Source organism: Nicotiana tabacum, chromosome 6 (genome assembly GCF_000715075.1).
Source record: "Nicotiana tabacum cultivar K326 chromosome 6, ASM71507v2, whole genome shotgun sequence".
Classification (NCBI taxonomy): domain Eukaryota; kingdom Viridiplantae; phylum Streptophyta; class Magnoliopsida; order Solanales; family Solanaceae; genus Nicotiana; species Nicotiana tabacum.
The window spans coordinates 64,988,646-65,060,734 of NC_134085.1; the positions used below are offsets into that span (position 1 = coordinate 64,988,646).

At 39.8% G+C, this 72,089-nt stretch overlaps 2 protein-coding genes and 1 long non-coding RNA gene across 5 annotated transcripts; 2 read left to right on the forward strand and 1 right to left on the reverse strand.

Moving 5' to 3' along the window:
• Window positions 1-33,466: 33,466 nt before the first annotated feature.
• Window positions 33,467-33,913, forward strand: LOC107769112 (ethylene-responsive transcription factor ERF020-like). The gene has a single exon (XM_016588295.2). The coding sequence runs from the start codon at window positions 33,467-33,469 to the stop codon at window positions 33,911-33,913; it is 447 nt and encodes a 148-aa protein (XP_016443781.1).
• A 322-nt stretch (window positions 33,914-34,235) lies between these two features.
• LOC142181469 (uncharacterized) lies at window positions 34,236-37,159 on the forward strand. 2 transcript variants are annotated; one of them, XR_012710118.1, is made up of 4 exons: window positions 34,236-34,369; window positions 35,850-36,677; window positions 36,763-36,849; window positions 36,929-37,159. It is a non-coding gene; the product is annotated as an uncharacterized LOC142181469 (long non-coding RNA). The 2 variants fall into 2 exon arrangements; XR_012710117.1 differs by having other exon boundaries at window positions 34,242-36,677.
• Window positions 37,160-42,504: 5,345 nt separating this feature from the next.
• Window positions 42,505-51,391, reverse strand: LOC107774779 (11-beta-hydroxysteroid dehydrogenase B-like). 2 transcript variants are annotated; one of them, XM_016594422.2, is made up of 6 exons: window positions 51,083-51,391; window positions 50,071-50,263; window positions 49,402-49,487; window positions 49,125-49,256; window positions 43,918-44,082; window positions 42,505-42,950 (listed from the first exon to the last, which is right to left on the reverse strand). In XM_016594422.2, the coding sequence occupies exons 1-6, from the start codon at window positions 51,263-51,265 to the stop codon at window positions 42,639-42,641; spliced, it is 1,071 nt and encodes a 356-aa protein (XP_016449908.1). In that variant the 5' UTR covers window positions 51,266-51,391; the 3' UTR covers window positions 42,505-42,638. The 2 variants fall into 2 exon arrangements, with proteins under 2 accessions (XP_016449908.1, XP_016449909.1); XM_016594423.2 differs by lacking the exon at window positions 49,125-49,256.
• Window positions 51,392-72,089: the final 20,698 nt, after the last annotated feature.

Below are 72,089 nucleotides of genomic sequence, written 5' to 3' on the forward strand. Positions count from 1 at the left end.
TCCTCGGACATATTCGTCTGTTTGCTCCCCCAGCATGTATCTACGAACCCCTTGAGATGTTTGTAGGCATTTTGATTTGCAGCGCCTGTGAAGTACCCATGCTGCTCAAGTAAGGTCAACATCACATTGGTTATCTGAAAGTTGCCCGCCCGGAAGGGGGGGGGGACAATAGCACTTGTGTAGCCCTGGTTCGGTAACACTCTTGGAGCCACTCTTGGAGGAACCGGGGGAGGGTCTGGAATATTGTCATTTGGATTAGCATTGGCATTCCGGCCTCTCCGTTGACCTTGAGGTGCAAGAGGCACCTCATCTTGCTCAAGATCATCTACCTCCTCCCCTACTATCACGTTTCCAAGAGGATCATTAGCGTTGTTTAAAGCCATGTTGGTACCTGAGTAATGACACGAACAAGTAAGTAACAAAGAAGGAAAGAAAAACAATACACAAAACTAACTAAGTAGATAGCCAATAATCGTTAGCTCCCCGGCAACGGTGCCAAAAAGTGATCGCTGCCAACTCCACACTACTAAAAAGTAGGAAGAAAGGGTCACAATAGCTTTTACCCGATATGAGGGTCGGGATCGATTTCCACAAGGAGCTAGGAATGGAGTCGAGTATCTATCTAGACTAGAGTTGTGCAATTGTTCCAAATGTCACTTCCATACATTTTTGGGTTTTTGATTATAAACTACTATTATCAAACTATTAATTGAAACTAGATTATGCTACGAGATAATTGCTAAGTTGCATCTAATGGGAAAAAGGGCACTAGGGTCGTGACATTACCTAGGTGGCTAATTGACGGGTAGATGTTACTAAGGTTCGATTGACATAATTGGGGCTTATGCTATAACCGTTGCATAATTTTACCCACTCTCACACCTCTCGGTAGAGAGAGTGATTTTGCCCAAGTGACTCTCTCGAGACCAAATGGATAGGAAAATTAGCTCAAGTAACTAGGGTTCAAGTTGGCTAATTACTCTCTCGAAGTTTAACCCTTTAATTGGGACTATAAATTCGCTTGAGTCCATCCCAAATCCTTGTTGCGTCAATTTTGGAGACTTAGGCTCTCTTTCTCAAGAAGAGCCAAGTCAACTTAGCACAAACCAGTGTTTACAACCATCAATTCATAGATTAAACTATAAAATTGACCCAAATAACAAACACCCATAGTCAATCTAACAATAGATGGCAACACCCATCAATTACGCACACTAGCGTTAAGCTACAACCCTAGCTAGTAGGTTTAGCTACTCATGCTTGAAGGAGAAAATAGAGAAATAGATGAAGAACAAGGCATATTAAGTAAATGCTAAATTAAAATACAAGAATCTATCGTTAATTAGAAGTTAAGATGCCAAAAATGGTTACAGATGGAGATCCCACGAGCGCAGTTCAGTTCTAGATATATCAGATTACCTAAAAATGGTAAAATGTTCTATTTATACTAGGCTAGAAAAACTGGACAAAAATACCCCTGCGGGGTCAGTGCGGGCTGCATAATGGACCGCGGCCGCACTAGGCTTTTGGACTTCAATTCTGGGCTCTCTGAACTTGGGCTCCATGGAACGCATAGAATGGACCGCGGCCGCGGAGGCAGCTGGCGCGGTCCGCACAATCATGACCCCGGACCGCATGGCTTGAACTTTGGCATTTTTCATCTCTCTGAATCTCTCTTCCGCGGACCGCACAAAAAGGTAGTGCGGCCGCGGAACCTTCACCGCGGACCGTGCAATGTGTACTGCGGCCGAGTTGCCTGAAGCCTAGTTTTGCTATCTCTCTGAATCACCTAGTGCGGTCGCATTCGACTTTGTGCGGTCCGCACTAGGCTTTTTTGCCCTCAGTTTACTTTGTCTTTGATACTTGAACAGATTTCACTCCTTTTGAGCTGATCTTTGACATTTCGTCACTTTGTCGATCAAACCTGCAATCAAGCACAACTTATGAGCCTTTTGGGACTATTTTGTAACAATTTATAGTCAAAGCATAGGCAAGAAGGAGCATGAAACTCGTTAAAATCCCTACTTATCAACTCCCCCAAACTTAAGCCTTTGCTTGTCCTCAAGCAAACAAAATAAGACCCACCGCTAAGGGAAAATTCAAGTATTTCCAACTATCCTAAAGTAACCTCAACAAGCATCAATTGGGACTAACAATTGCCCTCAATACGAATGAATCATTAACAACATTTAAACTTTGAAAAACTATGGATCAAGTGTGACACAAGAGCATCAAGAGTTGACTCATTACATCAAAGAACTCTCTCAATTACTTTGGTAATTGTAGAACCCAAACTCACACATCCTCAACTCTCCCTAAGCAAACCTCACCTTTTAGAGTATTAGCACACAAACCGAGGTTAATGGGAATTCACTCATCTCTCTCAAGGAAAGGCCACAAGTCCGGCTCTAAGTACCATATGCTTGCCCCTCATGTAAGTATCCACTAATGTAAGCGTCATTCAACTCAAGATCATATAGGGCTTTTGAGTAGTCAATGTGAAGGCTTTTGGTTCAAGGTAGGAAACGTTTTTTGTCTAAATGGGTTCCATCTTCCCTTAAGCACTTCTTTTGATTCATTTGGCACAATTCTCTTTACTCTTTGAGTATCTCACTTCTTGTTAAGAGGTTAGAGAGACATAATGTCACTCTTTCTTATGCACTTCAAAGCATTTCTCCTTTTTCCACACCTTTTTCTCTTTTGCTTTTCTTGAATCCCTTTTTATTCTTTTTCACATTGGGCTTTCTTTTTGTCTTCTTTTCTTTTCTTTTTCATTTTCTTTTTTTTTCTTTCGCTTTTGTACCTTTTACCACTTTGTTCCCTTTCTCGTCTCTCCACCCAAACTTAGACTTTTGCCATTGCTCAAGGAAAGATCGGGTTCCAAGAGAGGGTATATTTTAGAATAGGTATAGGCTTATAGTATTGGTTCTTGAAAGAAAAAGGTTTAAGGCTCAAAAAGGTTAACTAGGGATTATATCATTGGTGGGCTATGGAATTGTTCAACTATCATTTGGATCAAGGAGAGCCTATAATCACTTCTCAAGCCAAATTTTCACTCAAGATTTCACCTCAACAGACATTCAGGGCAAGTTCTAGACCATTGGCTCGGGACTTAGACTCACAATTTGATTTCTCACCACACAAGCTCAAGGATTGCTAAAGACATAGAGTCGGGGGCCCACAACAACCTTAGGTACGATTGAGCACACAATAGTCCCGAAAGACCACATGATGATTGTTTGGTCAACACAAGAGTCTCAAGGTCACGACTTTCACCATCCTAAACACAACAACTTGTCTTTGACCATGGGATCAAAGGCAAATGTGTTAGGCCCAAGTGAAACTTTGCTTGAGGTACCCTTAACTACAAGCTACAAAAAAACAAAAACGGACTCAAACATTTAAGAAGGTTGTCACGCCATCCATCATCGGGAAGAGCCACCCGGTTCACACAATACTCCACCTTTGGAAAGAATCGTGGCATTAAGAAAATCAAAGGCTTATTAAAAGTGCCAAAACGAAACAAAAAAGCTACGAGCCTATCTAAGAAGATAAAAACGAATTTGTTTTTACAAAAATAGAAAATAGAATGAATATGTACAATAAAGGATTTGAATATACAACGGGGGATGAATATATACAATAATATAACTTTATATACAGATCAAAGGGAAGATAAAAAATGCGATAAAAGTAGCTAAATATAAAGTTATATATAGACCAATAGAAAATCAAAAAGGCATAAACTAAATCAGTATATATATACAATCATCCAAAAATAAAATGTAGGGCGCACCCCCTCAAATAAAAGCTGCCATTGTCCCCAGTGCCAACTAAACAAATAAGCACCAAAACGTATAAGGGAAGGATATGAGGACTCCCTAAGCCGTGTCCGTCTGCATAGGATCATCAGAGGTCCCCGGGTCCTCTGTATGCACGGGAACCTCAGAATGGTTCCCGGTCTCCTGTTGCTCAGATGCTGGGATTGGGGCCTGGACCTGGACGGGCTGAATATCAGGAACATCATATGGGTGACTGGAGGAAGCCTCCGCTGGGTCCGCCAACTGGATGATCGCCTCATCTGCACTAGGGAGCTTCCTCTTCTTCTTTGGAAGCCTCTGTGTCTGCTCCTGTTGTGGCTCTATTGCTGGTATTGCTGCTGGACCTGGATCCTCAAATAGCAAGTCTAAAGGCAGCTCGTCTACCTTCAGTTTGTCCACATCCGCCCTCAGCGCCTTCACAGACTCCTTGGAAGCCCGTGTTTTGTGCAGCTTCTTGTGCTCCCGGGCAAGCTCCTTCAGGGCCTTGCCATGTGAATCCACTGCCTTAGCCAAGGCACCCTGAGTACTGATGATCGTTTCCTGGTTATCCAGGATCTTCTTCAATGTATCCTCAATGGACTGTGGAATCTGTGCTAGTTGCGGTGCCGAATGAGCCGCAATGGTAGAAGTCAAGGTGGACAAATTGGATGACGTAGCTGACATCCAGTTGTTTAAGCTATGAAGTGTCTGGCTCAGCTGGTGGGCAGTGATAGGATGGGCCCGGGAAGATGGAATCCCCGGGCCAGTTGAAGTAGAGGGACTAGCAGTAGTGGAAGGTCCGGGAGGCATGTTAGCAACTGTGGAGGCAGGCTCAGTAGAGATAGGCTCAGTGGAGGGCTCTACCGCAACCGGCTTTTCAGATTGGCCAGTTGAGGCAGAAGCAGGCGGCTTGTAATTCTTGTCCTTGGGGTTGTCTGACCCCTTCAAAATGTACCACAAAAACGGAGCCATAGGTTTGACCTTGATGTCAAAAGGTCTCTTCTCCACCTCCAGGTCCCGGAAATACATAGTGAGGGTGTTGGGAAAATGGTAGTTTCGGTCATGCTCAACCCCCACTGCAGAAATGACGCGGGACATCACATTGCCCACGTTGATAGGGTATACCGCCATAATAGATGCAACAAGAACAGCCCGGGCAAGTGGAATAGTCTGATCATGGGTAGTGGGGTCAAGCCGACTGCACACAAAAGTCAACCACCCCCTAGCCTCAAAGTTAAAGGTCCTCCGAAGTATTTTGGCCCCTGCTTGCAACCACTATGGAACCGTACCCAGGATTGCCAGGTATGAAGCTAACCACAGATGAACCTCCTCGCCCATTGCCAACTTTTCATTATAAAGGGACTCATCTTCTTCATTGAACCCCAGGTATTCATTTAGTGCCTTCCCAGTAAATACCACAGTTTTGTTTCGCACTTTGGTCACTTTAGTGTCCTTCAAGAAGTGGGCCACATTTCTATGAAACTCCTTGACCATGTGCTCATTCGCCTGCACACAATTATCTTCACTCGAGCTCGAAACTGTCTATGTACATTGGGGTGTAGGGGTAGAAGGTCTCTGTCAATGAAGCTCCTCTCAAGAATCAACTTTCGTGCTGGCCAACATTCCTTACTTGTGGAACACCACCTGGCTGATAAATCTATCTTCCCAAACAGCGGGATTTCTAGTCTGGTCAACACCCCCAACCTGAGGCACACCACCCCCAGGTAACTCCCCATCTCCCTCATCACCTCTAGCACCCTTTCCAGATATTGAAGTTGTGGGAGAGGTAGAGTATTCATCCCCACTACCTGCTGCTGAGCCCTCAGATGACCCAGAAGAAATGTTGATTGAAGCTTGAGTATCGGGTGAAGAGGGAGGAGTGTCTCTATGTATGGCCCTCTCCAGATACGGGATGTATAGCGGGACTGAATCCGAGGAGATCTCCCGGGAGGGCTCGTACTCACTCCCCAAGTTGTCAATTGCACCATCAGCCGCTTTTATGGCCTTCCTCATGTCTTTGATGTTTTTTCTAACCTGGGGAGTGATATTTACCAACTTTTGCTTCCTTCCCCGTGACGAATCACCTCGGCCGGGTTGTTTCGAGCCTTTGCCTCATTGTTTAATCATTGTCTGCAAACACAAACATCTAGCTTTGTTAGTATCAGCACAACAGTGAATTAGTTGTGGAAAATGAATTGTAGAATAGAAGCCAAAAGTTGCAGAAAATGTTGCAAAAATAGTGCAGTGCGGGCCACACAAAAAGGAGTGCGGCCGCACTGGAGTCACCGCGGACCGCATAAAAGCCACCACAGTCTGTATTGGGGCAAGGTCCATAAAACCACTTCTTTGAATCTAGCCAACGCGGCCGCACAAAGTGGTATTGCGGCCGCGGTGGGCCAGCGCGGACCGCACAAAATGTAGTGCGGCCACGCTGGGCAACAAGTTAGCTTCCTGAAAAATCCTCACCGCGGTCCGCACAAAATGGTACCGCGGACCGCACAAAAACGACTGTAGTCCGCGGTGGGTGCTTGGTCAAGGCACTGAGTTAGGGTCCTTGGTCTTGCATTTTAGTTCAATTCAAACCTAGTTAGGGTCCCTACTCAGTTTACCCAGTTCATTATACTTCTCAGGCACACAAAAAAACTATATTTAAGCTAATCTACGCTAACAAATAGAGAAATACGGGAAGAAGAAGAAGTTACAGGCTAATGGCAGTGATATAAAAATGAAATTACAAAATTAAGCACAAAGAAATGGTTAAAATGTTATCAGATGTAGATACGAAATGCAAAAAGTCACTCTAAACAAGAATCACAGTCAATAGGGAAGATGAACAGTAACTTTTAGGTCTCTGAGAGTCAATTTTTCGAAAAGGGTAACGGGTGACCCCTGAGGTCTATTTATAAAAAAAACATGTGGGACCCAGTCTTACCTACCATAGCGGCCACACAAAATGGACCGCGGACCGCGCTGGGTTTGTTCAGAAGAAGTCTAAGAAGGCAACCTCCGCGGTCCGCACAAAACAGACCGCAATCGCGAAGGTCCACCGCGGTCCGCACTAAATGGAATGCGGCCGCGGTGGCAAACTTTAGAGAGTACCTCACTTGGCCTTCACCAGTGTGGACCGCACAAAGTGCAATGCGGCCGCACTAGCAACTTCAGAGACTGTTCAATTTTTCCAAAATGTTTTGCACTGTATCAACACAATCCCTGCAACATCTCACAACCAATTAGCTCAAAAATCAATCCTACACTACAAAGAAAATCAAAGAAAACAAGAAGAAAAAGACATGGGTTGCCTCCCAAGAAGCGTTTGATTTAACGTCGCAGCACGACGCATGTTACCCGCACATCACTTTAGATAAAGAAGTGCCACCACGTGGCTGTCATTAATTTCCCAAGATAATGCTTGACCCGGTGCCCATTAACTCTGAAAACTTCACCATTTTTGTTCCTTAGATCAAGAGCACCAAATGAGGTCACAAACACAACTTCAAATGGCCCACTCCACTTTGACTTGAGCTTACCCGGAAATAGACGTAACCAGGAATTGAATAAGAGAACCATATCTCTAACCTTGAACTCCTTACCCCGAGTATATTTGACGAGAAGGTACTTCATTTATCCCTTGTACAAGGATGAACTTGAGTAGGCATGGAATCTAAACTCATTGAGCTCATTGAGTTGTTCAACACGAAGATTTGCAGCAACATCCCATTCCAAATTCAACTTCCTCAAGGCCCACATGGCCTTGTGCTCTAACTCAATAGAAGATGACAAGCTTTTCCAAACACCAACCGATACGGAGACATCCCAATTGGAGTTTTGTAAGCCGTCTGATAAGCCCATAGAGTGTCATCCAACTTTTTCGACCAATCGGTCCTATTTGCATTGGCTGTCTTTGACAAGATACTTTTAATTTGTCTGTTGGAGACTTCCACTTAACCACTAGCTTGAGGGTGATAAGGGGTAGAAACCTTATGATTGACACCGTACTTGGAGAGCAACGTGTTGAAAGCCTTGTTGCAAAAGTGAGACCCCCCATCACTGATAACCGCACGAGGAGTGCCAAACCTTGTGAAGATGCTCTTTTTAAGAAATGCCACAACACTCCGGGCTTCATTGTTAGGCAAAGCCACGGCTTCAACCCATTTCGAGACATAATCAACTGCCACGAGAATGTAAGTGTTCCCACAAGAGCTAACAAATGGACCCATAAAATCGATGCCCCAAACATCAAAGATATCCACTTCTAGAATCGCATTGAGCGGCATCTCATCCCTTTTTGAAATCCCGCCCGCTCTTTGGTACTCATCACACCTATTCAAAAAATCGCCCGCATCTTTGAACAAGGTGGGCCAATAGAATCCACAACTAAGAACTTTCGAGATGGTCCTCACCCCACCATGATGGCCACTATAGGGTGAGGAATGGCAAGCCTCTAAGATACTCAATTGTTCTTCCTCCGGGACACATCTACGAATCACACCATCCATGCAAATATTGAACAAGTATGGCTCATCCCAATAAAAATCCAAGCTATCCCGCTTGAGCTTCTTCCTTTGGTTAGAAGAGAGCTCATACGGGATTATTCTGGTCACAAGGTAATTGGCAACATCAGCAAACCATGGCATATCATTCATTGACACCGCAAGGAGTTATTCGTCGGGAAATGAATCATTTATCTCAAGGCCATCACAAGGCCTCCCCTCCTCCTCCAAACGGGACAAGTGGTCCGCCACTTGATTCTCACTACCTTCCCGGTCCACAATTTCTAGATCAAACTCTTGGAGTAGTAGCACCCATCTCATCAATCTTGCCTTGGAGTCTTTCTTTGTCATCAAGTACCTAAGGGCGGCATGATCGGTATGCACTATAACTTTGGCTCCCATAAGATAAGGTCAAAACTTTTCCATAGCAAACACAATAGCCAACAACTCTTTCTCGATGACTGTATATTTCCTTTGAGCCTCATTCATGGTCTTGCTTGCGTAGTACACCAGATGAAACATCTTGTTGATCCTTTGGCCCAAAACAGTCCCAACCGCAACGTCACTAGCATCACACATGAGCTCGAAAGGCAAGCTCCAATTTGGTGCGGTAATGATGGGGGTAGAAGTCAACTTGAGCTTGAGAAGCTTGAATGCTTGCATATAACTCTCATCGAACAAAAACTTTGCATCTTTCTCTAGAAACTTGCACAAAGGGTGTACCACTTTGGAAATATCTTTTATAAATCTCCGCTAAAAACCCGCGTGCCCAAGAAAACTCCTCACCCCTTTGACAAAAATAGGGGGAGGAAGCCTTGAAATCACCTATATCTTGGCTTTTTCAACTTTGATTCCTCGCTTCGAGATTTTGTGACCCAACACTATACCCTCTTCTACCATGAAATAACACTTTTCCCAATTAAGAACAAGGTTGGTGTCTTCACACCGGGCCAATACTCTATCCAAATTTTTCAGACACTCATCAAAAGAATCCCCAACCATGATGAAATCATCCATGAAAACCTCCAAGATATCTTCCACCATGTCGATGAAAATAGCCATCATGCAACGTTGGAAGGTCGCCGGAGCATTACACAATCTGAATGGCATTCGAGAGAAAGCGAATGTGCCATAGGGACATGTAAAAGTTGTCTTCTCTTCGTCCTCCAGGGCAATTAAAATTTGATTGTACCTCGAGTAACCATCCAAAAAGCAATAGAAAGCATGCCCCGCAAGACGATCTAGCATTTGGTTAAGGAATGGCAATGGGAAATGATCTTTTCGGGTCACCTTATTTAGCTTCCGGTAATCCATACATACTCTCCACCCGGTGACCGTGCGAGTAGGAATGAGTTAATTGTTTTCATTGGTCACCACAGTCATACCACCCTTCTTCAGCACACATTGCACCGGAGAAGTCCAAGAACTGTCAGAAATAGGATAAACCACATCGGCGTCTAACCACTTGATAACCTCTTTCTTCACCACTTCTTGCATCACCTCATTTAATCTTCTTTGATGATCCAAGGAAGGCTTCACCACTATGAGGCTTTGCATCACCTCATAGTGAATAAAATTGTAATTATATTTAAACACTTAAATCATGAGATGAGCTTTAAGAATTTGAATCAATAAATAATGAATTATTTATGTTACTATTGAGAATAAATAATTTACTCTCTAAAATATATAACTAACTAGCAAAAGAATCTTATTCAATTTTTTCTCTCCGACCTTATCATATAATAAAAATATTTTTTCATGTTGATAAACTCTTAATTAGGGTACAAACATTTATTTTCATTGAAAAGGGTATGGGCAGTGAAAGCAATTAAAAAATAAAGGAAAACCAATTATAATATAGTTGTAGGCATATAAATTTTATTGGAATTAAATCCGTAAAATGATTGGGACTATATTTTAAAATTCAAGATATATCAGTTCAAATAAATTTATTTGGATTAATATAATTGGATTAATTATAAGCCCAATATATATGGATTAAATAAATAAGTTTTAATCCATTGTGCTAGCCCATTTAATTGGGCTAAAGTGATGAGTCCACTTCATTAAGCCCAAGATGACATCTTCCTAGAGGCCCAATTTGGTGTCACGTGTCAAATGACGTGGCGCGCCAAGTCAAGCGGAAGAGCCAATAGGATCATGCCACATGTCAAAATGACAAGGCATGCCCAGTCACACTGAAAGGCCAATGAAATTGTGCCACGTGTGCAAGTGACATGTTCTGGCCAATCAAATGCGGCCATGTCACACTTCAATTTGATTGGTCGGAAAGAGTTTGTTCTTATCACAACTCTTCCCTTCCACAACTATAAATAGGGGTCTTCATAACTCAGAAAAGACACCAGAAGTTATAACAAGAAGCAAGAGGGAGCTCGTGGATCAAACGCCGCAAATTTCTCTAGAAGTTTCAAGTTCAAGAAATCAAGTTCAAGCTCAAGAACGAAGAACAAATCAAGTTCAAGCTCAAGAACGAAGAACAATTCAAGTATTCAAGATCAAGAACGAAGTAAAATCAAATACAAGGCGTTCAAGATCAAGGCTACTTGTTTGTGATAAAATTCGTGGCAACAATCAAAGTGTTTGTGACGGATAAATTAAATTACAATTCAAGATCAAGCTCAAAGGCCCTTGAATTTATACTAGAAAAGTAGAATCAGAGGAATCATAGAGATTGTAACACTCAAATATTTGAAATAAAATACAACGATTGTTGCGATATTTTCGGTCTTGATTTTATTTTCTTGACGCAAAATTATTGTCTACAAATTCTGGCACGCCCAGTCGGACAATCTCTACCTCTCATCTCAACTTTTCAATGACCAAAGTCCAAGAACATTGAAATGGCTTCAAAGAAAATCAACTCCGGTTCAACTTCCACCAAGGCTGCTAACTCTAGGTTCTATGCTGATGTGGAAAGCATCCTCGATGTTACCTTTGGAAGCTTCGGACCAGTTACGAGGAGCAAAGCAACCTCTTTAGGACAACAAGCACCCCAAGTGTCGTCCGCGTCAACCCTTGTTTTTGGATCTTCATCCTCAAAAGGAGCAAAATCTTCCACAAACGCATCTGAAGGTGGAAGCGATGTTGCTGAAAAGATCAAGAAAACTCTTGCTCTACTTGACCTCTCCAGATCCAAGCACTCTGCTATGAAGGAAGATGATGATGTTTCAAGTGATGGATCCTCCCTACTTACACAACACAGCGTAAGCCGATCAAGGATCAATCTGTGTGAAAATCCATGCTACTCTCCGTTGTCCACGACAATCATGCAAGCTATGGTGACAAATACTTCATCCGTAGAGGAGCAGTTGGAAAACTTGACGGAAGTAATCGCTGGCTTGACCAAATGCATGCAAAATAAAGAGGCTACAATTGATAAGCTAACAGACAGGGTGGGAATCTTGATGGAAGAAGAATCCACCCATACACCCGACAAGCTCCCAGAAGTTCTAGAGAGTGACTCTCCTCCAAGACAAGCAGCATCCACTAAGGCTATCCCTGTCTCATCTGAAAGAATGATTCCAATCGATCAACTGAAGGAGTTCATCGAAGGAACCATTAAGAACAAATATGAAGTTGCTGCCAAATTCTCCCTTACATATGCAAAGTCGTACACTGCAAGGGTCGATATGTTGAAGATGCCTACTGGCTATCAACCTCCGAAGTTTCAACAGTTTGATGGTAAAGGTAACCCAAAGCAATATATCGCGCACTTTGGGGAGACGTGAAACAATGCTGGGACTTATGGAGATTACCTCATCAAGCAGTTTGCCCACTCGCTAAAAGGAAATGCTTTTGACTGGTACACGGACCTCGAGGCTGGATCTATCTACAGTTGGGATCAACTAGAGCAAGAGTTCCTCAATCGCTTTTATAGCACAAGACGCACGATGAGTATGATAGAGCTTACAAATACTCGTCAACGAAAGGGGGAACCAATTATCGACTTTATCAATCATTGGAGGAATGCAAGCCTCAACTGCAAAACCAGGCTTAGTGAAGCTTCAGGCATAGAGATGTGCATCCAAGGCATGCATTGGGGATTGCGCTACATCTTGCAAGGTATCAAGCCTAGCACATTTGAAGAACTTGCAACTCGTGCCCATGACATGGAATTGAGCATGGCCTCCGCTGGAAATGAAAGGCTACCCATCTATGAACCTCGCAAAGTGAATGACAAGCAAGAAGTCAGGAAGTGGGGCAAGTTCGTACCCAAGTCTGAAAGCAAAGAAGCTATCAATGTCAATATATCACCTATGAAGTTCACGACGAAGGTGAGCAAGAATCAGAGTATGAAATCCACTTCTTTTCAAGACAAGCCAAGTGGAAAGTTGACTCTAAAAGAAATGCAGGAAAAAGAGTACCCATTCCTGGATTCTGATGTGCCAGCCATTTTCGAAGAACTCCTCGAGTTAAATCTCATTGAGCTTCCAGAGATGAAGCGACCAAATGAAGCTAGGAAAACAAATGACCCGAACTACTACAAATATCACCGACTTGTAAGCCACCCTCTGGAGAAGTGCTTTGTCTTCAAGGATAAAGTCATGGACTTGGCTCGCGAAAAGAAGATCGTGCTTGAAGATGAGAAAGCAAGCGCAAACCAAGTCTCTATCACCTTTGGCTCATTCAGTCCGGATGACTTATGTGGTTTTAAAGAAAGTAAAGATGAAGAATTACTGGAGAGCGACAAAGCTGAAGTCAATCAACCTGATGACGATGAAGGTTGGACATTGGTGACTCGTCGTAGGCACCACAAAAGGAGCCCACAAAAAGAATCAATAGAACAACCAACAAGGAAGATGATGGTAAAAAGACCAACGAAAAAGAATCCAGTTAGGCATTTGAAGAAAGCAAAAGTGGAGATGCACCATCCTCAAAAGCCACGAAATCCAGTGACCTTGGAGGAGTTTTTACCAAGTTGGTTCCACACGAAGATTTCCCATGAGGGCATAGATGCCTCTTGTTGTTATGCTGACAAAGGGGAAGAAAAGAGTGATGACCTACCGTTGGCACCATCTTCGGAAAAGTCCATTGAGTCCACTCCTCAAGAAGTTAATGCTTGTGAGGAAAAGGTCATGTTCACAAATGACGATCTTTTGCTAGGTGACGCTCCTCATAACCGCCCATTGTACCTGGTTGGCTATATGCGCGATGAAAGAGTAAATCGAATTTTGGTCGATGGAGGATCCTCAGTGAACATTTTTCCAATCCATACTGTTAAAGAACTTGGTATTCCCATGAACGAACTCTCAGAAAGTCGTGTGATGATCCAAAGATTCAACCAAGGGGGGCAAAGAGCCATAGGCGCGATCAGGCTGGGAATCACTATTGAAGATATGCAATCAAGTGCATGGCTGCATGTGATCGACGCGAAGACTTCATACAATGTTTTGCTTGGGAGGCCTTGGATACATGAGAATAAAGTAGTTCCATCTACCTACCATCAATGTTTAAAATACTACGAGGGTAAAGTCGAGAAGACGGTAGTTGCTGATGATGAGCCATTCACTGAGGCTGAGTCATACTTTGCCGATGCAAAGTTCTACTTGAAGAATCACATTGTGAAGGAGCTGAAATTTGATGATGGTACGAAAAGCAAGAATGATGAACCCATAACTAAAAGAGCTGATGTGACTATTGGTAAAGCCAAAATTGTTACTGAGGAGGTAACCGCCAACGTGAATAAATCTCATAAAGGGGGTATTGCGTCTCATGGAAAGAAAGTAAGTCCCGCGCTCCAATATGTCCCTAAAAGGAAGAAAGACGAGGGCGGATCACATAATCTCCAAACCAACACGCTAAGGGAGTTAACTCTTCTGGTAAAACGAATTGAGGTAGTAAAGTTGTCCTCAAAGCCGCTTGCAGGGTTTGTAGCCCAAAATCGTTTGCAAAATGTGGCACTCCCTACAAAGTGAATAGATGAAGGTTTCGACCCTAACGCTTACAAGCTATTTGCAAAAGCTGGATACAATCCCAATGAGCCGTCAAAGTTAGAGAAGCTCCCATCAGAAGTTGCAGCGAGGCAACCACGTGAAGGTCTGGGATACAAGCAACCGTCACCAGTGTGCATCTCAATAAGAAGGGCGAGTAGCAATTATATCAGTGTAGAAGACGAATTTGCCGCTTCTAACAGGCCTTCTGTCTTTGATCGGCTTGGAAAATCAACTGTGAGAACTTCTGTATTTGAGAGATTGGGTCCATTAAAGAAGGGGAATAAGTTCCAGAAAAATCATTGAAATACAAGAACACCCGCTTCACCCAAAAAGTTTGGTTCCTTCCAGAATAAGGCGACAAACAAAACTGGTGGTTTCATTTGAAGAAGTACTGAAGGTAAAGCCATATACTATGGTCTACACTAAAGAACGTGACGAGGATGAAGAAAGTGTAGGTTCTTCGTATCATGTCACTGTACAAGGCGATAATGGTGTTTCATCTTCGACGAAAGATAATGCAAAATTGGAGGATGTTTTGTCGTGTTATCACATATCCTTCAATGATGGGGACCCTCAAGAAGATGAAGATGCGAAAGATGCTCCACCTGAACTTGAAGAAGGAGTGAAGACGACAGTTGATGCCTTAAAAGAAGTTAACCTTGGCACCGATGAGGAACCAAGACCCACCTACCTAATTGCTTTACTAGAAGCTGATGAAGAGAGAACTTATATTGAGTTACTCAAAGAATTCAGGGATGTCTTTGCTTGGAGTTACAAAGAGATGTCTGGCTTGGACCCGAAAGTAGCAGTCCATCACCTTGCAGTTAGAAATGGTGCTCGCCCTGTTAAACAAGCTCAAAGCGTTTTAGGCCGGACTTGGTTCCCCTGATTGAAACTGAAGTTAACAAGCTCATTGAAGCTGGATTTATTCGGGAAGTTAAATACCCAACATGGGTTTCAAGTATTGTCCCTGTAAGGAAGAAGAATGGCCAGATTCGAGTATGCGTTGACTTCAGGGACCTCAATAATGCATGTCCCAAAGATGAATTCCTGTTTCCTATTCCAGAGCTGATGATCGATGCTACTACTGGTTATGAGGCAATGTCTTTCATGAACGGTTCGTCGGGGCTATAACCAAATTCGCATGGCACCAAAAGATGAAGAGCTTACTGCGTTTCGCACCCCCAAGGGTATTTATTGCTACAAGGTAATGCCTTTTGGCTTGAAGAATGCTGGTGCTACTTACCAAAGGGCTATGCAGAATATTTTTGACGATCTTTTCCACAAGAATGTCGAATGCTATGTTGACGACTTGGTGGTGAAATCAAGAGAGAATGGCGACCACATGAAAGACTTGAGGATGGTATTTGAATTGCTCCGGAGGTACCAACTTAGGATGAATCCGTTGAAATGTGCCTTTGGAGTTATTTCTGGAAAGTTCCTTGGTTTCATTGTCTGACATCGAGGGATCGAAATTGATCAAGCCAAAGTGGATGCCATTTTGAAAATGCCTGAGCCTCAAGATATACATGAATTGAAAATTCTACAAGGAAAGCTAGCATACCTTAGAAGATTCATATCAAACCTGGCTGGGAGGTGCCAACCGTTTAGTCGCCTCATGAAGAAAGGCGTTCCCTTCAAGTGGAACCAAGCTTGTAGCAATGCCTTCGAAAGTATCAAAACCTACTTGATAAAGCCTCCGGTTTTAGCAGCTCCGATACCTGGAAAGTCGTTGATACTATACATTGTGGCGCAGGAAAGGTCTGTTGGAGCACTGTTGGCCCAAGAAAATAGTGAGGGGAAAGAAAACTCTCTTTACTACTTGAGCAGGATGATGACACCTAACGAGTTGAATTATTTGCCAATTGAAAAGTTGTGTTTGGTGCTAGTCTTCTCAATTCAAAAGTTGAAGCACTACTTTTAAGCACATGTTGTCCGTCTTGTTTCTAAAGCAAACCCCATCAAGTTTGTGATGTCAAAACCTGTTCTTAGTGATCGACTAGCGAGATGGTACCTCCAATTTCAACAATTCGAGATGTTGTACATCCCTCAAAAGGCTATAAAAGGACAAGCATTGGCAGACTTCTTGGCAGATCATCCGATACCTGATGACTGGGAGCTAACTGATGAACTACCTGATGAGGATGCAATGGTCGTTGAAGTTCAACCTCCATGGAAGATGTACTTTGATGGTGTTGCACATCGTGGGGGAGCCGAGGCTGGCGTAGTATTTGTCACTCTCAAGGTGAAGTCTTGCCAATGACACAACTCTGTTCCAACAATGTTGCTGAATATCAAGCATTAATACTTAGGCTTGAAATGGCCGTTGATATGAAGCAATTGCAATTGCAAGTCTTTGGTGACTCCCAGTTAGTGGTCAATTAGATTTTGGATAGTTATGAGGTCAAGAAGCCTGAACTACGCCCATATCATGATTACACAAAAAGGTTGATGGGGTGGCTCAGCGATGTGACTATTCATTATGTACCAAGGAAAGAAAACAAGAAGGCTGATGCTTTAGCCGCTCTAGCTTCATCATTAGCCCTGCCTGACCAAGTGCAAGTTACCGTCTGCCAAAAATGGGTAGTACCGCCACCAAATGAGGTCAAAGGTGAAGAAAACGAACTCAAGCATCTTGTTGCTGTTTCTGAAGTTGAGAAAGAATAATGGCAACAACCCATTATCGACTACTTATGTTATGGGATACTTCTAGAAAATCCGAGGAGAAGGACTGAAATCCGTCGTCGTGCACCTCGCTTCCTTTACTATAAGGATACTCTATACAGAAGGTCGTTCGAGGGAGTACTCTTGCGATGCCTAAGAGAAGAAGAAGCTTTCCAAGCTTTGAAAGAGGCACATTCTGGGGTATGTGGGTCACACCAGTCCGGACCAAAGCTCCACTTCCATATAAAAAGGATGGGATATTATTGGCCAACGATGGTAAAAGATTGCTTGGACTACGCTCGAAGATGCAAGGCTTGTCAATTCCATGCGAATTTTATTCATCAACCTCCTGAAGTGTTGCACCCGACTGTTGCATCCTGGCCATTTGACGCTTGGGGATTGGGTGTTGTTGGACCACTACCAAAGTCCTCTGGTGGGCACCTATACATCTTGGTTGCAACTGACTACTTCTCAAAATGGGCTGAAGTTGTTGCTCTTAAGGAAGTAAAAAAGGAAAATGTTGCAAGTTTCATCCGAGTAAACATTATTTATCGCTTTGGCATTCCTCGTTACATAATAACGGATAATGGAAATTCATTCGATAATAGGTTGATGAACAGGATTTGTGATCTTTTTGGCTTCAAGCAACGTAACTCTTCGATGTACAATGCTGCCGCCAATGGTCTAGCTGAGGCATGCAACAAGACTCTATGCAACTTGTTAAAGAAAGTTGTCTCCAAATCCAAACGAGATTGGAATGACCGTATGGAAGAAGCTTTATGGGCATATAGAACGACTCATCGCACGCCAACACAGGCGACTCCTTATTCACTCGTTTATGGAGTCGAAGCTGTCTTGCCACTTGAGCGTCAAATACCTTTGTTACGACTGGATATTCAAGAAGGGATCACTGATGAAGAAAATGCTCGACTTCGATTAGCAGAGTTGGAAGCTCTTGATGAAAAGAGATTGGAAGCTCAACAGAGTCTTGAATGTTATCAAGCTCGATTGTCTTGTGCCTTCAATAAAAGAGTTCGTCCGAGATCCTTTCAAGTAGGAGATCAAGTCCTTACCGTACGAAGACCCATAATTACTTCCCATAAACCTATAGGGAAGTTCACTTCAAAATGGGATGGGCCATATGTCGTACAAGAAGCTTATTCAAGTGGGGCTTACAAGCTGGTTGATGCAGATGGTATGAGAATTGGCCCTATCAACGGCAAGTTTTTGAAGAATTATTATCCATGAAGTTGCAAGTCATGACACTCCTCGACGTACGAGCCTAAACTGCAAGTCATGATGCTCCTCGACACACGAGCCTAAACTGCATGTTGCTACACTCCTGGCCCGCAAGAGTATAAACTGTGTACGACCCAAAAACAAAAAAAGTCCGCTAGGTTGAAAATCTCGAAAGAGGCGGCCTAGGAAAAAGTTAGGACATATAAAAAAAAGTCCTCTAGGTTGAAAACTTCGAAAGAGGCGGCCTAGGCAAAAGTTAGGACATAAAAAAATCACCCATTCTGAACTACGGAATGACTTGATCCTCTTCACTGAGGTACGTAGGTAGCTTAGAGTTTCATTCTAAGTTCAGTCGCACAAGTTCAAAAGATACATATTGCCCCAATTGTTGTCCGAGTGAAGTATGGAGGAATGCAAAATCAAGCTAAAATGCCATCCTGTTGTGGAACTTTGATCTCATTTGATTTAAAAGGGGAAACCCTCCATGGTAAATTGATATCTTCAAGTCCATCGGTACTCAAGTTGAAGTCCCCAAGTTGAAATCTTCAACTCCGTCGGTCTTCAAGTTGAAGTCTTCAAATTCGCCGATCTTCAAGTTGAAATATTTAGGCCCTCCAAGTATCAAGGTTGAAGTCTTCAAGTCCGTCGGTCTTCAAGTTAAAGTCTTCAAATTCGTCGGTCCTAAAGTTGAAATATTTAACCCCCCAGGTTGAAGTCTTCAAGTTCGTCGGTCTTCAAGTTTCAGTCTTCAAATTCGCCGAGCTTAAAGTTGAATTGTTTAAGCCCTCTGAATCTTCGAGTTGAAGTCTGCAAAGTCCGCCAAATCTTCAAAGTTTTCCAAGTGTTCAAGTCGATGTCGTCTTCAAGTTGAAGCTTTATAACTTTTCAATCTTAAGGTGGACATATAAGTCCCTTTGCACCTTAAGTTGGCCTCTTCGTGGGTTTGTCCTTAAAAGGAACTATAACTTTCCAATCTTAAGGTGGACATATGAGTCCCTTTGCACCTAAAGTTGGCCTCGCCGATAGTTTAGGCCACATTGAGAGTAATCTCTCCTGTAGTCGGGCCACTTTGAGAGTAATCTCTCCATGAATCTGGTCATTTTGAGAGTAATCTCTCCAAGAATCGGGCCACATTGAGAGTAATCTCTCCAAGAATCGGGCCATTTTGAGAGTAATCTCTCCAAGAATCGGGCCATTTTGAGAGTAATCTCTCCAAGAATTGGGCCACATTGAGAGTAATCTCTCCAAGAATTGGGCCACATTGAGAGTAATCTCCCCAAGAATCGGGCCATTTTGAGAGTAATCTCTCCGGTAGTCGGGCCATGAAAGTAATCCCTCCGATATTTGGGCAGGGATGAGTATCCATCCCCTTACACCCTAAGAACGCCTTCTTCATGTGTAGATCATCTTGTTGAACAAGAGCATATCTTTCTTGTTTGACCTAGAAAATAAAAAGAGAAAAGAACAAGCAAAGAAAACGCAGAAGTAAAGAAGTAAAATAATTTACCTTCTCGTGACGATTCACTTGGACAGGCTTGCAAGCTGCGACTGATGCCAATTGAAGGGAAGGCACGTCCCTATTTATAGATTCTCCAAAGATGCCAGTTGATGGGTTAATTGCGATGTGGGAGTAGAGATTTTCAGAGTCCAACATGGATTTGTTCTCCTAATTCAATTCTAATGAAGAAAACTACAAGCAGAAGGCTTCTAACCAATTTGGACACTTACGGATTTTGACAAAACCGTATAAGGCCAAAAGTAGTAAAGGGCAAAGTCTGAGAAGTCCATCTAATTAGGAAGACAAGAAGTAAATTATAGTTTTGATTCTTTCAGTAATATCTCGCGTGAATTTCAATTATAATCTCAAAGTTATAGTTTGGATTTTTTTCAACTAACTTTTTTACGTGAAGATAAATTGGATGTTTTCAAAAATGGGTAAAATAAATAAAGACATTTGTTACCTAAATACTTCAAGCCTAGTCTTCAAAAATTTAAAGATCTTGACGAGTCTTGAAGTAGGGGGCATTTGTAGGCATATAAATTTTATTGGAATTAAATCCGTAAAATGATTGGGACTATATTTTAAAATTCAAGATATATCAGTTCAAATAAATTTATTTGGATTAATATAATTGGATTAATTATAAGCCCAATATATATGGATTAAATAAATAAGTTTTAATCCATTGTGCTAGCCCATTTAATTGGGCTAAAGTGATGAGTCCACTTCATTAAGCCCAAGATGACATCTTCCTAGAGGCCCAATTTGGTGCCACGTGTCAAATGACGTGGCGCGCCAAGTCAAGCGGAAGAGCCAATAGGATCATGCCACGCGTCAAAATGACAAGGCATGCCCAGTCACACTGAAAGGCCAATGAAATCGTGCCACGTGTGCAAGTGACATGTTCTGGCCAATCAAATGCGGCCATGTCACACTTCAATTTGATTGATCGGAAAAGGTTTGTTCTTATCACAACTCTTCCCTTCCACAACTATAAATAGGGGTCTTCATAACTCAGAAAAGACACCAGAAGTTATAACAAGAAGCAAGAGGGAGCTCGTGGATCAAACGCCGCAAATTTCTCTAGAAGTTTCAAGTTCAAGAAATCAAGTTCAATCTCAAGAACGAAGAACAAATCAAGTTCAAGCTCAAGAACGAAGAACAATTCAAGTATTCAAGATCAAGAATGAAGTCAAATCAAATACAAGGCGTTCAAGATCAAGGCTACTTGTTTGTGATAAAATTCGTGGCAACAATCAAAGTGTTTGTGACGGATAAATCAAATTACAATTCAAGATCAAGCTCAAAGGCCCTTGAATTTATACTAGAAAAGTAGAATAAGAGGAATCATAGAGATTGTAACACTCAAATATTTGAAATAAAATACTACGATTGTTGCGATATTTTCGGTCTTGATTTTATTTTCTTGACGCAAAATTATTGTCTACAAATTCTGGCATGCCCAGTCGGACAATCTCTACCTCTCATCTCAACTTTTCAATGACCAAAGTCCAAAAACATTGAAATGGCTTCAAAGAAAATCAACTCCGGTTCAACTTCCACCAAGGCTGCTAACTCTAGGTTCTATGCCGATGTGGAAAGCATCCTCGATGTTACCTTTGGAAGCTTCGGACCAGTTACGAGGAGCAAAGCAACCTCTTTAGGACAACAAGAACCCCAAGTGCCGTCCGCATCAACCCCTGTTTTTGGATCTTCATCCTCAAAAGGAGCAAAATCTTCCACAAACGCATATGAAGGTGGAAGCGATATTGCTGAAAAGATCAAGAAAACTCTTGCTCTACTTGACCTCTCCGGATCCAAGCACTTTGCTATGAAGGAAGATGATGATGTTTCAAGTGATGGATCCTCCCTACTTACACAACATAGCGTAAGCCGATCAAGGATCAATCTGGGTGAAAATCCATGCTACTCTCCGTCGTCCACGACAATCATGCAAGCTATGGTGACAAATACTTCATTCGTAGAGGAGCAGTTGGAAAACTTGACGGAAGCAATCGCTGGCTTGACCAAATGCATGCAAAATCAAAAGGCTAGAATTGATAAGCTAACAAACAGGGTGGGAATCTTGATGGAAGAAGAATCCACCCATACACCCGGCAAGCTCCCAGAAGTTCTAGAGAGTGACTCTCCTCCAAGACAAGCAGCATCCACTAAGGCTATCCCTGTCTCATCTGAAGGGATGATTCCAATCGATCAACTGAAGGAGTTCATCGAAGGAACCATTACGAACAAATATGAAGTTGCTGCCAAATCCTCCCTTACATATGCAAAGTCGTACACTGCAAGGGTCGATATGTTGAAGATGTCTGCTGGCTATCAACCTCCGAAGTTTCAACAGTTTGATGGTAAAGGTAACCCAAAGCAACATATCGCGCACTTTGTGGAGACGTTCAACAATGCTGGGACTTATGGAGATTACCTCATCAAGCAGTTTATTTATTATGGTTAATTTTATATGATACCCATATTAATAAGTGTATAGTCTTAATTTCTATTTTGCCCTTAGCATTAATTGCTCATTCCAAATCCATTAAGACTATACACTTATTAATATGGGTATCATATTAAATTATGCACTTTATTTATTATTTCTTAAGTAGTGTGCAAAGTCAATAGTAAACAAGTAAAAATAAATAGTGGGAGTACTCATTAGTATAGATACACACACAAATCGCGTACCCTAAAACTAGTAATACTAAAAACTAAATGATGGACAGATACTACAACAACTCTCGAGCAGACTTGTCCAAAATTGCCATTGATCTAAATTCCTTCATTGATGACCGGAGAAAAAAATAATAATTTAATGTTCATTTTAAGATAACGGAGTAACATTTTTTATGTCGGTGAAAGTACCCATAAGTGGAAGCAAATTCCTCCATTGATGAATAAAATAAAACATTAATTGTTACTTAAAGTACTCCCTCCGTTCACTTTTATTTATCCACTATTCTAAAAATAGATTCACTTTTACTTGTTCACTTTCGCATATCAAGAGAAAAATATTTTATTTTTCTTGTTCTGCCCTTAGCATTAATTACTCATTCTAAATCATTTTTCAAATCCATTAAGACTATGCACTAATTAATATGGGTAATATGGTAAATTACACATTTTATTTATTATTTCTTTATGGGCGTGAAAAGTCAAAACGTGTCAAGTAAAAATGAACGGAAGGAGTATTTGTTTTTAAGATAAGGGAGTACTAACATTTTTATGTCGGTGTAGGTCGGTACCCAAGGGTGGAATTCAACGCGTTTACTAGCAAAAGGACAAAGGTTTCCTTTTCGTAATAAATTTTATGCAGTTGGTAAACAAAACAAAACAAAATGAGTATTATCTTATATCGTAAGATCTGGGAGGGTATTGCAGACAGTTTGACCCAAAAGATATTGAAATCATTTTGATTAAATCAATTAAAGAAGATGATGAGGTAAATCTTAGTCAAACGTAATAAACTCCAGACCTATAAGCAAATCGGAAAATAATGCATAAGACGGAATAGGGGCGATCAATCTTATTGATGCTTTTCATTTCTCCTCTCATTAATCGGTGGAGATAACTACTTTACCTATTCCATGGAATATTGCTTTGTCTTCTTTTTGCTAAGAAGATTACAGAGGAGAGGAAAGAGAAAGAGAAGAAGCTCTCCCTCTTCAAGGAAGGTTCCCTCCCTATATATAGTAATGAAATTCTTATTACGTTCACAAATCAGTACACTTTTATACCACGTCCGCTTTTGTCATTCCCTGAGTGTTATTTTTTGACTTGTCGGGTTTTGTGAGCATGGGGTTTCGAGCAAACCATGTCGTCATCCATTGTCTCGCTGCTTGGACGGGATCTCGGATGGGCCGACCGTAGCGGTCAGATTTTTACCAATATGGTTAGTCCCTCTGTCTACCGGGGTCGTCCCTTTTCGGGCCTGGCAAACGGATTATGATTGCTACATATCTGAGAAATCTGACTACCTACCCTTGTGTATGGTCCTTAGGTTTCAAGTAATGTAATAACCCCCTTTTGATAATCTTGGACAGTTGCAGTCGTTTCGGAATCGAAATATCATTTTACTTGAAACGTAGTTCGTGGTTGTTGCCATTATGACACACGTTCCCAGGGAATTGAACCATTTCATGCCCTATCAAATTCAATTGGCGACTCTTGGGTTTCGTGCTTGGGAGATTTATATCTCTTATAAATATAAGGAATGTACCATTTGATTGATACACTTCTTTGCCTTTTACTCGAAAGAACTTTGCTAATCTTCTTTTTTCCTAATACTTCGGATTTTTAATTTTCTTCGGGTAACCAAAAATTTTCGTCTTTCCCTTTCTTTATCCCTTTGTTTTATCAAATTGATACAAATGGCTGGCGATTCTTCTTGCACTGACCTCCCTTCCACAATTTCGGCGCCGTAAAGCGAGCCACTGGAGGAGCAGAAGTGGTGGAAGATGAGGAGGTCCCGTCGGTGGCTAAGATCTTGCCTCGTCCTGGGAAAGCATGGAGTGATTTCCACAGTCCCGCCGGGGAGGAGCCAGAACCTACTCCCTCTGTTATAAACGAAGAGGGGATCTCAGAATTGAAGGCTAGGTGGGGAATCCCTCGCTATGTCGAAATACTGTCGGCGGTGGGGAACGATATAGTCCACTTTGACCGCCCAGGGTATTGCGCGTTCTATGCCTACCCTTTTATTGTAGGATACACGCTTCCTCTCCCTCTCTTAGTGGTAGATTTTTGCCGCTTTTACGAGGTATGTCCAGCTCAACTTTCGTCGTACTTGTACAAATTGTTCCTCATGCTGATCAAGTTTGCGGAGCTTGCCGGTCATGACATCACTTTGGAGCACATGCTCAATATCTTCGCCCCTCAACTCATTCGTGGCAAGATGATTCACATGTGTCACCGAGGGTTGAAGAGTCTGGTGGTGAAGATGGACGACAGGGCCAACCGTCGCTTCTACGAGAATTACTTCTATGTGTGGACCGCACCTTGTGGTGGATCCTACGAGGTTCCTTGAGGAATGGAACTTCGCACGTAAGTCTCTATACTTTTTGTCGGAGTGACGTCCGAATGCTTTCCATTGGGTAGTACTAAACTATTTATGTTTTTACAACTGCGAAACTACCCCCTGCACCTATTGATGGTATCCGCAAGTGGGTGAGCACCATCCTTCCTCATACGGAGGGGATCCACACATGGTCATCCTTCTATGAGAGATATGGACATAAGCCCCTTACTGGTGAGAGACCGTTTTTGTTAGCTATTCTTCCCCCTTTCCTTTTTACTCGATTTCTTAGGTGATGTTCGTTGATGCCAGGGAGAGAGTGAGGGCTCCTCCACTAGCTTTTCGTTAGTCTACATCGTCCGCTCGCCTTACTCCAGTGCCTACTGCTCGAGCTTCATCGAGGGCTTCAATTAAATCTATGGTTGTAGTCGTACACACGGAGCTCGCCCCTCAAACTAAGATTCTGACCCATATTGCCTATCCATCGGGTGAATCCTCCCGTGCCGAGGAAGTAGAGGGGATATCCAAGAGGCGGTGGGTGGAGTTTGAGTCGGCACCCCTGGTCATGAACATCTGGAGGAAGACCTTCCCTTGATGGGGTCTGGGGGGTTGATACTATTTCTCCTGTAAAGACAGAGCCAGCCGTTGTATCTGCCCCATCGATAGAGATCCCTGCCGCTATGATCGATCAATAACCTGCCGCGATGGGGGGGGGGTCAGATTTTTGAGGCTGTTGTTACTGTTTTGGATGGGCCTTCATCCTCGGTGCCTAGTCGTGCTTCCTCATTGGCCGTTGGAAGGGGAAAGGGTGTCATGGTCGATGATTACGAATTTGAGTCTGACCTTGATCCTGATGATGTTATGATGTTTGAAGAGAGTCATACCCGCTCGGTGATTCATGCGGGAGGCCGGTCCCGTATTCTTAAGATCTCATCGGATATTAATCTCTTAGGGAACACAGAGGACCTGGTGCCCCAGTTCGACATTTTGTGTTCTACTGTCGAGAACGAGGCTCTTCAGAACGTTCCTGATATTCATTTGATGCATGAAGTGGCCGCTATGGGCTTGCGGGTACATTTCGCCTTTCTTTTATGTTCCTTTTATTTTTCTGGACGGTATAGTCTTAACCCATTTTTTTCATTTTTCAGACGTACATGGTGGAAATTGAGAGCGCTTGTAGGGCTGACATTCGGGCCAAGATTTTCCTGAAGATGTTGGAGAAGTATCAATGCTATCCTAATAAGTGTCGCGAGATGCACGAGCGGCTAAAGGAGAACCCCGGTTCTCGATCCCTTGGCGAGGAATTAGAGAAGAGGGACCAACAATTGATGGAGGCCATTCGCAGAAGTAGCGTGCTCGAGGAGCAACTTCATGCAAAGGACAAAGAGCTTGAGTTAGGCAAAGGGGTTGCTGCAGAGTGTGAATGTCTTCAGAGGAAGCTGAGGTCAATACAGTATGAGATGGATCAGAATCTTATCCGGGTCGAGGCGATGAGCGCGGAGTAGATGGGAAATTGACCGAGTTGGAGAGAAAGGTTGCCGGTTTGGAGAACATCGAGAGTGACTGGTCATCGGCTTCGGCAAGGGCAGTGGCTCTGGAGAACACTATCCGCGTCCTCTAATCCGAGAAGGAATCGGAGAGGGCAATGACCACGCTAAAGGAGGAGAGGCTCGAGGAACGTATCGAAGTGATCGACTGGGAAGCATCAACCTTAGGGGACCGGGTCGCTGCTCTAGAGGCTGAAAATAAGCAACTGTTGGCTCAAGTTGAATCTTCCTCCGCGGATGTTCCCTACCACTTGCACGAGCTTTGAGTTCATGTTGAAGCCTAGCGAGACATATATAAGAGTTTGTGGGAGGCGGGCAATGTTACCGAGGCCACATATGAAGGAGCACCAGTAAAGGCACGAGAGGCTCGTGTTAACTGTGGATATGACTCTACGACGCAAGAAGCTGATGAGGGCGCGGACGATGAGGGAGGACTTCCTGGAGATGGTGTCGAGTGAAAGAATTGTTGTCTTTGTCTGTTTTTTTTGTTGTCATTTATTGTTTTTTTCTGGACTCCGTTGATTTTAGCGGTATGTAATCTGCAGCTGTTTGCATAACAGCTTTGTGTAAAGAGGGATTTTCTAGTCATATACTTTCTGTACTTCTTTTCATATTTTGCTCTTCATAATTTTGGTGTAAAGAAGTAGATTTCTATCTGATGAGTTCCCGACTCTTAGGGAATTTAATGTCACATGGGTTGAGTAGGGCCTTGATGACGGCTTTAACTGATGGGACAGTGCTTTTGGGCTTATGTCGAGGTACTATCTCATCATAGTCCAAAAGATATCAAATTCTATTTCTAATAGCGACCTTAGCCACAGGGATGTTACTTTCGAGCCTACACCAAAGTATTATCCCGTCGTGAGTCCCCGTTTTCTTCGGCGATGGCCTCTGGACTCAAGGGTATTATTTCAAACTTTCGTCTAAATATTAACACGTCATTGATCGATCGAAGTCGAACTCTTCCTTTTGGCGAAGGCCCTTGCCCTTAAGGGTGTTATTTCAAACTTTAGTTGAAATATTAACCCGTCGTTGTTCGATCGAGGTCGAACTCTTCTTTCCGGCAAAGGCCCTTGGCCTTTAGGGTGTTATTTTGAACTTTCGTCGAAATATTAACCCGTCATTGTTCGATCGAGGTCGAACTCTTCTTTTCGACGAAGGCCCTTGGCCTTAAGGGTGTTATTTCAAACTTTCGTCGAAATATTAACCCGTCGTTGTTCGATTGAGGTCGAACTCTTCTTTTTGGTGAAGGACCTTGGCCTTTTAGGGTGTTATTTCGAACTTTCGTCGAAATATTAACCCGTCATTGTTCGATCGAGGTTGAATTCTTCTTTTCGGCGAAGGCCCATGGCTTTTATGGTGTTATTTCAAACTTTCGTCAAAATATTAACCCGTCATTATTTAATCGAGGTCGAACTCTTCTTTCCGGCGAAGGCCCTTGGCCTTAAGGGTGTTATTTTGAACTTTCGTCAAAACATTAACACATAATTGTTCGATCGAGGTCGAACTCTTCTTTTAGGCGAAGGCCCTTGGCCCTTTAGGGTGTTATTTCGAACTTTTATCGAAATATTAACCCGTTGGTGTTCGATCGAGGTCGAACTCTTCTTTCGGCAAAGGCCCTTGGCCTTAAGGGTGTTATTTCGAACTTTGGTCGAAATATTAACCCGTCATTGTTCGATCGAGGTCAAACTCTTCTTTTTGGCGAAGGCCCTTAAACTTTTAGGGTGTCATTTCGAACTTTCATCGAAATATTAACCCGTCGTTGTTCGATCGAGGTCGAACTCTTCTTTTCGGTGAAGGCCTTGGCCTTAAGGGTGTTATTTCGAACTTTCATCGAAATATTAACCCGTCATTGTTCGATAGAGGTCGAACTCTTCTTTTCGGCGAAGACCGCTGGCCTTTAGGGTGTTATTTCAAACTTATGTCGAAATATTAATTTGTGGTTGTTCGATCGAGGTCGAACTCTTCTTTTGGCAAAGGCCCTTGGCCTTTCAGGTGTTATTTCGAACTTTCGTCAAAATATTAACCCATCGTTGTTTGATCAAGGTCGAACTCTTCTTTCCGGCAAAGGCCCTTGGCCTTTAGGGTGTTATTTCGAACTTTCGTTGAAATATTAACCTACCGTTGTTAGATCATGGTCGAACTCTTCTTTTCCGTGAAGGCCCTTGGCCTTAAGGGTGTTATTTCAAAGTTTCGTTGAAATATTAACCCGTCGTTGTTCGATCGAGGTCGAACTCTTCTTTTCGGCGAAGACCCTTGGCCTTAAGGGTGTTATTTCGAACTTTCGTTGAAATATTAACTTGTCGTTGTTCGATCGAGGTAGAACTCTTCTTTTTGGCAAAAACCCTTGGCCTTTTAGGGTGTTATTTCTAACTTTCGTCGAAATATTAGCCTGTAGTTGTTCGATCGAGGTCGAACTCTTCTTTTTGGCGAAGGCCCTTGGCTTTTAGGGTGTAATTTCGAACTTTAGTCGAAATATTAACCCGTCGTTAGTCCCAGTTTTCTGGAGATTTGGGTATCTTCTGGGGGAGTCCCAGTTCGCCTGATTTTATTTGTGTCGGGGAATGTGGTATTGGAGAGCAGAAAACGTTGCTGCTTTGCTCACACTCGTTTCACGCACCTATTGGAGTTTCCCCTTGTCGGCCTTTTGACCTTGGGGAGTTCCCCCTTGTCGTCCTGGTCTTTAAGTTCCCGGGAGGGCTCTCTCGGGACACCGTCTTGGTGAGGAAGAGGGGTTATCGCTCAAGGGGTATCATTTACTAGGAGTTGGGTTTATCTAGCGGACAATAGTTCGGTCGTTTTGTAGTAATTCCCCATTCTTCAGTTGGGATGTTTCCTTGCTCGCTTGCCCACGCGACGCTTGCGTTGTTGTTTGAGCAAACAACAGAAGGTGGATCTGTGGCATTGCTCGCTTTGCTTGGAATTTCAATGGCTGATGGGGGTGATGTTTTCAGAACTCGGTAGCCATATTCAGCTCTCTTTCCATTCCTCTTTTTTTGTGCCTTTGTCCTGTGTAGGCTAGGCTCGTTTTGGCTGGCTCGTGGGCTGCCTGGCGTACGAGGGAAGATGTTGGTTGCAACTTCTGCTTGTGTGTAGCATCATGATTTGGGTTGGCGCGTGAGGTTTACTTACCATTCGTTTAGGTGGGTGATCGTGTTTCCTATTTTTGATCTAGAGGAGACTAGGAAGTTCTACCAAGAAATCTCCACAGACGACGCCAAATTGTTTGACCCAAAATATATTGAAATCTTTTTGATTAAATCAATTAAAGAAGATGATGAGGTAAATCTTAGTCAAATGTAATAAACTCCATATCTATAAGCAAATCGAAAAATAATGCATAAGACGGAATAGGGGCGATCAATCTTATTGATACTTTTCATTTCTCCTCTCATTAATCGGTGGAGATAATTACTTTACATATTCCATGGAATATTGCTTTGTCTTTATTTTGCTAAGAAGATTACAGAGGAGAGGAAAGAGAAGAAGAAGAAGCCCCCTCCTTCTAGGAAGGTTCCCTCCTTATATATAGTTATGGAATCCTTATTACGTTCTTGGGTCAGTACACTTTTATACCACGTCCGTTTTCGTCGTTCCCTGAGTGTTGTTTTTTTGACTTGTCGGGTTTTGTGAGCACGGGGTTTGGAGCAAACCATGTCGTCATCCACTATCTCGCTGCTTAGACGGGATCTCGGATGGGTCGACTGTAGCGATCAGATTTTGACCGATACACAGACTTTATTCCTACTTTGTGAGGTAACGTGGAGGGACGCGTGCGGATCGGAGGATTGAACCCGACGTGAAATGATGTATTGTAATAAATGATGTACAGTTGGTATTACAATAAATTCATGTGCCACAAATTTCCTCACCTACAATTAGTTGTTTGAAAATGTTGTACCCTTTTTCAGTGGATCAATAGCCACTGCTTTTGAATCCTCCTTTGTTTATGCAAATCCAACTCCAGCCTTTGACATTTGAATTCGTTAACCTTGGACGTTGTCAACCTTTGCAATAGTGTTTTATAATCTAAGTAAAATATTCGTCTCAAATTGAAAAACACAGTAAAGTTTACCACAATTACTATATTAGTTTATATTCCTTAATTTGGACATTAATCACGTTATCTCTTAAGACTACAATATACAACACGAATAAAAAAATTGTTGCTGGAGAAAAATTTCTTGTCTTTTCAATGGTAAATTGGTAACGAACAAAAAAAATCGCACGGATAGTGTTAGAAGTGTGAAATATCTAACCTTACAATTACAGTTTTCTGCTAGATAGTTTGTATAGTATGGAAACTAATAGTAGATGATTTGTAAATCTCAATGAAACCATATGATATCTGTCCATAATAAATAAATATAGTAGCTAAATATTAAGATAGACAATATGCTACAATACGTTAAATTGCATAGACATTGTAAAAATATTTAGTGCTTATGAATTAACATCAATCAGAATAAATCCCCTAATGCAGGGGTGGAGGTAATATGTTGGTTAATTACGGGTTCGACTGGATTCAGTAACCCAAGTCGAAACCTTAATGCTGGTCCTACCACCTGTTTTCCCCTTTGAACAAGAACAGAAATTTTCATAAAGTATTATCTTTTAGTAGTAATTAGCCATTTATAGATACCATTTGCTATATTACGAAATATAGATACATTTTCTGTGGTTATAAGATGTATTTGATGTATTTAAGCTATTGTATTCATGAATACAGTAGCAAAAATAGGCGTGAATCAAGGAAGTCCAGCTAATCAGTTGTTGTATTCGAGTGTATTCGACTGTATTCATGGAGTGAAACATGGAATTAATTACAGTTGGACAGATAATTGTATTCGACTGTATTCACGGCATGAAATAGGGGATTACACTGTTTTTAAAACGGAAAGTGAATCAATTAACATAATAGACTCCTAATATAACTCGACAAACTCAATTATAACACACAAATTTTATATTTTTCAGTTATAAAAAATATTCTCAACCGCAAAATACCCCAAAAATATAGCTATCTTCAGAGAAATTATATAATACATCTGAATACATAAATTATATTAATTAAAAAAACATATGAATACATTCATGGCATATAGCGAGACAATAAATACAATAAAATAGATAGAATACAGAGGGATACATTGAAATACAATGAGAAAAAAAGACACTGAATACAATAAAATACATGGAATACAACGAGATACATTGAATTATAATGAAAAAAAAGATAGTGAATACAATGAAATACATAGAAATATAGTGAGATTCATTGAAATGCTCTTAAAAAAGGTAACAGGATCTTCAAATTGCTCAACCCCAAACTTCAGAAGACCTATTTTAGTCGACAATTTTCCGACGACCTATCGGATTCCGACCATGATTCCATAAGCAACGATGAGAGAAAGAAGAAGAAGAAAACGAGAAAGATCGCTGAAGAAGAAATTGCTAGCATCCGTAACGCATCTGATATCAGTAGTCAATTTCTGTTGTGAACCCTGCCTTTCCTGTCTAGAAGTGTCTTCTATATCTTGTTTATTCTCCACTTCTTCTGATATGACACTAGCCCCATGTGCTCCTGCTTTAGAGTCCTTGTCGCTAGAAACATCAGAAATCACAGCCTTGGAGTTTATCAAAATTGGAATTTTCCGAAAACAATCAAAATGTCGTTGCAGTCCTTGTAGGGTTGATTTTTAGGGTCGGAGGGTTTAATTTTGGATCCGGAAGTGAAAACGTACTGTAGGAATATGCCGTTACAGTCGTCGGATGCGAGAGCTAGAGTAATTTCTGAAGTGGGCTTTGCACAAATTCGGTGGAAGGAGGAGGAGATCGGAAATTTTAATGGGATGGGGGAAGAGAATGAGATGTATCAAAGTACAGAGAGAAAGAAAATAGTGTAACTGATTAGCGTATTTAGTGGCTTAGGGCTAGGAGGTAACTAAAATTAAATATTTTGCTATAAACTTTAAAAGGTATTTATAGAATATAATTTATTTTAAATGGTATTTATTTAAAATAAATAAAGTGTTAACTTTTACTATAGAATGTAAAAATTCCGAACAAGAAACACGTTCTATAATTCTGGCCCCTTAAATAATTCATGACGTCACGGATGATGATATCCGAGATGTTGACTCCCATACTTGAATTGACACCATTGACTTACTAAAAAGAAATTGAACTCTAGAAGATAACAAGGTACAATATCTAGCATATGTTGTCCTTTTTGTTTTTTCTTTTTCTTCTCTTAGGCAATCTCCAACCTTGCCCCCATCCTCCGTAACGGGGGAAATATTTGGGGGAATTTAGCTCTAACCCTCACTCATTTTTTTCCCCAAAATAGGGATGAATAGTGTTCCCTCAAATATAAGGGTATGTTATTCATCTCCTCATTATTATTCATCACTTTTTTATAAGTTGTGGCGATTAACTAGCCAAATTAACATCAGAACCAAGAATTTCCGAATCGTAAGATTGTTCAATTCTTAAACTCCAAGATAATAGTTCAAAAATATAATGTAGGAGCAATATCTTTTTCACATTGTCGTAATAGAAAAAAGATATGTCCAATTTAAGGAGTACATGTTTTATGATAGACCAGATATATAACAGGATTTTAAAGATGATAATAATATAATAGTCCAGTAATTATTATTGATCGTGTTATAATCCATCCATTTGTTGCATTATAATCCACAAACTGTATGGTAGTCTAATTTTACCTCATTTCTTGATAAATACACCTTTATTCTATTTATGTCATAAATCTTACAACTCGGTATCTGGTTTTGATTTTCTTTTTTGGGTTTTTTTTACTTTAATCCGCGCCAAATACTATTTATATTCGATAACTGAAAAAGTGTATAAAATTTATATAATTTTTGTATATAACATACAAAATGTATATATATATACATATAATATACAAAAATATACATTTTTTCGACTATGATTTTGAGAATGGTTATACAGTGTCATTTCCCCCTTTTTTTTCCCTCTTTCTAATAGTTTGCCCTTTAAATGGATTTACACTTGGTCTATTTTGCTCCAACTTGCATACTCTCATTTGAATTTGACCGTTGACCTTAGTGCTTATTCTATGTCCACATGGTTCGTTTAAAGAGCCTTTGACTTGCACAATCTTCAACCTATAAATAACCAACACTACTTTTTTCCAAACAAACCAAAGCAAACTAAACACCTTTTTGTCACAAAATTTGACACATCATTTCTACCAAAATGAGCAGCTCAGATGAAGGTGGTAGCAGCACAAGTGCACACCAGAAAAAATACAGAGGAATTCGGCGTCGAAAATGGGGGAAATGGGTGTCGGAAATTCGAGTTCCAGGTAGCAGTGAACGCCTTTGGCTTGGCACTTATGCAACCCCAGAAGCTGCTGCTGTTGCACATGATATAGCCTATTATTGTCTCCGGGAATCGTCGTCGTTAGATAAATTAAACTTCCCATTTATGTTACCGGTTAATGTTGACCGTGGAATGTCGCCGAGGTCAGTGCAAAAGGTGGCCTCAGATGCTGGCATGGCCATTGATGCAAAGTTGGTTACAAGTTACCCTACTGTAAAAGGTGGTCAACAAGAAATGAATATTGGTCATGTTTGTCAAAGTGTAGATAATCATGGGCAAAGTGAAGCTCTCAGCATTTCCGTTGAAGATTATCTATATTGATATTTTAAGGAAATAAAGAACTCCTTGGTAAAAGCGCTTTACCTATTTTAATTAAAGTAAAACGCAGTACTATACGTATTTTTTTTTTTTGTAATTCGCAGTACTATACTGTGTTTTACTTAAAATCTAGGCCCAACTATATTTTATTAAAGTTGTTTGCAGTACTATACTGCGTTTTATGTAAAACGCAGTATAATACTGCGAACAACTTTAATAAAATAAACCCCCTTCTTCTTCCTTGGACCACAGAACCGACGAACCCCATTAAAAAATTTTGGATTCTACTGGTCCCCACCCCCCCCCCCCCCACGTCAAAATTCAAAAAAAATAATTTGTGGGCCCCACCCGTCACCTAAAGAGCAAGGAGTGTAGGTCCCACATACAAGACAAGCTTTGGATTCCTTCTTTCGGGTGCAAAAATTCGATTTCAATCAAATTCAAAAAATTTAAATCGAGGTATTTCGATTTTGTTTATGTCGAAACTCGTATAGTACATGCATATTTGTATTATTTAATGTGTTTTCATGTTAATTTGTGTTATGTTTGTGTTTAAATTTGTATCTTAATTATACCCGGATTGATTTATTAGCTTTGGTACAAAAAATTGTTAAAATTTGATAAATTATTTGTATTGTTAAAAAATTAATATTATGTTAGTTGTTCATATTTGTATTTTATGTTAGTTGTTTTTATATGTAATAGTGACCTTTTAGCGTAGTAAAATAAATAGCCTTTTAGCGTAGTAAAATAAATAGCCTTTTAGTGTAGTAAAATGTAGAGCCTTTTAGCGTAGTAAAATGTAGAGCCTTTTAGCGTAGAGTCCATGTAGTTTAAGTATGTAGTAACTGCAAACTCTATCCAATTACACTTTACAAAATTAATTATTTAATTTATAACAATAAACTTACAAAAGTAACAAATTAATATATATTGTAAAATTAACTCAAATATCGAGCCTAGAGTCCATACATAATTATTCAGTTCAATTTTAAACATAATTAATTATTTAATTTATTAAGCTAACAAAATTCTAAAAATGTTGAAATTGACACGCATAATAATTAAGGATAACTAGGTGCTACCGGGCCTCAAAAATCGAGCTTGGAACCCATACATAATTATTCAGTCCAATTTTAAATATAATTAATTATTTAATTTATTAAGCTAACACAAACAATTCTAAAAATGTTGAAATTGACACGCATAATAATTAAGGATAACTCGGTGCTACCGGGCTTCAAATATCGAGCCTGGAACCCATACATAATTATTCAGTCCAATTTTAAATATAATTAATTATTTAATTTATTAAGCTAACACACAAAATTCTAAAAATGTTGAAATTGACACGCATAATAATTAAGGATAACTCGGTGCCACCGGGCCTCAAAAATTGAGCTTGGAACCCATACATAATTATTGAGTCCAATTATAAACATAATTAATTATTTAATTTATTAAGCTAACACACAAAATTCTAAAAATGTTGAAATTGACACGCATAATAATTAAGGATAACTCGGTGCCACCGGGCCTCAAAAATCGAGTTTGGAACCCATACATAATTATTCAGTCCAATTTTAAACACAATTAATTATTTAATTTATTAAGCTAAGACACAAAATTCTAAAAATGTTGAAATTGACATGCATAATAATTAAGGATAACTCGATGCCACCGGGCCTCAAAAATCGAGCTTAGAACCCATACATAATTATTCAGTCCAATTTTAAACCTAATTAATTATTTAATTTATTAAGCTAACACACACAATTCTAAAAATGTTGAAATTGACACGCTTAATAATTAAGGATAACTCGGTGTTACCGGGCCTCAAATATCGAGCCTGGAACCCATACATAATTATTCAGTCCAATTTTAAACATAATTAATTATTTAATTTATTAAGCTAACACACACAATTAATTTTGTTTAGATTATAGTAGACGACATGGACTTTCCTCCGCCTGCACATCCCGGACCTGCCGAGGATCAGCTACTAGTGTTGCAGGGCAACCATAGGTCCTCCTTTGTATGGGAGGGACAACTATCGATGCAGCCTCTCCACCCCAGGAGACTTGACGATTTGTGGGAGTTCATCGGGGAGCATCCTTTCCATGCCCGCGTAGTCGCGCAGCTACAGGCTACAGGCTTCTATACGATTTTTGAGCTTGGACGGATGCAGCTTGATTGGTCTCTCATCACGGCCTTGGTAGAGCGGTGGCGACCGGAGACGCACACTTTTCAGGCGAGAGATGTCGCGAGGTTGGACCACGAGGCTCAGTATGCGGCGCCAGAGGACTACCATCGGGGTAGGGGTGTCCCACGAGGCAGGGGTAGGGCACGAGGGAGGGGTGCCCCATGAGGTAGGGGTGCCCCACGGGGTCGCGGGGGTCACGGGGGACGGCGAGGAGGTGGTCCCCAGCAAGGGGGAGTTGAGGCACTTGTCGACCCACCTGTTGAGGGACATGATGAGGACTTTGGAGTTGAGGCACTTAGAGATGATCAGCCGGGTTATATACCTCGGGAAGATGAGCCTTCCAGCAGCATGCCTTCGTACAACCTTCAGCTATCTCTGCCAGCATTGCAGTTCACCCCGTCAGGAGTATTGTCGATCACGGGTACATTCGACGGGGATGTATACCAGTACTTTGCATGCCCATATACCGCAGCTGAGGATCGGCCCACCCGGGACGTAGATGGCGGGTGCAGGTTGAGTTATGCCTCATCCCCGGCGGTTGATGCGGATCTACCACATGCGTAGGTATGTTTGTATTACTTTAAAATTTCAATTTGTTTTCTTTTCCTTAATGAGATGCCATTAACTAATTTTTAACTTTCTTATGAAGGCTTTGTCCCAGCCCATCTTTGAGGCCACTACATGCTTTGATGAGGACACCACAGATGTATATATTCAGGAGGCCGACGAAACCACAGTGGGAAAATATTTTTTGACTTAACACGTACAATACAAATATACTTTGTCACATGCTAAGTTTAGTACTTGTTTTGTAGGTTGTTGACGACCCGACGGCCTATTCTTCCGATCCTGCCAGCTGTGGTGTCGATGTTGCTGCACATCCTCACATAAAGAGGCGGCTTGATGATGATGATCCAGATAGTGTACCAGGGCGACAGGGGATGCGACTCAGGCCAGCAGCAGCACTGAAGCACACAAGCTGCGGGACTCACTGATTTACTTAGGTTTTTAGTTTGTGTAAATAGTGCATTATGTAAATAATGATAACAATTATCTTTTAACAATATTTTTATTTTAATTGCGTTTGAACAGCAGTTTTACTTAAACAATACACAAGAGACACAAACATTGCAAACGTAACACAAAAACAAACAGTAGAACTAAAACCATCACTGCACAAAGGATAACTAAAACCAGTTTTTTCATATGGTTTTCATCTTTTTCAGAACGACAAGACAACTCCATAAAACGCAGTACTATACCACGCTTTATGTATTAAATTTTTCTGCAATAAACCAGCTTTTTCACATGGTTTTCATCTTTTTCAAAACGACAAGACAACTCCATAAAACGCAGTACTATACCACGCTTTATGTATTAAAATTTTCTGCAATAAACCAGCTTTTTTCACATGGTTTTCATCTTTTTCAGAACGACAAAACAACTCCATAAAACGCAGTACTATACCACGCTTTATGTATTTTGTCTCGCCTATAAATAACGGCATCATTGTAGTTATTTTGTGTGCTCAAAAATTAGTAAAAGCAAATATTTCATTAAAAGTAAGGTTTTTTTTTTACTAAAAGCAAATATTTCATTAAATGGCTCAACCTCTTCGTCCACCAAAGTGCAACTGTGGAAAAGAATGGTCGATGCAAAATTGTTTGGACGGTGGTGAAGTTGGACGTCGCTACTGGTGCTGTATGAACCAGTTATACAAAGTTCCCGGCGAACCTATTTGTGATTTTGAGGAATGGGTTGATGAACCATGTTATCAGGAATGTTACAGAGAACAACTGCAGTTTCTTCATAATATGTGTTTATGCCAACGGGAAACACAAAGAGAAAGCGAAAGAATTATTGTAGAAATGAGGGCGAAACTGAAGGAGGTGGGAGAAGAAAAATGGAAAGCACAATGGAATTGTGAAGCACAAAAGGAACGAAAAGAAAAATATAAACGGGAACTTGCGGAGGTGAAGGCGAAACTGAAAGAAGTAGAAGAAGAAAAAGAACGAATGGAAGAACGATTTAAGTGGTTGGAGAGGAGAATAAATGGCAAGCGGGACTAAACATTGGCATGTATGTGTTTAGTTTATTTTTCATATTTCATGTATTTTTATTATGTTGGCCTGTTATGTTTGTGTTTGTGCTGTAGTAATGTTTTATTTACATTTTCCTACAATTAAACAACTTTTTCTTCACTCATTCCAAATTGTGGAACATAATTTTATTTGATATATATTGCAACATACACAAGTACAAACACATATTACAAAAAATAATACCAAAATAAAAAACTAGGGGTATCCTTGATAGTTGGGTACATTCGACGAACTTGCACCAGGAGCCAGATTACCACCGCCACGCACACCACCTGAAGGACATTTACGACGGTCGTGTCATGTTTGCGAGCATATGCCACATTTACGCACATAAACGGTGTCACCAACATCCAATTGGTTCCGTATACGCGTTCTCTTTTGCACTTGCAGCTTGCGCAATAGTCCTTGTTACATACCATCTTAAAAGGTTCTGGCGGCCAATAATGCTCAGCACCTAATGGTTGCAACTTCCCACTATACGTGTCTACGTATGCAGCAACACTGTATTGCCTATCAATATAGTTTGTTGCCCCATATCCACCTTGTTGAAAGCACTTCAATGCATATGCGCACGACATGTGGTAGATGGTCCATTTCCCACATGAACATAACCTTCTATTTTCATTCACCATCTGTAGATTATTCCCACGGTGTCCGCGGATAACGGTCTTAACTTCAAAAATACCCCGTTCATGATCGTACTGAAGAAATGAATGTCACTGTGCTCGCCTCCTGGACCTTTCAAATCTTCTCATGGGTATTGGCATAAATTGAACACCCATGTCCATCAATGCTGATGCAGCTGCATGCCTTTCAACAAACCTCTCCGCACTCTGTTTGAATGTCATGCGGACCATGGCAGTGACAGGCAGTCCACGGGCAGACTTCAACAAGCCATTGAATGACTCCGACACGTTTGTAGTGAGGGCTCCCCATCGTCTTCCGCCATCAGCATGCAATGTCCACATGTGAAGCTCATGCCCCATCAACCAAGTATAGGCTCGTGGTTCTAACTGCCAGATCGCTTTCATGCGCCTCGTGAATTTGCACTGTTGGTGCTCAGTTGCAGCCATCTACATTAAGTCATGCAATGCCTTGTCAGGATATTTCTTTTGGAAATTGGCCATCAGGTGACGCACACAGTAACGGTGGTATGCATATAGTTCCTGCCATTCAGGCAAGTGACGTACAGAACTTAAAATACCACCATGCTGATCAGATATTAGACAAATACTTGAACGCTGTTTGACAATGTGCTGCTTCAAGTGGTTCAAAAAAAGCGTCCATGTCTCTTCACTTTCGTTGGCACATATGGCAAAAGCTAGTGGAAATATTTGCCCGTTGGCATCAACTGCAACTGCAATCAAAAGCTTAATATCATACTTTCCATAGACATGAGTACCGTCTATGGAAATAACAGGACGACAATGCAAAAAACCATCAATTGCTGGTTTAAATGACCAGAACACATAGTTGAAAATATATTCGGGTCTGTCCGGACTCCGCTCACGCCTCCATTCAACAAAAGTCCCGGGGTTAAAGTGTTGCAGTGCGGCCATGTACCTGGGCAGATTTGAAAAAGACTTATCCCAGTCGCCATAAATAAGTTCAAAGGCACGTTTGCGACCGAGATATGCCTTTCTTTTGGTTATAGTACAACCATACTCCTGGTGGACGGCTGTAATACATTCTTTAATCTTGAACCTAATGGACACTTCCAAATATGGAATCAAGACAAGAGAAATCAAGTCCACATCCAAGTTGAAGTGATTCTCATTGTATGTGTCCATTTCACATCTGTGCTCGCTAATAAATTTACCCACTTTCCACAAACCTGATTTCTTCTTGGTGGCACGCAATATCCAGTGACAACCCATAAAGTCTCTACGGCATACAGCCTTGTATTTCTCTGTAGTTTACTCACTTACCGTCATCTCACGGCACTCTCTTATACTGTAGATTTTTACAGCCCTAATTAAGCGAGCTTTATCAGGGAAATACATGCCCTTTGTCAGAACAGCTGGTCTAGACTCATCCCACATCGCTGACCGAAATTCACCATCATCCCTTGTGAGGGCATCCACGTTCGACATGCTTGGCAAATTATCAAGGTAGGGAATATTCCGCTCATAAAATGGCACGTGGGACTCATACACTCTTGGTCTAGCGGGAGGTGGAGGAACATGCTCCCTCGTCAGCTCAGGTTCAACATTCACTTCCTCCTCATCATCACCCTCATCATGGAAGGGTGTGTCATCCCTAGACTCATTCGCATTGTTGTCATAATCACTATCATCTTCCTGACTCTGCGCATCTGCCAAATCACGAGTAAATACGTCGTCTATGGGCAACTGTGTGAGGTCAGGAGCTTCAAGAATCTCGTTTTCACTGCACAAAAATAACAAAATGATAATATACCCAACTAGATAAATACTTTAGATATAGCTATATCACTTTACTTACAAGTCGTACTGTCTTGACGTTTCATGATGGATATTTTCTTGTTGGTGATGACTCCCGGATGGACCACCGTGGTCCAATACTCTAGAACTACACATATTCCAACTAGGGGCGGGGTTATAACTTGTAAAATTCGTATCCGAACGGTACCCCCTATGAAAAATATGAGTGTTAATACAAATCCAATTAAAACATAAAATAAACATCGCTAAAGCACCCACGGAATTGAAGTTTACCAGTCGTCTTGTTGATTATATAAAGTCAAAAAATTATTTTGTGGCTGCTCATTCACCGGTGGTGATAAGTTTAAATCAAGGCAAGCTCTTTCATCAGCAATCTGTCCGGCGAAAACTGCTCCAGAATAACCACCCGATGACTGGGGGTTATCCCTACTATGCACGCTCTCATTATTGGGAACGTCTTCCACCTTGACGTACATTTCCAATAATTTTATTACAATAAATTCCCTGTATTCATCCGGAATCCGCAAAAAATCTCTAAGAGTTTCATCATCCTCGATGTTAAACTCAGAATAATAAGCAAACCCCTGCGGAGTCACTGAATACGGAAATCTACCGGTTATTTTAAGGTTAACCGAACGCCACCTCTCATTCATTTTTTTACGTAACAACGATACCAATTTATCGTACTCCATAGTAAGCGGCAATTTAACATGACATTGTGGAGGTGAGCTATACCTCACAGAGTTATTCTCCAACACAACCTCACCCCCCAATATAGTGAAACCCTTATTTTTGTCACTTCAGACATTGTAAAAAATGATTGATAAGAAGAAGAGAGAAGTATGAGCGTAAGTTTGAAGTAAAGTATTGAATGAATTTTCATAAAATTGAAACGCCTTTAAATAAGGCAAGTCCGACGTTGGGGTGTAGAATTTTTCTCTGTAAAACGCAGTACAATACTACGTTTTATGTATTGAATTATTGTTATGTCAGTTCATTATTGGTGGGGCCAAAAACCAGAGTAAAACGCAGTATAATAATACGTTTTAGTGTAAAACGCAGTATTATACTGCGTTTTACAAATTTTCTTAGTAAAACGCAGTATAGTACTGCGAATTACAAAATTTTTTTTTAAAGTAAAACGCAGTATAGTACTGCTTTTTACTTTAACGGCTAAATTTCCGTAAAAATAATTCGCAGTATAGTACTATGTTTTACTCATTTATGTAACTTTTTTTTAAGTAGTAGAAAAGTGTTTTTTGTCCAAAAAAATCATCAAAAGAGTTTCGGATCCATTTTAATGGGCTTGTTTGACACGAATTCAAATTGATCGAGCCAGTAAAATTTTGAATACCGTATACCTAAAGTAAAAGAATCAAAAATTTAAAAAGGGTATATCCTCTGTCACCCGAGGGGCACCTTTTTTTCTTGTACATATCTACACAAGTTTGGTTGGTTTTCAAGAATTTTGATGATCTTGAATAATGAAGATCAAGGTACTTAGTTTAAACATACCTTATAACAATGCCAATACTCAATTGGATAGCATAAGCGAATCCAAGATTTAAATTTTATGGGTTCAACTTTCAAAGTTTTTAGCATTGAACCAATTATAGTTTAAAGTTATGAGTTCATATCTACTATTTTTGCAATTTTAATGAATTTCATATATAAATTTACTATGTTCGCCCCCGTTGGATAGGATCATAGGAACAGCAGTCTTGTAAACTTACAAGAAACGTACAGTATTAAAACTAAATCAGTTATAACTGCAGGTCCTCTGATCTCTAGATTCACTTCATTTAAATAAAGGTATCACTGTGCTCTGCTTCATCTAACTCTAAAGATGAGTTAAAGAACTTAATGGGAACCAAGTTTATTCTTTTATTCAGCTCGAGAGTAGAAACGATCATCTTACAATGGTCTGCACAAAATCTTTACAAATAAACATTTTTGAACATAACCCACAGAAAATCAAAGTAATGACATGACACGTATCTTCATTCCAATCTCTGCAGATCTTGCATCACGATAGGGCCTCCGAGTCTCTGAGGAGAGGATGAGGCTGGTGATGGAGACGAGGATGGGGATGTCTCTCGAAGAGGCCTTGCCGTTCCAATAAATGAAGTTCTCCTAGCACCTTGATGTGCAAATAGCATCCGAAATGTCCATTGGAGGACGTTTGGTGCGAAGACCCTATAGAGAAGGAAAATATCGTACCAGCCTGGGTATTTCACATATGGATCTCCACGACATGCCCCCGCTACAATCAACTTTGCAAATTCCTCCACTGAACTTCCGGATGCACGAACCTTAAATCCAAAGTCATATACAAACATTGTAATGTGATGGAAATATCATCTTACCAGAATTACCAAAAAGGGTACTGATATATTAAAATAAACTAAAATAAAAGGGTACTGATATATTAAAATAAACTAAAATTGAAATCATCATAAATGACAAGGAAACTATATACTGTTAATATACATAGGAGTGTCCATTTTCGAATGTAATATATTCCAGAATTTAGGAACCGGAAAAAATCCCTATGTAATTAGCAGTTTTCTTGTAGCATACACTCTTAATCTGCAAAGAACTAACTCCCAAATATAAAATGGACAGTCCAAATGTAGATCATTCCAACAACCTTGTATCAACTACCAGTTATAGAAATTAAAACTAGTGAGGCGTTTAAGTTTATAATTTCTCCATAATCCATAATATCCTAAGTCACCGACCCCCACCACTAGTGGAAGGGTGACTCCATAATATCCTAAGTCACCCTGGGTGAGGTGCAGGGTAACAGCTGTTTTGAAATGCAAGTGCTGTTTATGCCTGAAAACATTTATGACCAGAAGCGGAGCTAACATTTCAACCTTATGGGTTCTTGATTTTAGAATGGCGACTACAACTTGTTAATGACTGGGTTCTACATTTAATATTTGTATGTATTTAATGAACTTCTTAATACAAAATACACGTTCAAAAAAAAAGCTACTGGGTTCGGCCAAACCCGTAGCTTGGCTTCTGCCACGCGCCCCTTGTCTATGATCTGTATTCTTTCCAGCTTGGAAAAGAAAAGCATGTGAACTTAACACATTGAAACAGGTAGAGACCGTGAATTCTGCTGCTTAAAGCATGGGTGTTTTATGCATAAAAAAGTTCAGACATGTCCTTTTTTTCTGCTTTGAAAAGGAAAGCATGGAAGTTTGCAAATAGTAGCAGTGTGTTGGAGCAGACAGAAAATTTCATTTCTACAAGAGAAGAAAATCTTACTTCCCTTTCTTCCTTCCACTGCATATCCGCACCTTCATCCATCATGAGTTTTCCCCTTGTTATTTCAGTCCCAATCCATCCGTGTGTCGCTATTGTGATCCCGACATCATCCTTCACCTCTAACTTTAGGGTCTCATAAAAGTTTATAACTGCGGCTTTAGCTGCCTATTCAAAACAAAAAGGAAATAAAGTAAGAAACTTAAAAGAAGCATACCATCAAAATGTGGAAAAAAATAAAGTTAATTTTTTGGAATAATATAGAATTCTCTAGAATGTCCTAGTTTAGTATCCTTGATATTTATCTAGTGGACATATCTAGATGTTCTAGAATGTTGTGGGAAGATATGACATATCTAGATATTCTAGAGTGTTGTTAGAAGATAAGGTTGCTAGAATTTTCTTTGTACATTATCTAGATTCATATCTAGAATCATCCATAGGCTAGTATAAATAGGGGGTATCTTGTTCATTTGTAAGCAAGCCAAAAATCAAGAAAGTCTTCTTTCCAAAACAAGTTCTCCTATCTAAAATCTATGTTCTCTTTTCAAGCTTCCTCTTCTTTAGTTGAATCCTCCAATCTTAGTTAACGATCTTGGGCTAGCAGAATGTCTCCAAATAATATTCTCCTTCTGCTATTCTTTACATGGTATCAGAGCCATAAGTCGGCTTCTGGATTTCAAGGTCGGGTTAGTGGTTGATTCAACTGGTTTCTCTAAATGGATTTGGGTGGTCGTGCTAATGGACTGGGGATTGAGTTATTGAACCAGTCCAACTTAAAGGTATGGAAGACTTGTATGAAGTCATACCTTGTTGGTGAGGATTTGTGGGAAGTTGTTAATGGGAGTAACACAAGTCCTCCTGTTGACGCATCGGAAAATAGCAATGCACGGAAGAAGTGGAAGCAGATTAATGCTAAGGCGGAGTTTATCCTAAAGAGGTCCATTTCTCCTAATTTATTTGATCATATTATAAGGTGTAAATCAGCTCATGAAATATGGAGGACCTTCGATCGGCTGTTCAACAAGAAGGATGAAACTCAACTACAGATTTTGGAGAATGAGTTAGCTAACACCACTCAAGGTAATCTCTCGATCGCCGAGTATTTTTTGAAGGTTAAAAATCTGTGTTCTGAAATATCTCTATTGAATCCGGACGAGGCTATCTCTGAAGCACGAATAAGAAGAATTATTATTCGTGGCTTAAAGCCAGAATATATTCCTTTTGTTACATCGATTCAAGGATGGGTTCAACAACCATCTTTGGAAGAATTTGAGAATTTGCTATCGTCACAAGAGCTATTAGCCAAACAGATGGCTGGTGTATCTATCAAAGAAGGGGAAGGAAATGCTCTTGTCGCCGATAAGAGGAAATTTAAGGGGAAATCAAGAGATAGCATGCACTTTCAATCCTCAAGTGGTTCGAGCTCGCCAGGAAAGAAGGGGGAGTCTTCCAGTAACGGTAAAAAACCTTTAAAATGTTACCGTTGTGGCAAAATCGGGCACATAAAAAGATACTGTCGAGCCAAAAAGGGCAATATAGCTCAAATCAAGAAAGTTGCTGAAGAAGAAGAAAAAGAAGAAGACTGGGGAAAGTGCTTCACAGCGGATACTCGAGCAATAAATGCCATGGCTTCCATAAACTTTGAAAGAGACTGGATCGTGGATTCAGGATGTGGGCACCATCTCACTGGAGATCAATCCAAATTCTCCACCTTTCGCGAATACAACGGACATGATGTCATTATTATAGTAGATAATACAGTCCATAATGTGGAGAAGGAAGGCACTGTTGTGATCAACGAGAAGCAAAAAGACACTATCACCCTCAACAGTGTTTTTCACGTTCCAGGTATGAAGAAAAATCTATTTTCAGTTGCAAATGCTGTAGATGCTGGAAACTATTTGCTATTTGGCCCACGTGATGTGAAGTTCCTCCGAAATATCAAGGTACTCAAGGCAGATATCGTTCACTCAGGTAAGAGAGTTAACGATTTATATGTCTTATCTGCCTCTAATTCATATATTGAGAAGATGAGTAGCAATGATAATACACATATTTGGCATGCTAGACTTGGACATCTAAGCATGGATAAATTAAAAGCCATGGTAAAGTTGAATCTAGTAAAAGGTTTGCCTAACTTAAGAAATTTTGATGGAGGAGAGGTTTGTGAAGGATGTCAATATGGAAAGGCACATCGTCTTCCATTTGAAGATCCTTGTCAAGGTGCAATTCCCCACTAGAACTTATTCACAGTGACTTGATGGGCCAACGAGAACTCCTTCAGTTTCAGGCTACTCTTATATGCTAATTTTCATTGATGATTTTACTAGATTATCTTGGGTTTATTTTGTGAAGCACAAGTCAGAAGTTTTCAGTAAGTTTGTGGAGTTCAAAGAAACAGTTGAAGGTGAACTCAATTCCAGAATAAGGCGGCTGCGAACTGATAATGGCGGTGAGTTTACATAAGATGAGTTTCTTTCCTTTTGTCGCCAGCATGGCATTAAAAGAGAGCTGACATGCACTGATACGCCACAACAAAATGGAGTGGTTGAAAGGAAGATCCGACACTTAACTGAGACATGTAAGAGTTGGCTTCATGTCAAGAATTTACCTAGAGCCTTGTGGGCTGAAGGTATGAAATGTGCAGCGTACGTGATCAACAGGATGCCGCTTTCTCCAAATAATATGAAGTATCCCTATGAATTAATGTTTGGAGAAAAGCCTAGCATGAAACACCTCAGGGTTTTTGGCTCTATTTGTTATGTTCACATTCCGGATTCTCAAAGGAGCAAGTTAGATGCCAAGGCAAGTAAGTGCATCTTTGTCGGATATGATGAAAGGAAAAAGGGATGGAAGTTCATGGATCCTAAAACTCATCTCTTTGTTGTCTCAAGGGATGTCATATTCGACGAGGTGTCTTTGTATTATGGAGCTGCATTGGATGGAGCGAGTTCAAAAACCTTAAATAATGGAGATTCAAGCTTGCCCATTGCAGGTGCTTCTCTAGATAATACAACTGCCAAGGAGTTAAGTGAAAGGGGGAGTCCTAGACCTCAACAACATGAAACTCAACAAGAAAATGATTTAAGTGGTTCGGGAAGGCCAAAAAAAACTATTATCAAGCCAGCTCGCTTTAGAGATGAAAATTTTGTCAGTACATATTCCTGTTTCTTTGCAGGACCAATTGATGATGAAGAACCTTCCTCATTCGAAGAAGCTAAAGGAGTCAAAGAATGGGATCTTGCTATGGATGAAATGGAGGCTCTGATGAAAAATCAAACTTGGAGCCTTGTACCAAAGCCGAAGGATGTACAACCCATTTCTTGTAAATGGGTTTACAAAATCAAAAGAAGAGCCGATGGCAGCATAGATAGATATAAAGCAGGGCTAGTTGCTCGGGGATTTTCTCAAAAGTATGGTGAAGATTATGAAGAAACCTTCAGTCCGGTGGCTAAGATGATCTCTGTCCAAGTTGTGCTAGCCTTGGCAGCCTCTCATAATTGGAAGTTATGGCAACTTGACGTGAAGAATGCTTTCTTATATGGAGAGCTTGACAAAGATATTTATATGGAGCAACCACCCGGGTATGTCTCTAACTTACATCCTAATCATGTCTGCAAACTTAAGAAGGCCCTTTGTGGCCTCAAGCAAGCTCCACGAGCATGGTATAGAAAAATTGCTCAGTATCTACATTTCTGTGGCTATGATGCATCACAATCAGATTCTAGCTTATTTGTTAAAAAATAAGGAGACTTGCATATGGTTGTTCTTTTGTACGTGGATGATATGATAATAACAGGAAACAATGAAGATGAAGTTGCTAGGCTTCAAGATGAGCTTTCCATAAGATTTGACATCAAGAAGTTGGGGGAACTACACCATTTTCTTGGCTTAGAGGTGACAAACATGAACAAAGGGATCTTTGTCACTCAAGAAGGATATGCCAAGAAACTTGTTGACAGGTTTGGATTGAAGCAAAGCAAAATATGTTCTACTCCTCTTGAGATAAGCACAAGGTTAAGACGGGACGAAGGCTCACTTCTTGCAGATCCCAAGCCTTTTCGAGCTCTTGTTGGAAGTCTCCTGTATTTGACTATTACAAGGCCGGACATTGTGTTCTCGGTGGGATATGTCAGCAGATTTATGCAAAGGCCAAGAAAGCCTCACTTAGAAGCTTTGGTGTTAGCTGGTTATACGGATGCTGATTTTGGTGGTGATTTGGATGACCGAAGATCAACATCGGGCTATATTTTCCTCTGTGGTGGAACAAGTGTTTCTTGGTGTAGCAAAAAGCAAGACTCAGTTTCCTTGTCAACCACGGAGGCAGAGTATAAAGCAGCTGCTCTCACTGCTCAAGAATGTGTATGGCTACAAAGACTTGTTGAAGACTTGCATCTACCTATATCAAAGTCAACTGTGATCTATGGATAATCAAAGTGCCATCAAGCTTGCAAACAATCCGTTATTCCATGCAAGAACTAAACACATTGAGGTGGAACATCACTTTGTTCGGGAAAAGGTTCTTGATGGAACTAACAATACTTTGGAAAAGAGAAGTCAGGAGAATATCGCTGATATCTTCACCAAGTCACTTGCTAAAGCTTCGTTCGAGTTCTTCCGTGACAAGCTTGGAGTAGTTTCCAAAAAATCACTTTAAGGGGGAGTGTGAAAAAAATAAAGTTAATTTTTTGGAATAATATAGAATTCTCTAGAATGTCCTAGTTTAGTATCCTTGATATTTATCTAGTGGACATATCTAAATGTTCTAGAATGTTGTATCTAGTGGACATATCTAGATATTCTAGAGTGTTGTTAGAAGATAAGGTTGCTAGAATCTTCTTTGTACATTATCTAGAATCACATCTAGAATCATCCATAGGCTAGTATAAATAGGGGGTATCTTGTTCATTTGTAAGCAAGCCAAAAATCAAGAAAGCCTTCTTTCCAAAACAAGTTCTCCTATCTAAAATCTATCTTCTCTTTTCAAGCTTCCTCTTCTTTAGTTGAATCCTCCAATCTTAGTTAACGATCTTGGGCTAGCAGAAGATCTCCAAATAATATTCTTCTTCTGCTATTCTTTACACAAAATGCTTTCTTTGCTAAGGTGAATTATGAACACCGACTCTGTGGCCAAAGGGGCTACGGAGGAGTCTCAAGAATGTTGAAAATGCAGCTTTAAAGCTCTGTATATGAAGTTGAATTCTTACTGAATATAAGCTCATTCTTGGCAAGGGTAACCAGTTCTCCACTGACGCATTCACAATGACTCGGCCTCTGGTTTGCCGCAGGTAAGGAAGAGCTACGTAGGTAGGATACACATTTCCCCAGAAATTGATATCCTAAAAAGAAGGAAAAACTTCACACTTCAAAATTATAGTTGAATTCGGAGTTAATAGCAACATTTGAATGCGGTTTCATACAAATGAAAGAGAATTTCTAACATTAGTAACTGTGAATGATAAAAAAATTAGATACGCCAAATACCATCAAAATGGGGAACACATTTGTATCCGTGGCTTCTTCCAAGTAGAAAGTATGTCCCAAGCTTACTGTGTTCACAAGATGATCCACTGCAAATAATGGAACAACAACTAAATATCAGCTAACCTTTTCATGAGAACGCGCTATTCTATATGATTAAAACATGTCATATACAATATAACACTGTTTCTGTTCTCCCCAAGGACAATTGAAAAAATTTCTAACTCAAAGCAGATACAAAAGTATTCACTATTATAGAAACTGAAAACTTGAACATTTGAAACCACTATTAAAAAAAATGTTAGTAGTCAACAAAATCAGAGTCCATCTGTAGATAATATCTGCTTCTGATTATTTCTGCTTGAAGGAATGAAATGAAATAACCCCTAAATAGCATTTCTTTTAAGTTGACCAAGCCAACATAATTACCTAGTGATAATGCACAATGGAATAGAGACATAAAGAAACTCTGTCTGGATCAAGGATAGTTACAGGGAAAGGGGGTTCCATTGTCAAAAATTTCTTTGTTCATATCACTTAAGCGTCGGCATATGTACCTTGAGACCCCTACTCCATTCAAATCTTGTAATACATCAGAGATCAGCTTGCGCTAGGGAACCTCATCTAATAACATTATTAACAAAACAAGACAAATATATTACTTGGACTTACCGCGCCCATAAAAGTTTACAGTCTCAGTGATGAATCTCCTACAATCATCTTCTTTGACAACATCTGCAGCCGTTATCAGGACATTTTTTGCACCTAGTTGCCTAGCTTTCTCTCGGATTCCCCAGAGTCTATTTTCTCTCCTTGCAACCAAGACAAGATTTGTTCTCCTCTTTGCGTATTCATATGCAATTTGCTAACATCACAGAGCACAAGATCAAGAATCTAGTACTTTTTAAATATCGTTCATGCACCAAAAAAGCAATTCACAAAAGATTACCGAGAAGAAAAGTGTAAAATAGCTCTGCTTGCAGCTATAACAACCCGAGTAATGAACTACTTACATAAAAATAATTGTATCAACCTAGGTATCTTTTAGGTGAAGGACCAGTTTATCCTAAATGTCAGATTTTAAAGAAATACTCTTTCTTCTCGCATAAAAAGGACAAGGGCTTTAGCAAAAGCATTCAAACACAACCTATATGCAAACTGCAATATCGTCAAAGAAATCCTATTTCCAGTCAAGTGGCTTTCACCTTCTCTGGCGCGCCCTAGCCGAGCGATCTTTTACATAAGCCAATTTGAAGTTATTCTATAGACTAGGCGACAAGGTAAAAGTCATTGGGATAAGGTGGTTCAAGAGGTTTTTGTCCATAACTGTAAATGTGATTAGCTAAGGTTTTTTAACCAAAATTTTGTCTTTGTAATTATTGCAATGTGCATTAGACATATATAACCTACAAATAAGGTTTGTTTATGTCAGAGAAGTGAACTCTAAAATGACATTGGCTCTACAGTTTCTACTTTCTAGTAGTGTTAGATAGCATGCAGTTGTTTAAGTTGTTGAAGAAAGCATAGATGAGTCTGACTAGTTAAAGAAAAACGAAAAAGAAAGTGCTATCTCGATCTCGATCTGATCCCAAATGGAATATTAACATGTTCCTGCTTGAAAGATCACATATATAGAGTATCAGAATTCTGATCAGAAGGGGCCGGGGTTGAAGTTTTGAGTTACCTCGCCAATACCAGAAGAAGCACCAGTGATAATAACAACTTTATCCTCCATATCATCACCAAAGAAAGTGTTGTAAAGCCATTCACATGTGTTGATGAAAGTCAAAGCTGGCCATGCACATGCCAACATCACCAAACTTGCTGGTGGTACCACAAAATTCAGCACTGAATTCACCAATTCCATTAATTCCTTTTATAATCACCTCTTTTCCAATTAATTCCTTCAATTCACAAAAACTGAAGAAATATGAGAGGAGGAAAAGAGGGTTGATTTTTAGTGCAGTTTGGGGGTGGGTTATGGATAGGTCAAGATTTTTAGTAGTGTAGGAATTAGATAAACACTAAAGCTGATAGTGCATGCAAATGAGAGAGGGTATTGAACACGTGGTATGAGGTGCTGAGAGAGTTTGTGACGAATGGAGGACTTGTTTTTTCGGAACTACTTGCATGCCCATATCAGTTACTAATTTTCTTCCCTTGGAGTTTTTTTTTTTTTTGTATTTACTAGTCGCTGGATACGTATTTCATTCTAACAAATACAAATATTTCCTCGGTAATAATTCTTTATATATCTTTTTACCATACTATATTGTTTTATTTATACTATTAAAATTGTTTGGATGATAAAATTCAATGCAACAAAGTATTATTCGAACAACTTACAACTCTAATATGTACCAAAGATTCAACTTGACAATTTTATTAATTTTTAATATTTCAACGATGATACACATATTACATTTCAATATGAGTAACATCATCAATTACGGTTGCAATTGCTTCACAAAAATTCAATCAATTTGTTATGATATTCAGTAGATCTTTGTCATTTTATTTTATACATCTGCAAATGATAGAAACTAGGAGTCCACCAAACAGTATAGAGAATCAGGTTCTCTATCAGTTTCCACAATATGCAGCAGTAAGTAAAGAACACATAATATTTACGAGCAAAACTCTCCTTTCACGAGATTAAAAACCACGCCTTATCCTAGTAGAGTTTTAACTTCACTAACTGAGCAAACATCAGATAATTACAACCTATTGCAATCTAGAAATTAAATTCTTAATCCCTCACCTCTTACAATAACTCTATTATTATAAGCCCTTTGTAATACCTCTATTACAAAGTTACACACTTTACTAACTCTAGTCAAACAACAAAAAGCAATAACTATTGTAGAGTTGACTTGCACGACTGTCACACCTCCTTTTTACCTACACCCGCAAGGGCATAAGGGAGTTTTTCCAATTAAAGGACAATCGAAACGGGATTTATTATTAAAGATTTAGAGTCGCCACTTGGGAGATTTATGGTGTCCCAAATCACCGGTTGAATCCCGAATCGAGGAAAAGATTGACTATGTATTACCGTCCGCGAACCAGAAATCTGAGTAAGGAATTCTGTTAACCCGGGAGAAGGTGTTAGGCATTCCCGAGTTCCGTGGTTCTAGCACGGTCGCTCAACTATTATATTTGGCTTAAATTATCCAATTTTAACAATTATGAACCTATGTGCAAATTTTAACCTTAACGCTTTTATTCATTTTTAAAGAAAATTGCAACGTCATTAAAACAAGTCTTGAACCACGTCACATAAATGTCCCCGTGGTTTTTGGACATACTTTAACATCGTTGGGATGTGGATTTGGGTCACATAAATGCGCACCCGAGTTTAGGGAGGTAATGTTATTAAAATACGCGCCTAAAGAGACTAACGCGTTATTATTTTGGGGAAGGCCGTGAAATTCGTTAAATGGCCCGTCCCGAAATCTAAGTATTTTAATATATACAATTATCGAGGGCCCTGCAATTTATGTGTTTTGTTTAGCGAGGCTCATCCCGTTTTATTATTTTAAAGTGCAAACCTAGAGCAATCTATAGTTTTCTACTTAATTTGTCTCTAAAATAAAAGAAAGACCCTAATTAATTTGTTACTGGACTGATGCAAACTAAGTAATATTTTTGCACCAACATCCGACCATTGGGCTCCGATGTGAGCCCAACAGAGGGAATTTAAAACCAGATATACACCATAAAATCGGCCAAAACAGACCTTGGCCCAGGCCTAATGAGAAAGGAGCCAAAACTGGCCTGGGCCATGCATCAATTATCCCGAGGCCCAAACGTTTAGGGACTAGCCTGTTAAGCCCTGTCTTTTACACTAAATGGAATTTCAATTTAATTAAGAACACAAATATGATGAATCTACTACTAAAATTAACTAGCCAGCAAAATAAATTCAATGCAACATTAAACATGAGTTGGAAAGCAACTGATTTCAGATTTCATGACCCACGTAAACTGCCTATGATCACAATTTCAAACATGGTGCATACTAGTTCAAATTTCAAATTCCCTACTATGACTCATTTTTATTAAATTGCTGACTCATGAACTTTGATTAAACACTAATGTGACCACATATGAGAATTGAAACTCGAGAATTAAGGATTTTGGACGAAAATTGATTGCCTAAATTAACCTTACGAATTACATATCTCATATCTACTTTTAACTTTCTGATTTCGAACCCACACACAACCACTCAAACTCAGAATTATAGATTAACTCACATCATCACTACTAAATATAAAGCTCCCATAATCAGAAGAAGTATCACACTACTTTAACAGTCTATAGCCTAATTAATCACAGCTTGAAAATACCATTTATACAGATCTAGGAAAACCGGAAATTAACTAAACTAATAGAAACTATTCCGTTAGTCCAGCATGGAATTATTACAACGAATACTCAACTAAACTCATATGCATTTCTAAATATCTAACACACACTTAACGGTTCAAATGCACAAACTTATAATTAACAGTCAATCAGTACGGTTATTACAGTATAATGAAAGCAGTAAATCAACAATAGGCCTCCACTTCAACAACAATAGGCCTCCACTTCATTCATTTTCAACTGGATATTTACATACATCGAGTTTCAGGACATGTACCTGGTATGTAGAACAGAAAAATGGGGTAAACAATCAGCAACAACAAACAGCAAAATATAGCAGCAGAAAGCCCAACACAGTAGCTTCAACACCTCAATCCAGAAATCCCAGCAACACGGAGAAAACCAGTAAAAATAGAAGAAAAATAGCCCAGAAATCTCTCTTTGTTTTCTCTTTCTAGCTTTGAACTCTCTCTAGTGTTCTTCCGCTCTCAATATTTTAGAAAATTTGGTTCTATCTTTTTTACTCTCTCCAAAATGAATTCTGCCCCTATATATCAAGTGTATCCAGAGTGTATATCGAGTGTATACTGCTCTCTCCGCCCCCTTCTTTTTTCTTCTCCTCTCTTCTTTTTTTTTTTCCTCCTATTTATAGCAAAATTTTCGAGATTTTTCAGATTTTTTAATTTTTATTTTTTATTTTTTTAATTTTTAATTAAAAAAAATCCCACTTACAAATTGCTTTTATTTTTTTTATAAAAAGAAATCTCACCTTTCTTTACTTTTATTTTTTAAATTCCAACTTTAATTACTTTTATCTTATTTAAAATCTCACTTTTTTTACTTTTTAAAAGAGAATTCCACTTTATTTAACTTTTCTTAAAAAACAATCCACTTTCTTTTGCTTTTCTTTTAAAAATGCTACTTTCACTTTAATTTTTTTTTAATTTTCAGATACCTTTATATTTATTTTTTAATTCCAACTTTCTTTTACTTTTTATTTTTTTAAAATTTTCACAAAACTTTACTTTTATTTTTTAATTTTCTACTTTCTTTTACTTTTTGAAATAGAATTCCACCTACTTTTACTTTTATTTTTTTATTCAATACTTCCCTTTTTCTTATTTTTTAAATCACTCCCGAAAAATTAAAAAAAAAAAATATTTTTCGGAATTTTTTTATTTTAAAAATAAAAATAAAAATAAAATAATATTAATAGTAATAATTCACCTTTTAAATTTTGTATTTTTACCCTATAATAAAAAGTGTAACAAATCTAAAAATTGTAGGTTAAAACCCCTAAAATATTTACATAGAAGAAGTGATAAAAAAATTAAATATTATCAAAAATTAGGTGCTCACAACTACAAGAAGAGACGGTGTAGGGTATCAATAAGTTAGGTCTAGGTTATTATGTGAGTTAAGGGTATTGGGCTCAGGGAATGAGTTAGTGAGCACAAGGGACCTGATTGTATCAGGTTCCTATCTGATTCTTTCATGAAGTTTGACAAACCATCAAAATTAGATTCACATAACTTATCAATTTTTCTCGTATTTGATGACGACAAATTTAGAATTGATATTCCCCTTTTGTGAACCAGATGTCCCCATGTGCCTTCTACGCATCAGACAATCTTCCCCCTGAGGCCCTGAGAACCAATTTTCTCCCCTTCAATTTTCTTTCCCTTTTGGCATCATTAAAAGAATTAGACAAACATATACAAAAAGAAGCACAACAACATTAACTCATGCCACTTGTGTTCACATAGTATGACTAAAAATAGAATACAAGAGTATAACATTGCATAAAATAGGCAGTCATGCTCATTAGTTATAAGAGAGAAGGAAAACATAGGAGTAATAGTACCATAATCAAACAAATATTAGAAATCAAAAAACTTAAAGTACCACATTCAATAATTAGAATCAACAAAAGGGACACTACTAGGAGAGGACTGGGAAAAGGTGCAAAAATAGGGGTCACTGGATAAGGGACAAGAAGGATTACCGAGAAAGAGCCTTGATGATACTATCCATTCGATCATTTGCAGCCCTTTGATCATTGATCGACTGCTCTTTCAGGTTCTCTACTTGTTTCCTCAACTCAGTATTCTCAGCCTTCAAACGGGAAACCTCTTCTCCCTGAGCACTGGATGAACCAGATTCCTTGCTTGCCTGAGTGAGCTTAGACTCCAGAATGGCATTTTGTGTTTTCAAACACTTAAACTCTTCATTGGAAGCCTCATGAGCATCAATCAGCTGAGAGATAGTGGAGTTGCTTCCTACTCCTCCCTTATTTACCACACACTCACACTCTTCCAAAGTGTTCATATAGAACATTTGATTTCTTGCCCCCACAATGGTTTTCCCAAAGGAATCTCAAAGTATTCAAGGACCTTGGTGAGAAGAAACTCATAGGGGAGACCATGATTACCATCTTTGAAGTCTGCTACCTTCAGCATATATTCAATCATAATCCCAAGCAGACTGATGGAAGAGTAAGAGTCCAGTACTTCCAGAAGAACCAAGTCCGTAATGGAAGTGATAGACCTTCTCTCAGCCCTGGGCAGCAACACCTTGTTTACTAACTCAAACAGTAACTGGTATTCTGGATGAAGGGCATTCTTGTGTACTCTTTCCCCCGTCTGAACTGCTTGCTTCTTGATGATCAACTTTTTAAAGTCAGGGGAACCAATTCCCTCCACAGTCTTCAGTCCAGCAGTAGGCACATCGAGAATCCCACCAAGAGATACCTCATCCATGAAAAGTCCTTTTTGTTTACCTTCAAACATAGTGTATCCCCATCTACCACAAACATGCCAGCATAGAAGCTTTTCACCTCATCTTCATAAACTTTGAAATTTTTGGTTTTAAAGAGATGGGTCCACTTTTGGAACTCCACAATTGCTACCAGTTTTCTTATGCCTAGTTGTTCAAGGATCTCAAGATCAAAGATTTGACCCCACAGAACCTTTTGCTTCTTCAGATTAGCCCTTCTCTCTAACTCGGATAATTCTACCCTTGGCCTCTTGAAGGAACCAGGTTCCTCACTAGTACTTTGCCTCTTTCTAAGAGGCTTCTTCTTTTCTACTTTTAACTTTCTCCATTTATCCTTCCTCCTCTACTTTATCATCCTTGGAATGCAAAAGTTCCTTTTCAGATATTGTCTTCTTTTGCTTGGCAGCAATGGTTTTCTTTGATTTTTTCCTGACAAGAGGAGCGGGTTCCTTAACAGGCTCCTCATCATCCACCTCCACTATATCATCAGGAGGCATATCCTCCTCATCAATCAACTGACTTTTCACATGCCTCTTTCTCTTCTTCTTTTCCTTATTTACTTCCAAAGCACTGTCAAGTGTAAATCTTTTTCTGTTGTCTAGTGGTGGGGCATTTGGGGACAGAATCCTTTGTGGCTTTTCCCCTACCCTAGTAGCTATGAATGGTATTACAAGAAGATTATCAATATCATCTTTGCTATCACTAGACTCACCCTCAGACACTTACTTCATTTCTAGGTAAATAATATTCAATGGAACATTGACAGAGTGGTCAAAAAGGGTAGTGTCAGTACTATCCAGGGGGTGTCTTGTAGAACTAGGAGTTTCATCCCAAGTAGGAGCAGGAAACTCCCTTGGGCAGAGGGACCATGTCTCTCTTTAGGCTCCCCTGTAGTACTGACAAGTACTTGTTCCCCTTGATGCACCTGTTCCCCATCACCCTGTTCATCCTTCTGACTCAGTGGTTCTCCTTGAGTCCCAGCACTACCAACACCAAACACAGACTCCTTAGCCATTTTCTCATCACTAATAGACTCTTTCTCAAGAGAAGCAGAGCTTTCTTTGAGTGTATCACTCACAGTTTTCTCACCATCTGCACCGATAATTTTTGTAACAATAAAAGGGGATGGAAGATTACCTGATGTAGAAATAACACCTTCAACACTTTGAACCCAAGAAATTTCAGATGCATGTAATCCCTCAGCAACACAAGAACCTGAGTTTTCATCCACTCTTCCTTCCTTAATACAATGTCTTGATACCTCAACCCATTTATCCCCTTCCACAATTTCTTCTATGGATTGAAGGAGACGAGAAGTAGAGGTAGTTCATTATGAGTTGACTTTCTCTGCAGTAGCAGAAGGAGATAGTAAAATAACTAACTTTTTGGGAGTTTGGCTCTTGCGGCTGCGATGGGGACCAAAACCAGATGGTGTGGTTGGAAATTGATGCTTTTGTGGGTAAGGTTGGTGGCTCAGAAACAGATGCAGGTGCCTTGTTGGATAGAGACAGGGGGGTTTCTTCAGTTACTTTGGAAGGTAAAGTCTGTGATTAAGTCATAGTCGATTGTGAGAGCAAGAAGACAAGGAGAAGAGGGTTTGGGAGAAAAAGGTTGTGTTCAATGTTGAATATGAAGAGAGAGACTAACTTTTGGGTATATAAAGTGAGAGGGGGACCGGTTACAAACGGGTGTGCGAGAGAAGAGACGGTTCGTCGGGTCGTTTTATAATGGATGTAACGTTTGGGCTTAAAGGGAATCAAAGGAGGCAGGACCAATTAATAACGTGGCACTCTAGCAGTTTAAAATGCATATAAATGTAAGAAGGACTACTAACCTGAGTCATAGTGTCACACCTCCTTTTTACCTACACCCCCCGAGAGGGAGTGTATAAGGGAGTTTTTCCAATTAAAGGACTATCGAAACGGGATTTATTTATTTATTAAATTCAGAGTCGCCACTTGGGATAATTTATGGTGTCCCAAGTACCCGATTCAAATCTCGAATCGAGGAAAAGATTGACTCTATATTACAGTCCGCGAATCAAAAATCTGAGTAAGGAATTCTGTTAACCCGGAAGAAGGTGGTAGGCATTCCCGAGTTCTGTGGTTCTAGCACGGTCGCTCAACTATTATATCCGGCTTACTATCTGATTTTACACATTTATAAACCTATGTGCAGATTTTAGCGTTTAACCGCTTTTATTCAATTTTTAAATAAGATTGAACGTCGTTTAAAACACGTCTTTGGATCGCGCCACTTGAAATGCACCCGCCATCCTAAACATATTTTATTCAACGTTTTAAGATTTTGATTTGGGTCACATAAAATGCACACCCGAATTTAGGAAGGTAATATTATTGAAATAACGCGCTTAAAGCGACTACGCGTTTCAGCTTTGCGAGGGCCATGAAAATTTAACTAAATGGCACGCCTCGATTTCTAAGGATTAAAATTAATTAAATGAGAGCCATGCATTTTGAAATTTTATTTGGCACGGCGTTCCCCAAATTATTCTATTAAAGGTATTTCTAAACTTAGTTTTGAGGGCCATAACTATTGGTATCGTTTAATATGGCACACCTCAACTAATTAACGTAATCTAATTAATTACAACATTAAAATAACTTGCATTCTACTTTTAATACTAATGCTCAAACGAATTAGAAGGAAATCTGCCCAGAAGAGAACATGGTCGAATATTCGAAAGAAAATGGCTTGGGCCATCAATAGCACTAAGATGGGAAAGTAAAAGGCAGGCCCAAACAATACAAAGTATATAATTCTATTTTTTTTCAAGTGTCCTCAGACTTGGGCCCAAGATGAGCCCAAATCTTTCAGGAATCTGAGGTTAACGAGCGCAGGACTCGACCTCGAATCCCTATGGCACACCAACAGCATCTGAAAAATCACAGGGTAACAACGTAAACCCAAATGGCTAACAACGGAACACCCATGTATATGCAATTAGCTTTTAAAATCAGCCTTCGACTACTCAACGGACGATTATATGAGATTTTAGCGATGACATGATTTTGAAAACAGTTGAAGGTTCAATTCTTTGAGAACTATACAATATGCAACTTTACTTTTAAAGCTTCAAGCTAACTCGAAATGATGACATGGGAATTTAAACCTCAAATAAATCTCATATTAACAAAACTTGTAGGGTTAACGTTAAGTAGCCATGATCTTAAACATCAGGTCTAACCACATAGCATTCAAACAACAATAGACAATTCAATAATGGCCTAAATATCACTGCAAATACAACCTAAAGCATTTCTTTCACCTATAGCCAAATTCAAACCAAAAACTGATAGCTAAGACGAAGAACCAAACCGCTTAAAGCTTCAATCACATCCTATTCATGATCAATATGCTAACCAGAACATTTCTAAAGCTAAATATTATAGCTATACATGAGATTGAAGGAAGAAGAAATAAGATTTAACTACAAGTAACATCAGCTTTCATCGTATTTCCATATCCAAACTTCAGATTATACTCAAACGATATCCATAGGGCCAAAAATACTTGGAAATAAGATAGAAACTAAAAGAGTGAAGAATCAGTAGCTAGCAGCGAGCAGCACAACACAGATTTGAGTAACAATCAGTAAAACCCAAGTTCAACACAGGTTGACACACAGCAGACCCCAAGACCCAACCTTGAACTAGTTTCCAACCCAAATCAATTTCCGCTTAACCTCAAATGAACCAAAAATGCTACAAAACTTTGAAAACTTTCAGAAATCCAAACAAAATATCAATAGAACAGTGAAAACTTCAAACAAAACTAAACCCCAAATCTCTTCCAGCACAAGATCAAGCCATTTACACTTAAAAGGCCTTAGAAATTGTTTTGTAATCTAAGAACAGCTTAAGATTTAGGGCAGAATTCCAATGGAATAGTGTTTTTTTTTCTAAATTTCAATCATTTGGTGTATTTCTGATTTTTCAGCTCTTAAAATCTGACTTGAGCCCTAAGTAACAATGCCTTTATAGGCAAGCTACTAGGGCAGCCTCAAAGAGTTCAAAATTGCACTTAAAACCTTCTGAAATTTTCATTTTAGCTTAGAAATCCCTAGTGTAAACCTCAGAATTTCAAAATAGCCCCCACCCCAGCTTCCTAGAAGCTTCCTAGTTAGTTAAAAAAAAGATTCCCCTAAGCTAAATTCCTAAGCTACCCCTTTAAAACCCTGTTATTTCCTCTGAAATCCAAGTATAGGTCATACTGACCCGACTCAGATTGGTAGGGGTCTACAAACCCAAATTAAATCCCCACTTGGGCTTTCTGATTTTCGGAGTCCAATTAAAATCCATCAGGGATTCCCAACTCGAAAGACTGACCAAAATTTCCCTACAAGAAACCCGGAACCCCTTCCTTAAAATGCAATCAAGCAAAGACAAAGATGAATGAGCTAATTAACAGGAAATCGACTAAATTAAGACCTAATTAAGTGATTTAACGAACCAGAAACTTAACCTATTTAACAAACTAAAAATGTCACAAAACGGAATTTATGAAGAAAAAGAGAGAAAAGAGAAAATAATGAATGGAAGAACAAATTGGACTCAGAAGATGAATTGAATTTTCAACCAAATTATTATAAGAAAACTAGTTTTAAGAAAGGGACAGATGAGGATGACAGAAAGGAAATCGGAGAGGGAAAATGACTCACCAAATCGAACCTCGAAACTGGACGGGGACAAAGAACATAGCCAAACTTATGTCGATCCCCTATTCTATGTCAAGAACAACTGAACGACATCAGTTTCACCAAATCCAAACCTCAGAGTCTGAAAGAATAGTGCTCCCCGAACGTGCATGTGAAAAATGACTTTGAACTTTTGGGGGTTGAACTCAGATTCCAGATTCGTGGAGCTCCCGGCAGATTTGAAGGAAAGTAGTTGTGGATTTGGTATGAGGGGGTCATGGGGGTTATGTGGTGTTATTTTGGGATGATTTGGGTGGTTTGAAGTTTGAAGGTCCAAGCTTTGACCAAAGATTCGACAGGTTTCCCGATGATTTGAAGGGAACCACTGATAGATTCATTATGAGGGGAAAAAAGAGGTGTTGTGGTGTAAGGATAGGGGCGGTTGGAGGTGGCGCCGCCAGCGACGAATGGTGGAAGTTAGGGCGGCGTTGCTAGGGTTTTGGTTTGGGGATGATGAGGTATAGGAAATGAGACGGGGGGGGGGGGGGCAGAAATTTTTATACCAATCAGAACCCACTTCCGGACCGTTAGATCAAATGCAATCAACGGCCCAGATCGCAAGGTCATTAAAACGGGGTCGTTTGGCTAAATTGGGGGAAACCGGACCGGGTCAGGGTCGGAATGGGCTGGTTTGGGACGGGTTAAAGGGAAATGGGATTGGGCTTTGGGAAATTTTCAATGACTTAGCCCAAATCTGGACTCTTTCTCCTTTCTTCCTTTTATTAATCTCTTTTTCCCTTTTAATTCAAATTAAAAACCTCAATTAATTTCTAATCAAATTATCTTATCAAATTAATTCTAAATAACAATTATCACAAATAATTAAAAACCAATTAAAAGGAGAAACTAACAAAATTCAAAAATTGAAATTAAAAAGTACAAAGTAAACTATTTTTTGTGATTTTTTCATTTTTGTAAAGCAACTAAATTACTAATTAATTTTTTTAAAAAGAAATGCAAAGTTAAACTCTAAATGCAAATGCAACATATATATTTTTTGTATTTTTCATTAATTAAACAAAAATAAAAATGCACAGACAAATGCAAACAATTATCAGAAAATGCCATAAAATGCTCAAAATTCCAAATAATGAAAAGAAGTTATGTTGTTTTGAATTTATGGGAGTAATTCATATATAGGGCGAAAATCACGTGCTCACAGCTGCCCCTCTTTGCTCGAAAATACGAAGAGTTTTCGTGCAATGATAAAGTGAGCAGATACGAGCGATTTTTGCCTGTTTGAATAATCTGTGTGAAGCATTTTTGAAAGATTTGACCGCACCCTACTTCCGAGGTTGCCTACATATCCTTAGCTATAAAGGAATTAGGTCAGTGTAGTTCGGAAAGTTTCGGTAACTGGGACTACCGTGAATCTGTTATTTCACTGTTGTTGCTGCCGCTGCTACTGCTTACTAAACTCCTTATTACACCATGACAAAATAAAAGAAGCTAGACTAGACTAAAGATCTATGCATTACAAAATCCTATCTGTAACTTCACACTTGCTCTTGTGGTTCTTGTTGCCTTGTTGACTTGTACTCTCCCGGTGGAATCCCCTTGTTGCCGCTTTGAATTATAATCTGAGATGTTTTCTGCTTCTCCAGGTGGATGCCTGACTGCCAGCTACACTTTGATGGTGTTTTTCCTTTCTCCGATTGGACACTCGACTGCTAAACTTGAATGTATTCCCTGCTCTCCAGGCGGGCTCTTGACTGCTAACTTGAAATATATTCTCTGCTCTCTAGGCGGGCTCCTGACTGCTGACTTGAAATGTATTCACTGCTCTCCAGGCGGGCTCCTGACTGCTGACTTGAAATGAATTCCTTGCTCTCCAGGCGGGCTCCTGATTTCTAACTTAAAATGTATTCCCTGCTCTCCAGGTGGGCTCCTGACTTCTAACTTGAAATGTATTCCCTGCTCTCCGGCGGGCTCCTGACTGCTAACTTGAAATGTATTCCCTGCTCTCCAGGCGGGCTCCTGACTTCAACAAAATAGACGAAAACAAAGGAAATTTTTCTGTCCCATTTTGGGTATCTGGGAACATATGTAAGTGTAAAATGAATCGCATTACCAAATATCAATAAGAACTTGAAAACTAAAACTTGAATTGTACTCCCTTGTTCTCCAGGTGGGCTCCTGACTACTGAACTTGAATGTATTCCCTGCTCTCCAAGCGGGCTCCTGAATGCTGAACATAAATGTATTCCCTGCTCTCCAGGCGGGCTCCTGACTTCAAAAAAATAGACAAAAACAAAGAAAATTGTTTGCCCCAGTTTGGTGGCTGGGCACAGATGTGAGTGTAAAACTAAATCATATTACCAAGTATTACTAAGAATTTGAAAGCTAGGTCCCATTATCTAGGGGGGTCCTGACAACTCTTAACTAAACGACAATTTTAAATCTAAGCTATATATTTTAAAGACATGATTTCTGCTACATCTTGCTATCTAAGAAGGTCTTTAAAATACTCCCCATTATCCAGGAGGGTCCTGAAAATCAAAAGTCAAGTTTTATCTTAAGAGTGACAACTTTTATGGCTGAATTATACTACCCTACAACAAAATTTACGCTAAATGTTTCTATCTAATCGAAATTTTAAAGCTAAGTCCCATTATCCAGGAAGGTCCTGAAAAATCCTAATTGAATCCTATCTTGAACATGCAAACTTCTAAACCGACTTATATTCCTTTGGGATGCATTTATGCTAGATTATGCTATTTTTGAACATTTAAACTAGGTCCCATTTTTTCCAGGAGGGTCCTAAAAATAAAAAATCAAACCTGTTTGGTAACTGCCTTTCTCCACGGAGGGTTTCTCTGAAACAACCGAAATTTCCTGTCCCTGTTTAATCAAAGAAAAACTTGTCAATTTAAAATGTGGTGGCTAGTTGATGGCATTCTTTTCTGAAGGTCCCTCCGCTGCATTGTTTTGCTTTGACTGGCTTCCCCGGACTGGCCCTGAACCACTTGATTTTCTGACTGACTTTCCAAACCCCATGACTTTGGATGACCCGAGTGTTCTACACCCAAACCGTTGTTTCACATCTCTGACCCCTTTAACTGAAACTCTACATCTCCCATGAAATTACTAAATCATTCTTGCCGATGGAACTTTTGCCGACACTTTATCCCACCTTACACCATGTTATCATTGGTATGCTCTGGCCACATTGTGCTTTGCAATCTTGAAGCTGGTAGTGAACTTTGAAATTCCTTCTTATTTGCTTAAATATAACTGACATTGGGGAACGTCTTAGAGAAATAAACCCAAAAGAAATGAAATGCAATGACTTTCAGAGTTAAAGATAAAGAAATCCAAAACTGGAAGACTATGAAGAGAAAAAGGAAAAGAGACTTATTTGAGCGGAACAACTGGTACCAATAATTATGACAAGCATTTTGGATTAATCAGCCCAATCTGTCCAAACAATCAACATCCAGTTGCCACACTTTGTTGACCCGGAATTCCCGTAACCTGATTTCTTCATCCAAATCCCGACCTTGTTCATCCTGCGGTGCCTTGAAAGGTTTTTTACCAGCAGACCTCTCTCATTCGTTCATCTATCAACTCACTTTTGCCTTTAGGTGCCCGTGAGGGTTTTCACCAATAAGACTCTCTCATTTTTTCACCTCTCAGCTCTCGTCGCCTTATGGTGCCCGTGAGGGTTTTCACCAATAAGACTCTCTCATTTTTGATTTCTTTTTCCTGTTTGGACCAGAGTGTTGCCCCTGACATGAATCACCTCTACCTGCTTGACTTGGCATTTCCCGAAGACTGATCGGAAGGTCTTTCTTTGGACCGTAATGTGGCTTTTGGATGGGTTTAGAAAGGAGGGTATAAAAAGCTCAAAACAATTTGATTGGGTTCAAACTTACAACCTTCGGAATCAGATTTCCGATAACAACCACAACTTCTGCCCCAGTTTCTTTTTTGGGGACTTTTGGATTTTTACTTTGATGGGACCGAACCGTGAGGCTGCCTACGTATCCTTAAAAGGAATCAGGTCGAACATAGTTCATGACATAGGAGTTACTTTGTTTGTTGTGATTTTTCTTCTCTTTTTCTTTCTCTTTTTTTTTTCTTTTTTTTTTGTTTATCTTTTTGTTGTTTTTTTCTCTCTTTTCATTCTTTCTTTCTCTTTTCTTTTTTTCTTTCTCTTTTTCTCTCCTTCCTTTACTTATCTTTACACTTGTGTTTCGATATTTGCTATTGATTTTGAAAGAGGGGTATGAAAGAAAATAAATGAGGCTCAAAGGGGCAACGAGGGATAAAGTGTTTAGATAGCAGAACAAAATGCCTTTGTCATTTCAATATTCGAGACATGCCAAATACAAACAAGTACAATCAAAGAAAGAAATCATACATAGTATCTCTTGACTGCATCAGAATTGATAGCCATTTCTACACATTTGCCTTCTACATCTGTCAAATACAATGCACCATTTAACAACACTCTAATCACAACGAACGACCCCTGCCAATTTGGGGCGAATTTTCCTTTTGCTTCAACCTGATGAGGAAGAATGCGTTTCAATACTAACTGCCCCACTTCAAACTTCCGTGGACGTACCTTCTTGTTGTATGCTCTTGCCATTCTCTGTTGATACAACTGGTCATGACACACTGCTGCCAGTCTCTTCTCATCGATCAAACTCAATTGTTCCAAGCAGGTTTTGACCCACTCCTCATCATCGATCTCAGCCTTCGCGACAATTCGAAGGGATGGAATTTCCACTTCTGCGGGTATCACTGCTTCGGTGCCATACACCAACAAATAAGGAGTCGCCCCTACTAAAGTACGGACAGTAGTGCGATAACCTAGCAATGCAAACAACAGCTTTTCATGCCACTGCCTAGAACCTTCCACCATTTTTCGAAGTATCTTCTTTATATTCTTGTTGGCCGCCTCAACTGCTCTGTTTGCCTTAGGGCGGTATGGGGTAGAATTGCGATGTGTAATCTTGAATTGGTGACATACCTCTTTCATCAAGTGACTATTGAGATTAGCCCCATTGTCTGTAATGATCAGCTTCGGTATCCCGAACCGGCAAATGATATTTGAATGCACAAAATCAACCACCGCCTTCTTGGTCACGGACTTGAATTTTTTAGCCTCTACCCACTTGGTGAAATAATCAATGGCCACCAGAATAAACCTGTGCCCATTGGACGCTACTGGCTCTATTGGTCCAATGACATCTATTCCCCAAGCAACAAAAGGCCATGGTGCAGACATTGTATGTAATTCAGATGGTGGGGAATGAATCAAATTTCCATGCACTTGGCACTGATGACATTTACGCACGAAACTGATACAGTCTCGCTCCATAGTGAGCCAATAATAACCTGCTCAGAGAATCTTCTTTGCCAACACGTACTCACTCATGTGCGGTCCACACACTCCAGAATGTACTTCGGTCATGATAGTCGCGGCCTGTCTGGCATCTACACATCTTAATAACCCGAGATCTAGAGTTCTTTTGTACAAAACTCCTCCACTAAAGAAAAATCCACTTGCCAAGCAACGAATTGTTCTCTTTTGATCACCTGTGGCTTGTACCGGATATACTCCTCTTTGGATGTATTCCTTGATATCGTGAAACCACGGTTCTCCATCGAGTTCTTCTTCCATCACGTTACAATAAGCATGCTGATCGCGGACCTGAATATGCAACGGGTCTACATAAGCCTTATCTGGATGATGTAACATTGACGCCAGAGTAGCCAAAGCATCAGTGACCTCATTGTGGATCCTTGGAATATGCCTGAACTCTATTGATTGAAACCGTTGACAAAGATCATGTAAGCATTGCTGGTACGATATGAGTTTTAAATCCCGTGTTTCCCATTCTCCCTGAATCTGGCGTACTAGAAGGTCTGAGTCACCCAAGACAAAGACTTCCTGGACACCCATGTCCACAACTATCCTCAAACCCAAAATACATGCCTCGTATTCCGCCATGTTGTTAGTACAGTAGATTCGAAGCTGTGCTGTAACAGGGTAATGATGTCCTGTTTCAGAAACAAGTTCTGCTCCTATTCCAATGCCTTTCATGTTAGCAGCACCATCAAAGAAAAGCTTCCATCCTGGCATTTCAATCTGTTCTGACTCATCAATATGCATTACCTCTTCATCAGGAAAGTAAGTCTTCAAAGGTTCGTATTCTTCATCCACAGGATTCTCAGCCAAATGGTCGGCCAATGCTTGTGCTTTTATTGCGGTCCTAGTCACATAGATAATGTCAAATTCTGTGAGCAAGATCTGCCACTATGCGAGCCCTCCCGTGGGCATAGGCTTCTGGAAGATATACTTCAACGGATCTAAGCGAGAGATGAGGTAAGTAGTATAAGATGACAAATAATGTTTCAGCTTCTGGGCTACCCAAGTTAGGGTGCAACACGTCCTCTCAAGCTGAGTGTACTTAACCTCGTAAGATGTGAACTTCTTGCTGAGATAATATATGGCATGCTCCCTCCTGCCAGTGATGTCATGCTCTCCCAACATACATCCAAATGAATTGTCCAAGACCATCAAATATAGAATCAAAGGTCTCCCTGATTCTGGTGGGACCAACACAGGAGGGTTTGACAAGTACCCCTTTATCTTATCAAATGCTTCCCGACATTCATCTGTCCACTTGACTGCAACATCTTTCTTTAACAATTTGAAGATAGGCTCACAAGTTGTCGTGAGCTGAGTAATAAACTGGCTGATGTAATTCAATCTTCCCAACAGACTCATCACCTCAGTCTTGTTCTTTGGAGGTGGCAATTCCTGGATGGCTTTGATTTTTGACGGGTCTAATTCAATACCTCGTCGGCTGACTATGAATCCCAACAACTTTCCAAACGGAACACCGAACGCGCATTTTGCAGGATTCAACTTGAGATTGTACCTGCGAAGCCTTTGGAAGAACTTTCTCAGATCTCTGACATGGTCAGACTGCTTTCTAGACTTTACAATCACATCATCCACATAAACCTCGATCTCCCTGTGTATCATGTCATGGAATATGGTCGTCATTGACCTCATGTAGGTTGCCCCGGCATTTTTCAAACCAAATGGCATGACCCGATAACAGTACGTTCCCCAGGGCATGATGAATGTTGTCTTTTCTGCATCCTCCTCATCCATTAAGATCTGGTGGTAGCCCGCATAACAATCCACAAAAGAACCAATCTCATGTTTGGCACAATTATCGATCAATATATGGATGTTCGGCAATGAGAAGTTATCTTTGGGACTCGCCTTGTTGAGGTCTCGATAATCAACACACACCCTGGTCTTGCCATCCTTCTTCGGCACATGCACTACATTGGCTAACCAAGTGGGATACCGAGTGACCCGAATGTCCTTGGCCTCAAACTGTTTGGTGACCTCTTCCTTAATTTTCACACTCATATCAGTTTTAAATTTCCTCAGCTTCTGCTTGACAGGGGGAATGCCGGATCAGTGGGCAATTTGTGAACCACCAAGCCGGTGCTTAGACCTGTCATGTCTTCATAGGACCATGCAAAAACATCTTTATACTCGAACAATATTTTAATTATCTCCTCTCTGAGTTGTGGTTCAAGATGGACACTTATTTTAGTTTCCCGGACATTATCTTGGTCCCCTAAATTGATTGCTTCTGTATCACTCAGGTTAGGCTTGGGTTTTTCTTCAAAATGGCTTAATTCTTTACTAATCTCTTCAAAGGCTTCATCCTCATCATATTCCGATTCAACAGCACACTCTATTTCTTGAATTACTATTTTAGAATTAGATTGGCTTTTAAGACTGGGCGGGAGATTCCGCATGCATGTCATATCATTGAAGCCAGCATAAAAAGAACTGTACAAGGAAGAAAGGAAAATAAAAATAAAACTATCAGGAAGAGAGGAAGAGAGAAATTGCATTTCATTGAAATTAAAGATAACGGGGTTTATACATCCAAACGGACGGAACATAGCATCTGAATTACAACCCTGGAATAATCCAGATAAATTGAAAGAAAATCAAAGCAAACTACCAAAACTCCCTCCTGGTGGGGAGAAGAGTAGCTTCCCAATTGTTAATCTTTGCACTGGGCCCAACAAACTGCACATCTGCCTTGCTAGAACCCTCTCCAGCTTCCAACACGTTCACATCGACGAATATCCTCTCGAACCTTTCCATCAAATATCCATCCACATCAACCACCGAACTGGGAACCATCGTCATTGGACGTTTTATGGTACCAGGCCTGAAAAATGACCGGGAAAGACGCGGGACTAGCTTTTGAAGGGCCCATGCTCTCTGTTTCATTTTTCTTGCTCTTCTCACGTCTGCGACTGTGGGCTTGAACCCCAGACCAAATGTATCCAAGTTTTTAGGAAGAGAGACCGGCTGTACGATACCTTGCAGAGATGAACCCAAGCCCTTCCCCGGCACAAAACCATTTTTCAACATTTCAACGGCTACCACGGCTGATGCAGCAGCTACCCTTGGAGTCGGCACGCACTTCCCTTCAGGAATTTTCTCTAACGATACCGTGTCAAAAACCTGATAAACCCACGCCCCCTTGTCGTTTTCAAACTCTATGAATGGAACAATGGCATCACTGGGAACACACAAATTTTCTTCGCCATGCACAACAATTTCTTGTCTATCCCATTCAAACTTAACCATTGTTGATACCCAATTTTTTCCTATATATATATATATATTTACTCAAAATACTTTCAAAATAGCATGTGTATGCATATATAAGCATGCCTAAGTACTTTGGTATTTTTCCCAAATTTTTAAAGATTTTCAAAACCAATTTATTGTCTATTTAAACAGTACAAAATCCAATAATTATTTCTAAAATTATCATTTTGGTGAATAATTTATTTCCATCCTTATAGTTACACCAAAATATAATTAACGCGATTTTTGCATATTTTTACAAATTCATTTGATACTTTTTAAACTAAATTACATAAAATTGCAATTATGGCATATATTACGATTAATAGCGTTTTGCAATCATAAAATTATTTCCAGCATTTTTAGATTAATGTTTATATATTATTAATTATCTCGGTGCTTTTAATTTTTTTTAAAAATCATTTTACTATTTTTTATGAATAAAAAAGGGTAAAATTGGCTATTTAACATGTAGCCTCAGTTCATTTCAATTATAGCCCCATTACATTTTAATTTTAGCCTAAAAGTGACCCAATTTCAAACTCAAATTCGGACGACCCAATTCATATTTTTACCCAACCCCTTAACCCATTTTCAAACCCGTCCGGATTTCCTTTTAAATCCTGGCCATTGATCATTTTGATCAACGACTCTGATTCACCCTTTCCTTTTTTAATCCCCTAACCCCTCTAACCCTAACCCCATTTTCACTATGACGCCGCCTCTGAATCCCAAAACTCTCTCAAGACTCTCAAGGTCCTTCGGAACCCTATCCTCCTCCTACCTTGTTCCACCGTGTTTTCACCGGAGTCCATGGCTTCTCAGGCCATGGACAGCCTATACTCACCTCCTCCGGCTCTTGCATGCCTGATGCTCGAAGGTTCGAGGCCAGACCTCGAAGGTCTTCACTCATACCTTCACCGATTCGAAGATTCCGGCCATCTCCGGCCATGCTTCGGCATACCATGGTGTTTTGAGCCTGATTCTGACCTCTCCGACTCAGATCGGTGACCTTTTCAAAGCTTTTTCTAGGGTTCTTTTGAAACCCTAACCCGTCGAGGTTTTCCCCGATTTTTCTTTTAGATCTGTTGTGTATCTATGCTCTACTTGAGTGTTCAAACGATTTCCCTAACTTTTCTTTCAAAAATTACTTTCCGAATCCTCTTTTACCATCTAGGGTTTTCTGAAAATACGTAAGTGTTTATCTGACTTTCTTCTCCTTTTCTTTTGTATGTATTTGCCTCTACTGTGTTCTTATGTTTTCCTTCTACCACGTATGTTCCTATATCGTGCTTTCTATATTCTGTTCTTGTATGTTCTGCTATTGTGTTTTCTACACTAAGTCCTTGTATGCTTTTCTACTATGTTCTACTATTTTCTTCTATTATGTTCTGGTATGTTTCACCTACTATATTCTTCTATCGTGTTCTTAAATGCTCTCAGTATTTTTCCCTTCTACTGAACTTTGTTTAAGCCTCTTCTAAAAGGATCTTCTTAAGAATGCTTCCTTCTACTGTTCTTATCAGTTTTTTCTCATCATGCTTCGAATTAGTTTCTTTACTCTGTTGCTTTGAACTCTTCTAAACTCTGTTACTGGATTTTCCACTGATTTTGCGATGGCATGACAATTTTTCTTTCATACTTAACGCGTATGTATGCTCTTTATATGTGATGAACCTTTCTATAAAAGGGCTTTCCAACTTGTGATTGATTCAGAATCCCTTTTAATAGGCCTAATTGATTGCTACTGATTTTCCTTAAGTTAAAATCTTTCCTCTCTTTCTGACTTGGTTCATTGGTAATGTCGAATCCCTGATTCCTTGATTTACTAGGTACTAATTGATTTACTGTGTTCTTGCCTTATTTGGGCTAACTGTATATTTTAAATTTTTCTTTCCCTAGTTAAACCCCTCTATATTTACCCCTAATTTCCTACTTTACACAAGATATTTACTTGATGCTCTTTCCTTAACTGATTGCTGCCCATTACCGTTTGAGTTTGAACTCCTTAATTAAAGGAAGTTCTTATGTTGATTGATTATAATTGATACATAGTTCCATAATTACTAGGATTCTTCCATTACTCTCTACCTGTTTTCCAAGCTATAAATACTCGACTCTTTTTCTTTTCACGACACGGAATACACTTCAGAGCTTCACTTAATTCTTACAACC

Excerpts from the sequence above, each read along its gene's own strand:
- LOC107769112 (XM_016588295.2), top strand. The coding sequence starts at position 33,467 with ATGAGCAGCTCAGATGAAGGTGGTAGCAGCACAAGTGCACACCAGAAA.
- LOC107774779 (XM_016594422.2), bottom strand. The coding sequence starts at position 51,265 with ATGGAATTGGTGAATTCAGTGCTGAATTTTGTGGTACCACCAGCAAGT. Across the intron at positions 49,257-49,401 it reads ATGTGTTCCCCATTTTGATG|GATATCAATTTCTGGGGAAA; the intron begins GTATTTGGCGTA and ends CCTTCTTTTTAG. Across the intron at positions 42,951-43,917 it reads AGTGGAAGGAAGAAAGGGAA|GTTCGTGCATCCGGAAGTTC; the intron begins GTAAGATTTTCT and ends TTTGGATTTAAG.